General features: G+C 39.7%; 1 long non-coding RNA gene across 1 annotated transcript; it reads right to left on the bottom strand.

The window, feature by feature from the left end:
* Nucleotides 1–35,825: 35,825 nt before the first annotated feature.
* On the bottom strand, nt 35,826–68,561 carry LOC122464128. The gene is made up of 4 exons (XR_006288034.1): nt 68,227–68,561; nt 45,020–45,094; nt 44,143–44,268; nt 35,826–38,004 (listed from the first exon to the last, which is right to left on the bottom strand). It is a non-coding gene; the product is annotated as an uncharacterized LOC122464128 (long non-coding RNA).
* Nucleotides 68,562–72,089: the final 3,528 nt, after the last annotated feature.

Raw genomic sequence — 72,089 nt, 5'->3', positions numbered from 1 at the left:
GCTCCTGTCCCCTAAAACTAGCTCTGAGATAGAGAAATTTGCTCATATATTACAAGGAACCCACTCTCTGAAAGAGGGAAGGACAGGATATTTATTCCAGGTATTGCCCCAATTCTTAGATAAACCTGAGAAATGTTAAAACTCCTATTGACTTTAATGGGGCCAGGATGTCACCTAATGTCTTTGGGAAGAATCCTTCATTTTCCAGAAAAGCATTCTGGACCTCACAGGTAGATTATTTTTTTTCCCCTTGGAATGGATCTAGTGGGCATGAAGTACCTGACATTTCTGACAGGAGAAAAGCAGTACTACTCCAGAGCACTTTATTTTGACTCCCCATGTTTCCAAGCAGTCACGGCACTGTTTATATGCAGAATGGGAAAACTGGTTTGGTTTAACAGAGTGGGAGAACTGGTTTGGTTTAATAAGAATCACAGACTGGGAAGAACTTGTGGCACCTTAGAGACTAACAAATTTATTTGAGCCTAAGCTTTCGTGAGCTATATCTTATGCTCAAATAAATTTGTTAGTCTCTAAGTGCCACAAGTACTCCTGTTCTTTTTGTGGATACAGACTAATATGGCTGCTACTCTGAAAGACTGGGAAGTGTAAATGAAGGTGTTCTCTGGATGGCACTCATAGCGTGGGATGGCTCTGCAGGCTCCCTACCTCAGGTTCCTTTCAGGTTCTTTGCAATAATTGACTCAGAAAGCAGAATCCTTAGAATAAGATTTCCTTACATGAGATTTCATTTATTGAGTCTTTTTCCAACTGTAGACCCTGTAGTCCCACAACCCTCCTTCCTGGCTCTTTGTAATAATCCAAACAAGATTCTACTTCTTGACACAGCTCTCCTGATTTCAGCCCTTCTTGGGCTCTTTTCATTCTCATTCTCTCTGCCACCTCCTGGGCTCCTTTGGGGTATTCCCTGATCTCTACTAAACAGCAAATCTCCAGTAAGACTAGCTTCTCTGGAGTCTTTCCTTTTCCCTCTGCAGTCTCATGTATCCCCTTTCCAAACTGTTCTGAGCCCCTCTTTAAGAAGTCCCTATCCCCAACCCCAGCTGGGACTGATAGCTCCAACTAAGTTGGGCCCAGGTGGACTCAGCTGAGCTAAATGGTCCTTACTGATAGGCATCTAGTTAGTCACAAGAGGACTGGCCCTGTTCCCTCTTAAAGGGACCAGGCACCCTGTGACATGAAGCAACCATTTATTTATGCCACCACCAGGATGTTGGAGGGCTCATTAGAATTAATCTGTCCTGGAGTCTCACCATATTCATTAATGAAAAATAGAGTAAACAGCAGCCCTCGTAGACACGGGTCATTTGAAAGCCTCTCTTCACCAAGAAATAATCAGTAAGATGTCGGGTAGGCAAATAACATTTAGCAGAATAAGCAGATTTCAGCAAGGACCATCCTGAAGATTTCAGCCCAATGAGTGCAGCATATTATGACAACCAGGGCATATCTTTACATGCATGAGGATTATTCAATGGAGTATTCAGTGCAGGTGTCCATGTTCACATAGAGATTCTCTGCCTGCCTTTGGCAACTTCACCTTGCTTACGTTTAAAGGTTGTTTTTAAGAGAAAAGCATATTGAGTAACAAATTTGACTTTGACTATACTGTCAAGGTTTCAGGGCAGCTGCACCAGTATGCCCCCTCTTTGTTTCCTCAAGGGCACACTCTTAAAGTGTTTGGCTCCCAGCCATCACCTCTCTGGGTTGGAGACCCACATCTCATTCGCACCTCACTGGCAGTTTTAAGGCTGCACAGTTCCCTGATTTACAATGTGATATCCCCAGCAAGTCAGACTGCCTAAACAGGCCAGTGCCTGTGCTCTCCTTTCTCTCTGAAAGCTATGACTATTGTATGATAGTTCCTTCTAAGCAAGCAGGTTTATTCTTAAGATAAAAGCAATATAGAGAAAACATATTAAAAACAATAAGAGAACCTACAGACATGCTAGAAAGCTTACCAGAGACCACCCTCAAATCTAGTCTACGGCTCGGATACATTTTAGTGCTTCAAGTCCTTTAGTCCACAGCTGGTTTTCCTTGTGTTTACAAATTCATGCATCTTTGATCCAGAGTCAGCACCCCAGCTGAGCAGATCAGACATTTCTTTATACAGCTTGGGTCCTTGATCTTGGCCTTCTGTAACAGGTAATCACCAGACAATGACCCTTGCCCTAGGGCATGGCTTTAAAAGGCTGGGTGTTTGCATAACCAGACTTGGGTAAATTGCATTGCACTCTCCCTGGGGATTCCCCAGGAAATCCACTTACCACTTTTTATCCCCAAACTCCCACTTGTCTGGCAAATTGTATATGTATAAAACTCCTAGGATTTATATCACTCACATCTCCCCTCTAGAGAGGTTACATACAAGCCTGGCCCACAATAACGCATGCACTTAATATGATAAAGTCCTTCAAGGTTATGGCAATTTCCTGCAATGTCACACATACCTCCCCTTTGGGTTAATACAATCTCTTTTTCAACAATGTGGCTGTAAAGTAAGCAAGCCACATGTATCTACCTGCTCGCTTCCAAGGGATGTGAGAGGTAGCATCTTTTGTGATGTAACTTGCACTCTTCTTGAAACAAAGGGATATAAATTGTACTGTTTTTGCTAGCTGTGAGCCATGTATCAGAGAGGAGATTCTGATACAGAGAGCTGAATTCTCTCCCACATATATCCCATATCAAGTGATTAAGATTTCCATTAGCATCATTTCTAGCATCATTCTGGCCACAGGCAAGGTAAAAGAAAAGAGATGTGTAATGGAGCAAACATAATGAAAAATGACTGATATACCCTGATTCTTCACAGTGCACTGCCTTCCAATAAGAAGTATTTAAATGCTATTTTACTTGGGAAAAGCAATGAAATAAAGCAACATCCTCCCTTTCCCCTCCCTCCCCCCATATACATATCTTAATACATTGGATTGAGTAGGAGAACCAGCTGGATGCTGGGGGAAATAAATGGCAAGAGTATGACTAATGGATTTTATTCACTTCCATGTGCCTTTGGTGCCACATCTGATAAACCTTTAAAAGAACCTGATTTTCAGAGAGTGGGTGCTCAGCACTATCTGAAAAATCAGACCCTGTTAAGATGTGTCAAGTTGGGCAAGCAAGATCACTAGTCACTTTTGAAAATCTAGGCCTTGACTTCTTATGTAGAGTGATCGCTTCAGGATATCTTTGATCTAAATCACCAGTCCTAGACAAGTGTTGGGAGTAGCAGAACTTAACTGGTAAATATTTAGGTCCAAATCCTGAGGTGCTTACTCTGTCCTTATTCAGGACAATCTTTCATTGAGTTAAATTTAAATGTGCTTGAATGATGACTGTATAAGAACCAGGTTAGAGACCTCAGGATTTAGCTCTCCTTTGATTCAGCATGGTCGATAAAAAGGTGCTTAACTTTAAGCATGAGTAGTCCCATTTATAAGGGACTGGGACAAAGGCAGTCTGGACTAGCAGTCCCAGCTGCACTGGTGTCCACAAGTCAAGGACCGCCACAAGGCAGTAGTCAGCAAGCCAGGATCAATAGGCAGGAGTCAGGGCCAGAGTCAGGCTGGAATCAGAGATCAAAGATAGTTACCAGGTCAGAATCAGGAGGCAAGAGTCAGGGTTAGAAACAAGCTGATATCAGAGACTAGAGATCAGAAAGCAAGATGGGGGTCTTACACTGCAACAAGTCAGAAGCCTGCATGGCTCTCCAGACAACTTTCTGGAGCATCCTCCATGGTTAAATAGTGAGCATGGGCCAATCAGTAGGCCACAGGGTGTTGTCACTCTGGAACCCTTTGGGGGATACTTCCTGCAGTGCCCAATCTCCCCAGTGCTCCTTTGATTTAGTTCTGCATAACCACCAGCAGTGGTGTGGGCACATCAGCTGTCCCAGGCACCTTACATCCTTAATATCAATGGAACTATTCACGTGCTTAAAAGTTTCTTGCTTCTCCCTATGTTTGTTGAACTAAGATTTGGGTGGTGGGGTTTTTTTAATACATTTTAAAAGATTCAGGGGGGAGGGGGAGGCAGGCACAGCTCCGTTTTCTTCCAGAGGTCCCTAAGTTCAGCTTTTGAGTGGTACAAAAGAGAAAAATCCACTCTGTGCTAGGAGTCAGCCAAAAGGGAGGCTGGAATAAACTAGGATATGAAAGTTTGAAGGTTTTATAGATCATGTCAAAACGTTTTGGCCTTAGTGATAGGAAACTCCTCTGAGAACTTATGCTAATATCTTTGTTCAGTGGAGAAAAGAGGATAGAATCAAATCAACTGACAATACTGAACACAATAAGAATTGTGCCAAGTGCTAACAGTAATGTGCAAAAAAAAAAAATTTAAAAACTCAGTTAATTAAGCCATTGAATAATAGAACTTTGTGTTTCTGTAACTCAATAACATTTTCATTTAAAATATTTATTAAGCATCCTTTGTGTTCATTTGCAGTCAAGGATTTCAAAGAAAATGACAATGGTAATGTTCTTTCTAAATGATCTTTGCCTGTTATGACTTACTGTAGGCTCTCTTTTACTCATCTGCTTACAATACGGCCAGTTTCAATGAAGGTAATAAAAGAAATGATATGGGACCTATTCTCATCCTCCAGTGATATTTCTTTTCCCTAGACTATAATATCAAGACTTCAGAAAATGCAACTGTCTGCTCATTTTTATGTGGTGACTACTATCATAGTCATTTTAACACACTCACATTATTTACCATATGTTCTTTGTTTAGCCAAAATAGATTTTCTACATAGTTCATTTGGACACTTGAGACAAATAAGCTATTTATTCCCATCACTTTAATGTTTCAGCTACTAGAATATTAAAAAGAAAGTATTTTTCACAAGAAAATGTGTTCTCAGATATTCTCTAATGTAATATATTTTTGAATAATGGTACTTTGCTTTATTGCCCTCTCTAAAAAAAGGAATTACTTATGTTCCTTGCTCTTTTTCAAGGTCTTACATCATGATGTAAGAGCTTTAAAGACACTCAGTATTCTCTTTCAAAATTAACTCTGACAAACACCTTTTTCAGTTGACAGGTATCTTAGAAATGGTTACTTCAGAAGAGAAACTGTCTACAGCTAGCTATTAAAAGCATTAACAGGAAAAATCTGACTAACGCAACACTGCCTACAACATATTAAGGTGCAGCACTGTAAGATTTATGTCTTTAACTATAGGGCAAGCCTTTTATAAAGCCATATCCAAGATGTGAATAGTGGAATAAAAGGGGTATAAATAAAGATCTACTCTGACCATTTCATTTCTGGAAGATCCAGCTTGTTATTTTTTTCATTCAATAGCACATAGAGGTCCACGTAATGATCAGAGCAGCATCGTGCTAGATGCTGTACAAACATGTAATATAGGACAATTCCTTTCCTGAAGAATGGACAGTCTAAATAGAAAAGACAGGCAAAGGGTGGGAGAAAGCAGTTATCATCATCTCTGATTTAGAGAGTGGGAATTAAAGCACAAAGTAGTTCCATTAAAGTGACTTGCTCAAGGTCCCACAGGAAGTTTACAACACATCAAAGAACAGAATCCAGATACCCAGAATCCCAGTCCAGTGTCTGAACCCCAAGACTATCTTTCTTTATAGGTTAGGTATTCCTTTCCAGAAAAGTACAATTCTGGACAAATTAAGTTTGTTGCTGCTTTTAAATGTATTGTGAATTGATAAATTCGTATTCATTGAACCTACAGTCAGTTTTTTCTTGTTCATTATAAAATATGAGATCATCATGACAATAAATGACTATTCCTGAAAAAAATTGCATTATTTCCTTACTCCAGCACCTCTCCACTCAAACCTATTTGACGTTTTGTCATTTATTCTAAACAGATAACATTATTTTTCATCTGTGTTTTATTATTTAGCAGGGTGTCGTTTACACTCATCTGTATATTTCTGTGTCACATATTACAATGGATCATTTTGTGGTAATTGAACATACTGTTTAGCCATCATATATGGATTCCAGATCTTACACTGAAATGTACATACACTCAATGTATCCTGAAAGATCAGTATCCCACCCTGCAATATTAGTTACAATGCAAACACAAAATAGCAGGCAGAGGTCTAGTAGCTTTGTCATTTTTGAGGTGCAGATTGTCTTGATTTCCATCCAATATGATCTCTTGATAACTTTAGAGGTATGAGACACACATTATATAGGGAAAAGTGTCTCATGTTTACACACAGCAGCTTCTGCCTTGCACATGATTTCATCATAAGAATTAAATAAAACGTGTGCCGTCACTGAAAGTCACGTTTCCTAGGGATGAAATGTATCTTGCTATTTCCTTTCCTTTTTTATATAAAATAAATTGACAATAGTTGTATTATCGTTAAAATTACGCCTGGCTAATGGTGGGGTGCACAAGGTAGGGCGGGAGGTGCAGGGAAAGGTGCAAGAAGCTTTTCCTGTATACACCACCCATACAGAAACCCAGCACAGACATACAGACTGATCAATGGAAAGTCTCATTCTCATCCATGGGCTTTGGGTCAGGTCACACTCCTAGAGCTCACACAATCCTAGGGGATGTGCCCTGCTAACACTCCAGGGGAGTTCGAAAGCAGAGAAGGAAGAGGCAGGGCCATGCCCTATCCCTTGGCAGTTGCAGAAGGGAGGCAGCACCTGTCTTGGGGATGGTGCAGCAGACTCCTCCTCCTGTGCAATTCTTGTGGGAATTAAGGAAGGGGCTGTAGTTCTCTGAGACACAGTCCCTTCCAGAGCACCTCCTCCTGCTGGAGAGTACCTGCACACCACCCCTAATGCAAGCTGATAACTATCATGAGCAATTGATCCCTTTGTTAAACGAATGGATTCCTCTTACATTGACAACAATTAGTGATCACTTGGAATTAAGGAATGTTAACTGCTATTTGTCGATGACACTGTAGGTGTTTTGTTAGGGCCAAATTCAGACTTTCAGCAGAGTTGCACATTTTTATCCAAAGTCTAAATTTTGCCACTAATGTTTGGGGATTTGAGCCCTGGATATGAATTACTCACACACACACACACACACTTTCTTGAGATATTAATGCCTTGGGTCAATAATTATTTTAATTTTGTCAGGTACCCATACAAAATAACTTTATTGAAGGAGGGATTATTTTTATTAGAATCTACCCAGCGGAGTTTTCCAAAAATATTTTTGCTGGCCTTTATCATTATTTGTTTGTTTATAACAGTACCCACTCTATGTAGCAGTGTTCCTGACAAACAAGGACCCTGTCCAGTCCAGGAGATCACAGGTTTTTTGAGGCTATATAGAAAGCAATACTGGGGAAATGTGGTAGTTATTACTAGCTTTGTTCTTAGTAATTATTTGTAGTCAGCTTTGACTAATTAAGGACTTTGGGTCTCAGATTTTTACACCAACGTCACTCCTTTAACTTCCGTGGAGTAACTTCTGCTTTACACTGGTGCAAGCAAATTTCAGAATCAGGCTCTTCTTTTTTTAGAATGACTTGCATACCTTCTATTCTGTTGCCATCATCAGTTCTCCTGAAGAAAACCTTGAAGCTGAATTATGGTGAAAATAGGTAAAAACAAACATGCACAGATGGTTTTTTCATCATTCATAAGAGAAATACATACAGTACAGTGGCTTATTTATTTATAATTGAACCTGTATATCTCAAAAATAAAAGAATGATAAATTGTACCCTAATTGTACCAAAATGCTTACAGTTTTCACCATATTGTCATTGTCAAATAGTTTTAGAACATGAATTAAACTTCAGAGAACTTATGAATACTAACATGAAAAAAAAGGCTCAGGAATGGTATCCAAGCATTGTGTTGAGGCTCATTTGGAATCACTCACTGGGAAAATCTGCACAGAAATGTCACACATGGCTGAGCTCAAACAAGTGTTTCTAGTCCCTTGCCCCTTTATTATCACTAAATTCATTCTCAGATCCTGAAACACAGTAATTAAATGAATGAATTTGCTATCAACTGTAACTGGATTATCAACTGTAATATCACTCGTCCCATTTTTTTAGGCCTGCTCTCCAAACCCTTTTTGTATCAGTATTATTGGTAGAACCCTAATGTGGTCGCAGTTAGACTGGGTTAAAGATGCTTTATTCTGATGTATCTTATTTGCCTTCTTGTACAGGAATTAGCTACACCAGTATAAGCACATTTGCTCAAGTATAATTGTGTCTACACTAGGAGGAGGGCATTCTACTGTTTTAACTATACTGGTATACAACTTTTGAGAGTGAAAAAGACCATCCATTTATTTGCTCCTATCTCATGGCAGGAGTTAAGCACTTTTTTATCTTTAATTGGATACAGTGGATCCATCTCAGAATATTGAGGCCCAAATTCTCAAACATATGTTTACTGTTAGGTGGTGATGCTGCCGTGGGAGCCCCCCAAGTGGAGACCAGAGCCTGAACAGAGCACTGCAACTTCAGTAGGGCCCCTTACGGGCACAGATGTCTACTAATGTGAATCTGATTGCAGCGCTGGGACCTGTTTAAACAAGTTTAACATTTTGGGCCACACTGAAAGTTGTTCAACCATTTTCTGTTGCTATGACATAACACAGCAGGGCAATGAACGGGAAGGAAGATTACACTGATTGACTGCAAATAATAGGATACACATCCTCCATATACACTGTAACTGATGAACCTCTCTCAGAGAGTGATGGAGATTTTTGAACACAAATATATTATATGTGCTCATGTTTTATATTAGCTCAGTCCTTTTACACAAAGTTTGAGTCTTTCTGAGTCAGTAATATATTGCTGGAGGTGGATAGTATTCTTGTATTAAATCCTCCTCACTTTGATCTATCCTTGCAGATGGCGATATGCCTGAGATTTTCAGAGACAGCAAAATATTTTATTCATCAATGCTAGAGTTTTGTGTTTACAAAGCTACTTCAAAATATATGTTTTTAGGAAATTTGGGTTTTTAAACCACAGTTACGTATGGTCACAAGATGATTGGGAAAGCATTAGAGGTTGTGAATCATTCATATAATCAAAGGCCGTACCAGCTTGGTACATTGCAACTGAAAGGGTTTTAATTGGTTTTCATTATGCTTCTTAAGTTTGACATACAACGTTTGCTAATATATAGTTTTTATGAGGACAGAACCCAATCCTACTACATTTTCTAAATCTTTTTACACTACCATACAAGCTACCGATTTGGGAGAATAATTGCTTTATTACAATCTGCAAACCAGAAGCAGAGAATTATTGTGATTGCTGGTAGTGAACAGGTAGGCTGAGTTCCAACTTCCATTGTAACACTCTTGTTCAGTTTCTCAAGAAAATTCCATTGAATCTCAAATTTTCCATGTTTGGTCTTGGCCCAGACTTTTTTTTTTTATTTTAAATTCTGAGAATAATCAGTTCAGCTCTTTCTGACCTACATAACAACGGGGGCGGGGAACCCCTTCATGTGCTGTACCTATATGTATCATCTACCTATATAGGTTCTTAAACAGAGCCTACTGCTAGGATATGCCACACAATCCAAATGAAATACTTGTGCTTACATAACAAAAATAGACAAACGTTAAAAACTTCCAACTTAGGTTATTTGATAATCCACTTTCAGAGAGGAAAAAAAAAGAACACAGAAAACCGATTAAGGGATAAACTTTCAAAGGCACACATGGAACTAGAGCAGAGCAAACTGGGCCCTTTAAGAACAGGTGCTACTAGATTGAGTGATGCCGGGTGTTGGTCCTTTAAGGCAATGATGTTCTGGGTGGAGCACATGACCAAGTAACGTTCATGTGGTGAAGTTCAAGTGATAGTCATGTGACTTACAGAACTATAGGAGTCAGATATAAGACGAGCCTTGGCTCAAAGAGAAACCTGAAGGAGTAGAATTGTTGTGAGAATTGCTCCCTAGTAGTTGCCCAGAGATTAGTCAGATCTGGAGGATGACTAGTCCCCCAGGAGAGCTGGGGAGGACTGTGCTCCATGAGGGGATTCAAAGAAGAGGTTATGGTAAAAAACAGAAACAGGGTTTCTGTGAGAAAAGGGTGGTGGGGACCAGGAAATCCTATGGTAGAGGAGGGACTTAATCCCCCACATGTCACAAAGATCTTGTTTTCATTAGGGGATAAAAAGCATGTGGTTAATGTGTTAGCTAATGCAAGTTAACAAAGATGAGGTAAAACGCTTGTGCTGATGAGGCAGTTTGATAGTTTTCACACACAAATGCATATTAGTTACCATGCTATAAAAACACACCTTACTGTCCGTGAAGACTGTCAGTCTTTAACTCAACCTGCTAACCTTTGGAAAATGACAAACTGCCTTGTCTTCACTAGAATTATACCTTGAATTAGTTAATTTGGAGTTAACAACACACCTTCTTCCCCAGTGAGGACAGGGCTTGGTGAAGTGATATAGAAATACCCTGCAGCATTGAAGTAAATTAGACAAAGAAAAGAAACAGAGCTCAGGAGGACTGGATGGACATGTGGCCTGTGGACGGTTCACTGAGATGATCTGGAGAGCCTGGAAAGGCTGACAGTGGACTACTGAGTGCAGGGTGGGCCTGGAAAACGATTGCAGTCAGTTGGAATTTTGCTTCTAGTCTGGAAGAGTAGAATTATGGCTCTGGAATGAAAAGTCAAAGGCATTACAGTGGCCTATAAGCCTGTGCAAGACAGACCGGGGAGGTAAATGGAGACACTGCACCTGAGGCCATGGCACCAGAGAGATGTTATACAAAGTTAGGAACACTGGCTGTCATTGACTTCCAATGGTAGCTGAGCAGCTAACTACTATCTATGCCTTTGAAAATAATTAAAGTTACAAATGTTTAAACTCACCACTTTATTTGCATGAACTATTTCCTTTTTCATACATTTTAAGGATGATGCACAGTGAAGGATGTTTTCTTTTAAAAGTGCCTCAGTCAAGGACTCTCTCTGTTAAAGACATTTCTCGTTCACCTTTGGCTTTGGGGACATGAGTGGGTGCAAATTTTAAAAACTCCTCCTGGACAAAATAATGTAGCAAGGCAAAAAATTAAAACTACAATGTTAAAATAAAACATTCCAACATCTTAAATAGCTTTGGCTGTTCCTGGCCCAGCCCTGAGGCTTCAGACTTCCTCTAGTGCTGTAGCTATATCAAAGTGCAGTGGGAATTAATTTTTCCCTTTTGACCTCCTAAAAATATGTCAGTCTGTCTCAGTGTGAAATATTTGAGCTGCTTGTCCTTTTAAATGGGAGAAACAAATGTACTTTATTAATTTCATGCTTTCAGGAGTGGAAGAATAGGTAAGCGCCACAAGTGCTGGCTTTTTCCTTTCCCCGGGGGTACTCAACCCCCGCTTAGCCCCAGGCTCTGCCCCCACTCCACCCCTTTCCCCAAAATTCCACCCCCACCCCACCCCTTCCCACTCCTGCTCCTTCCAAGGCCCCACCCCAACCCCATTACCTCCCTGTAGCCAGACTCACTCAGGCTTACTCCCAGATGCAGTGTAGATGTACTCATAGAAGATCACAGCTTATTAACGATACTGGTTATTCCTAGATGCTGGGGTAGCCTCTGAGACCTTATCCACTCAGTAGCCTCCAGGACCTTATCCACTTGATTTCCAAGAACTCATGAACAACTTACTCTTTGCCTCATCTTACATTCCAGGACTATCTTATCCTAGCTCTGATAAGGGGCCATGCTCCCAGGGCTACTTCCCTGGAGATTCTTTGCCTACCCTGGTCTGTTCTGGCCTCAGCTCTCCAGCTGGTCATCTTAACAGTTCAGATCCCCTTTTGGGGGTTTATCATTGTCCATTTGTAGGCTACTCCCCCAGTGGCTACGGGAAGTGGAGGATGCCCTTTCCCCAGCCCAGGGACCCTAACGGTAGCCATATCCCTTTAATGAAACTGCCCTCAATTCCCCAGCCCTCAACAATGCTTCACCCTTACCTCAGGGCTTTCTATGTTCAGGCCCATCAGCTAGCCATGAGCTCTTCATTGCTCCCTCAGTCCCTGCCAGCACTGAACTGTCCATGGTACCTTCAGCCCTCTAGGAAGACAACTTCACTCCTCAGGCTCCAAGCAGCAACTGACTGACTATCTCTAGCTCCAGTAGCTCACTTTGTACTAGCCTGCAACCCTCTGATTGGTTAGCCCTTTGCAGCCTCTCCTTCTGATTGGCAATTTCCTGTGCATTCTCTCTATGCCTCTTGGAGGACTTTGTTCCACTGCTCCTTTCCTGGGATGGGTGTGGCAGGACACTGGCCTAGTCCACCCCATCAGACCTTCACAACAGAGGAAGGTGAAGTAAGGCCTGCAAGCCACAACAGAGAGAAGAGGAATATGTCTGAACAGTAGGAGGCAAACTGGCTTGAAAATGGCTTTGTGATTGTGTCCAAAAGGAGACTCTCTTACCTCAAGCACATATACCCTAAGAACCCCACAACATCCTAAGGAATTACCCTAAGAAACTAGTCCTGAGGGTGCCTGACATTTTGGGATTTGACAGTGTTCTAAAGCATCCACTATTAAATTGTTGTTTCTCCCAGCACTGGAAACCATAAATGATGTTACTATCTTTCTGAAGAAACAGATCCTCAGGACCCATGTGGATGAAGATCTATTTGGGATTGGGAGTACACCTCTTATCTATAGATTTTGCACCAAAATATCTCGTAAAATTTCAGAAACATGAGTCTTAAACAATCAGATTTGCATGACAAGGACAAGAGTCATTTAACAGCCTGAAAGAACATAGTACAAAAAAAGAACATGGTACTAATACTAACTTGCAAATTTTCCTGGGATGTCTTATGGAAAGTGACTAGCAAGTTCTCCTACTGAAGCCTGCACTTCAGGATGAGGAATTGGAGGTTTCCCTCTTGTACCCTGAAAAACTCAGTGAAAAAGAGTCAGGCATGTCTTTTGGCAGTGGGTCCACAGAGCATCTACAGGACTGAATCAAAAAGATACCAAGACAGTCAGACATTCATTTGAATAGTAACTGATGAGATTCTCCTATGCTTAGGCTTGGCAGAATGTTATTTGTTTTTATATAATGTCAGTGGAGAATATAAATATTGATTTCTAAGCATTTATTTTTAGAGATTTAAATTTTGACAGCTGCAGGAAATTATGAGCAAGTCAGTCAATTATTTTAGGACAGTAGACACAGATTCAAAAAGTTAAAGTTAACTTTATTGTTAAATCACAAATTGTTAACATCATTTGTCAAAATATACAAAGTCAATAGCTAAGTCAAGCTCTAATATGTTCTCAAACAGCATTTTTCTTACTTTGCCTAGCTATACATTTTGATTATTATGGATGAAAATGTTTTATCATCAGTTTGTGTGTACAATGAAATTGACATTTACGGATAAAAATCTACTTCTGTGTTAAAATTCTGTTCTCAAAGCCTCTAACTTAGGAGTCAATGATTAAAATTAGTCATTGTGCCTAACTACCTTGCTGAATTTGACATTGAGGGGTGGGGGGGGGAAGAGAGGTGCAGTGGGGTGAGTGAAATGTTGATTTCCACTGTTATTCTGTTTTTCTTGGATGAATAGCTAACTAATAGGTCAATGAATATTTTTATCTTCAGCTTTTGCCACCAATTAATTCTGATATCCTATGACCTTGGAATGGCTCTGTATTCATTTCAAGCATTTAACTATTTTGACTGATAGATGTACTGCAGGAGTGGGGGACTGTCTGGAGTAGCACTAATCCTTTCTGCACTGAGCCCAACCATTGCATCATCTCCTGACTAACTTCAGGTAATGTGATTTTATCCCAGAGGACACAAGGTAAGAATACCGTAAACATGAATCAGTTACTGAATATTGAATACATGTGTGCTTTATTCTTATAGACAACCTCCCTGCTCTAGAAGTGATGAGAGGCTGACAGGGCATATGAGCAGAGGGAGGGCATAGCAAAAAAGTGTCTTTTTACTTGATTGGGTTAGGAATAACCTAAAACTTTAGAGACTTTCAGTAATCCTATAAATTTGATTCTCATGCTTTGCACTTCTATAACGCTTTTAATCTGAGGATCTCAGGCATTTATGATGTATTTTAATGTACTTTACGCCTTCCTATACCTAAGTAAAGCAGGTATTATTTTTCAAGAACAGAAGCCAGAACTACTTACTCCCACCTTAGTCATTAGATGTGCTGTGATAGGTTTTGTTTGATAATTTGCTGAGGGAAGCCATGCCCTAGGTTTGCCATGAGCAGGTGCAGTGATTTCAAATTTCCCCATACCGTGCTTCACAGGTCAGGGCAACTGCACCTCCATTCCCCTTCCATGTCGCACCAATGGCACCCTCTCTAGGCTCCTGAATCCTCAGCCATTACCTCTCCTGTGCAGGAAAGAGACCCATGTCTCTTTCTCCCTCCTGACTGGGGTTTTTCCAAGCTGTACAATTACCTGACTGCACTGTGTTATTCCCAGCAAGCAAGACTGCCTAAACAGACCAGCATCTATGCTTTGATTTCTCTTCTAAGGCACAATGTCCCGCAGCTCCTTCAAAGCAAGCACATTTTTTCTTAAGGTGAAACCTTTACAGAGAACACATTAAAAACAATAAAAACCAACATGCATGCTAAAAACCTTAACAGATCACCCCAATGCCAACCTGGGGCTCTGGTAGGTGCCAGTCCTTTGAAACCCACAACTGAGTTTTCCCCTTGGTTACAAGTTAATAATGGTCTCAGACTCAGAACCATAACAACCATGAATAGTTCAGTTTTCCCTTTATACAGCTTAGGCCTTTGACCTTGGCCTCAAACTTCCCCATACCATAATTTTTCAATCAAGCTGGGAATGCTCTCCCCATATAACAATATGAGAAGGGCAGAATGGTTGTTGATACCTGTTTGCAAACCCCAGGTTGAGAACTCTTGAGCTAGTGTGTTGTGGTACTTGGATTTCCAGTTCCAGCAAATATTTAGGGATGCTGAAAACAAATGCCTCTAAATATTTATGAAAGACAGTAGACAAGGGTTAATATTGATGGATGAATTTCAAAACATTCCATCCCAGTACTTGGAGAAGTAAGCCTTAACTAATTTTACCAGAGGGTTAGCTGTTTCAACACTCAGCATCCCAGGAATAAGTAGTAAGAAATGTCTGGACTAATGCATGTCTGGAACTAAATGTTAAGTGTTTTCAATTCAGTGTTGCCAACTCTTGCAAATTTTATTTCAAATCTCACTATTTTTTCCAAAAGGCTCAGCTCCTAGATTAATATCATTGCATGAGAAACCCAGCCCTCATTTAAAATTTAAAAAAAAAAAGTTTTTAAATGCGACTCAGGTGTTCTATGGAAGCTCAAACCAGGAAACAGAAAACTGATCCAAATTCTTAAAATATCATTATTATTTTTAAGCCAGTTTTTTTCTTTAAGCTTGTTAATAGTTAATCTTTGTGTGTAAGGAATATGTGTTGTACTATATTCTGAGAAGCTATTGCTTAAATTTTCCCTTTTTTAAAAAAATTGTCTTCATATAATAAAAATACGTCAGTAATATAAAGCATCTCTTAAAATGAGTAGCTGTTAGTACTAAACAGCATTAACACAGAAACTCTGGCATACAGATGAGAGCACATTTTATTCAACCATTTCAGGGCAAGTCTGATACTAACAGGATTCATTATATATCACTTTTCTGTCATCTTGTAGCATAACATCCATTAAGTTATTTCATAATTGAATTTATTCAAGTCATAATGTTAATTCCATCATCCACAGACTTAAAACACTTTCATGACTCTGAGCTGGCCCTATCAATATTTAGCTCATGTTCCCAAGTTAAACTGTAGCAATTGACAGCAGAAGTTTTAAGTAGACACCAGAGTTAACAGCATAAATAAAAGCTTGATTGATGCAAGCTTTAGAAGCAATGCAATTATTTCTCTGACTACACCAACTATTCAAGTAATTCATATTAGCCAAAATAAATACCATCGGACCTAGTCTTTTTTTTTTTCTTTACAATCACACCTTTAAACTTGGGGAGGGTCTGAATTGCTTTGTCTAAGGGCATGATTTTTTCCTGGTATGTAAGAAAGAGGCTACACTGTAGGCGTCTGATTTTCAGTTTCTTTACAGCAAATATTAGCATCTAATCAACTGCCTCAATTTATTTTTTCTTATTTTAATCAGTTTTGTTGGGAAACACTAACACACACATACAAATGTGAGCAGGGTCTTCATCTGTGAGCACAGAACTTTGCATACACAAAAATTTTTTTTTGTTGGCATTATCACTGGAACCCATAAGTAATATAAAACTTACATTATGCAAAACCATTTGAGTGAGCATACAATTGCTTGTGTGTAGGGTGACCAGACAGCAAGGGTGAAAAAATGGGACAGGGGGTGGGAGGGTAATAGGAGCCTATATAAGAAAAAGACCCAAAAATCGGGTCCCTATAAAATCTGGACCTCTGGTCACCCTACTTGTGTGTGGAAAAAAACACAAAGCCATGTTTTGACAATTTAGCTCAAATGTAAGGATGTGGGGTACACTGCCCTCTAATGAAAAGAAGCAGTGGAATAAAGTGGCTGGCTGACCAGAAGCCTCTAGGAGATAATATTACCATTATTAGAAGTAGGACTAAGGATTTTACCAAACAACATGCATTTCAACTACCAATGCAGATAGCATTTTATAGATATGCATTGTAAAACTGGAGATGATAGAACCATTGAAAATATGCATAAAATGTGAGACTGCATATTAGAAAAGTTACAGTGCTCAACCATAGTACATTATGCAGGAGAACAGGCCAAAGAGACTTATTATACATTCACACTGGAAACTAGGGAAGTATATTGTGGGTGGGGGGGGAATCAATGGCTTTCTCAAGCTATTTGAGGATTATTATCCTCCAAACAAGGGAATCACACTTGAACAGCAACATTCACATACAAAGATCAAATATTGTATTTGGTTATATTCTAAGAGACGTGTATATGTTGCAAACAACTGAGCACAAGAATTCTGTAGAGTAGGTAACATAAGCTAGGATGAAACTTTACTGGTAGCCATGTGATAAGACATTGTTATGAGCAAAACTCAAATAAGCCAAAAATTGGCAAACACTGCAGAGATACAAATGTTCGCATTGATTACACAATAAAACTGTCTTAGAAGGTACTCCAATCAAAACACTTTAAACGTCCAAACCTTAAGATATTTTTCTCCACTGGCCCTCAAAGCCTTTTCAGATTGCTCCAGAATTAATTGTATCATGCTGTATCAATGTAATTGACAAAGTATACTTCGTGGTATCAATATTATGCTACAAGTAAAATATTTATTAACACAGGAAAAGGACAAAATCATTCTAATTAGAATATGACACCATAAGGACCTAATCCTGATTGTGGCTTCAGGATGCTACTGTAATATAAATATTTAATAATACATGTGTTGGAGTCTGTCACTTAGTGGTGAATCAGATTAAAGAGGCCGTTGAATAAAGCTGATATAATGTATAAGTCAGCTGGTATCTGTTATAAGAAAATTAAGGGCCAGTTCTTAAACTAGTGTAGATCAGCATGCATCCAGTGAAGTCAATGGAGACATGCTAACGTATGTTAGCTGAGAAACTATTCCTAAATACTAAAATGTGCATGTTCCACTTTATAACATAGTTCATCACCTGGAACTAATTTTTGAGTGAGTCTGCAGTGATCCAATAAAATGGCAACCTTTTCTTAACAGGAAACTAACACAAATGTGTTTGTGTTTGTTAAAGTTTGATAAAGTAGTTGTGCTTTTATTATCTTTACACTTTCATGTGACTGAAGGTTTAACATTTGCCTAAATACAGTAAGTAGCTATTCCAGTGGGGCCAAATTATGATCCCAGTCACCGTTGGTCACTTGAAAAGGGACCTAAACACCATGGAGGAATATTTCCAGAAATGGAAACTCAAGCCAAATCCTCACAAAAAACAATAGTCACTGCATTCCATCTTGGTAACAGGAATGCTAAGTGCACTCTGAAAGTAACCTTCTGTGGCAACACTGTGTGACATGACCCCATTCTGACCTATCTCAGAGTGAAGCTGGATTGCACGCTAATCTTCCATGACCATCTGAAGATGGTAGCTGCCAAGACAAAGATAAGGGTCATCCTGGTCCAGAAACTGGCAAGCACAAGCTGGGGAGCATCAGCATTAGGGACATCAGCTACGACCTTTGAGTACTCCACAGTCGAGTACTGTGCACCAGTATGGACCAGAAGTAGACATACTCAACTTGTTGATGTCCAACTGAGCACTCCTATGTGGTGCATCATTGGAATCCGCAAGTCGACCCCAACACCTTGTCTGCCAATGCTGTCACACGTTGCTGCCCCATCCATTCGCCGCCATGCTGCAACCCTTTCAGAATTCCAGAGGATCATGGAAAATGAATGTCTTCCCATCCACCAAGACCTTAACAACATCCCTCACCACGGCTTGAAGTTGCATAAGCCCTTTTGGACCCACATATTTAACCTTCAACAATGCAACTTCAATCCCGATGAAGTTTGGAAAGACGAATGGAGTTCACAAGAAGTCACAACAAACATCTCATAATCCAAAACGCAGAAGATCCCTGGCTTCAATCTCCCACAAAGCTCATGGGCAACCTTAAATCATCCACGCAAACCATGGCAGATGTGGATTCTTGCTGCACAAATGGAAAACTAAAGACTCTTCAGTGGCTGTGGTCACCTAGAACAGACCATGGAACATATCACAACTCCATGTCCAATTCACAAATACGAAAGAGGCATAATAGCAATACACTCTGCTACTCCAGATGCAATTATCTGATTTAATCATCTAAATCTAAAATTATAGTTGTTGCTCTGCATTTACATCAGCCATATGAAGAAGAAGATTTGGAGTAACCATGACGTTCTTCCAAATTTACAGCAGTATAATTGAGAGATGAATCTGGTCAATGATATGTTCTTCACAGTTGATCTGTTGAAGGAGCTTGTTCTTTTAAATAGCATACCCTAAAGAGGCTAAAAATCACTGGAAATAAGCAATTGAATCATTGAGTGCTTACCCAAATTTGAATGGCAGAACCTTTTGAGATCTGTCTAACTATTACCCAGTGTGATATGGCTAAGTCATTATGCAAGGTAGCCTATTTCCCCTTGTTCTTTCCTACGCCCCCCGCCCCCCCCGACGTTCTGGTTAAACTTGGATTTATGCTGGAAATGGCCCACCTTGATTATCATACACATTGTAAGGAGAGTGGTCAGTTTGGATGAGCTATTACCAGCAGGAGAGTGAGTTTGTGTGTGTATGTGGGTGGGGGGGTGAGAAAACCTGGATTTGTGCTGGAAATGGCCCACCTTGATTATCATGCACATTGTAGGGAGAGTGGTCACTTTGGCTAAGCTATTACCAGCAGGAGAGTGAGTTTGTGTGAGTGGTTTTTGAAAAAAAGGGGGGCGAGGTGAGAAAACCTGGCTTTGTGCTGGAAATGGCCCAACTTGATTATCATACACATTGTAAGGAGAGTGATCACTTTAGATAAGCTATTACCAGCAGGAGAGTGGGGTGGGAGGAGGTATTGTTTCATGGTCTCTGGGTATATAATGTCTTCTGCAGTTTCCACAGTATGCATCCGATGAAGTGAGCTGTAGCTCACGAAAGCTTATGCTCAAATAAATTGGTTAGTCTCTAAGGTGCCACAAGTACTCCTTTTCTTTTTGCGAATACAGACTAACACGGCTGTTACTCTGAAACCAGTGTGATGGGGTAACTAACTAGATAAGATTTATGACTTCTGTTTGATATTATACACTCTGTGTGTTTATGCCTGAGGTCTGTCTTCCGTTTTCTTGCATTATATTGGTGGGGTTAAAGAGAGGGGGATAGTGCCTGTGTGTCTGCCTTTGAATAGCACAGTCTTTAAGGGCAGTCAACAACTGATTTGCCTTGTCCTAAGAATGCAATCACTGCAGCCTAAATGAAACCACTTCTCTCCAACTTGTCTGCAGGTTGATGGAGAATGGAAACAAAACAAAACAGGATAATGAACAAAAGGACCAAGGTGTTAGTGCTAACTTTTAAAACATTACACTGAGGGATTTAGGAAACACATAAAGGAGCACATTTTCTGAGTTAGAGGGAGCCCTTTGACTGCTGGACTAGCTGAAGCAGAAGGAATCTGGTTACAGGGGTCAGAGTGGATTCCATGGTCCAGAAGAGACACCGAAGCTGGAAGAGTCTAGGCCAGAAGAAGGGACCTGGAACCCTGAAAGGACACTGACTACATCCCAATGAACAATCAAGAGTGGTGAGGAAAGTGAGGCACCAAATTGGGTACAGGCATTTCTTATTTTCCATGAATTTGCATATTTCTTATGCTGTATAAAAAGAGTGATTGGAGGGCACCATAGGGACCCCATTCTGAGAAGGGGTGCCAGACAGACAGTCTATGCCCAAGGAGTGAGTCGAGAGTTATGTTTAGCTGACATTTTCTCAGACTCTGCAAACCTTCCTGGCGATACAGTACAAGATTCATGAATGTAATAGAACGAGATAGCTGTTGCCATTTAGACTTATAAATGAACATCAACTGTTACGATAAAAGAGCATGTGCTTGAACTAGAGACCTTCTGAGCCTCCAGAAAGAAAAGGACAAAAAGCATTGCTATTCAGAGGAATTCTAGTTTTCAACCCTGTTTGTCACACTTTTACTTCAAACACACAATGCAGCGTTAAATCATGGCAGGAAAATAGCATCTACTCCTGTATGTCTTTGTATAGCTTACTCAGAAATGTGAAGAGCCTTAACAGGAATTTTTAGGAAAGCCAGAGAAGATGTGATTAAAATGTATTTATTAGTTCATGAACTTCACGGATCAGAAAAGCACATTTAAGATTCAAAAAGCCAAATAGCTTTGAAGTGATAATATTGCATTTTTTTACTTTAAAGTTATTTTTCATGAAAGGTTTTGCATCACAACTGGTCTCCAACAGGGTCTTGGAAACAGTATATAGTGCAATGTTGCATGCCACACATTTATATTCCTATTCATTATTATTAATTAAGCACACACCACTGTGTCTTTGGGTACGTCTGTATGTCAGAACAAACCCAAGGCAGCAAGTCTCAGAGCCCTGATATACAGTGCGCTACGGTGCTAGAAATAGCTGTGCAGATGTTCGTGCTTGAGCTGGGGCTTGGGCTCTGAAACTCACTCCCCTTCCTGAGTTTCAGAGCCCAGGCTCCAGCCCAAGCCCGGATGTCCACATGACTGTTTTTCGCACCTTAGTGCAAGCCCCACAACACTGAATCTGTAGACCCAGGCTCTAAGACTTGCTGCCACTGAGGTTTGTTTGCTGTGTTGACATACCATTAGAGGCCCCATCATGCTAGTCACTGTCCATGCATATGGTGAGAGACTGTCCTTGGACTAAAGAGGTTACAATTTGAATACACAAGACTGACAACATTGCAAAAAGTGGTAGTATCCCAATTTAAAGGTGGAGAACCATGGCTCAGCGATCAAGTGACTTGCCCAAGGTGTCACAGAAAGACCATTGAATTCAACTAAGATCTCCTGCTTCCCAGTCCAGTGCCTTCAAGACAAAAATTACCCTCTAGGAGATATTGCAAAACTACGACTACTACTACTACTACTGAATGTTTCACCAACTTGCAAATGCATTTGAATTTTGTGAATAATTTTTAATCCATAAATGAAAAAACACATGGTTTTCGAGAGAGAAGCTGTTAACAAACAAAGTCTGTACTCTAAACAATGAAAATATCTTAGGTTATTAATATCCTGCTATCCAGGAAAAGTCAGACAATGTGGATTTTTTTGTTGCTAGTGTCAATCATGGCCTTGCTAACATGTGATATGATCCGAAATTAATGCCTTTTTCTGACCCTGAGTTCTTTATAGTAGTGTATAGAAAAGGTAAATATGTGTTGGAGAGTTCTAATGTAGTGATCTTCATTTAATCTGTCCTGAGACAGGTAGTATCAGTGAACCAGCCATGGTTTATAACACAAGTGTTTGGTTCAACAGTGAGAGATCAGAGAACCATATCACCAGATTTTCATGGCAGAGTTCAAAGTGAAGCTGGGCAGCAAACAGAGCAAAGATGAAAGCAAGGGCAAAAAGAAGTTAACCCTGACATATAGCATAATAGAAATCTGAGTCACTAAGGCAGTGGCTCCAGTATGAATGGACTTGTTTGTGTAATTAAATGTTAGCAGATTAATTTGTGAATAGCCATATATTTTGCGTTTCATGGTAGCAATGTGCATCTCTGATGTGTTTTTAATACTTCCTATTGTACTAAACATCTCTTTACATTATTCAACTTTTTTCTCCTAAAGTACTTTTTTTTTTTTTGGTATGCAAAAGCTATTTCTCTTGTTTAGACTGTTATGTTTAGATTCTGATCTAAGTTACACTGTTGTAAATTTCGAGTAGCCACACTGGAGAAAGTGAGATAAAAATCTGGCCCCACAAACTGCTGTAAAAGTTGTAGAACATTTTTCATTCTAACTGTAAAATTTCTGGCCCTTTTTGTTCATTTGCACCTCAGTTCCCTTCTTCCTCCTTCCCAGAATGAAGGGCAGCTACACAGCTGTGTAGTTTATTTAGGCTGGAAGTGTCCTACAAGGTATTCTCCTCACCCAATGGATCATTTGGAAAGGGAATGGGTTTTGAGCCCAGAAATAAAACGTGCATTAAGTTTCCTAGCAGGAAGCAGCAACAATTCCTCCAGAACTCAGCAGAACATGTGTCATAACACAAACATGGTAAACTAGAAAATGCTGCCTATTTTTGAGCATGCAAAGTTTGAGTATGACAGAAATCAGGCCAAAATAGCTGTGGAAAGAAAGACATGGAATAGAAGAATTAAGAGAATAAAATATTCAACAAGGTATATAAAGGAGAAGAGAGTTGGCATTAATAGCTTCTTTGTTACTGATAGTATATATATCTTGCATTAAAAAATCACTACGTTTAAAGAAGGTTACATTTGCAAAAAGCACTCAGAAGTTAGGCAATACCAAAATTAAGGTTGCTCCTGCTACTGTACTTCAGGCCCACATTTAGGCGTTTGGAAGCTAAAGTGTCTACTGAGTATGTGCAATCTGAGGATCTGTATAGACAACAGTTAATGTTCAGCAAGCTGGGGTGTGATTCTATCCTGCATTAGCCTGCAGCACACTATCTGCCCGTGAGTACCCTGTTACTGCGCACTAAAGTTCTCTAGTGCACACTGATCTATCCTCGTTAGGGGTAACCCAGTACACAACCTTAATGTCTATGAATCTAAGAGAAATTTGACTAGACTATGCCCTGTCATAGTTTAGCTACACAGCTTGAGAAATCAAGTTTTGATTATTATTGATACAGCCAGGAAGTTGAAATAAATAAGAGTGGAGGATACCTGAGTCTCCTTCTATCATGACTCTTCTATAGAAATAGAGAGGAAAAGGCTGAATTTAGAGAAGTCCACAAACAGATCCATAGGAAAAAGCTTTGATTTGCATTGATATTCCTAGCAATCCTGGAAAAATGCCAGGTGGGTCAAACTTACAGCTTTTATACACCTGGAGAAGCACAAATGTTTCTGAAATCGGCCCCAGAACCAAACACAGGAGACCAAGAAGAAATGGGGACTAATTAGAATGAAGTTAAATACAATTTAATCAAGTGTTCCATAGGCATTATGGAACGGGAATTAGGATGACTTTTGAGTGAAAAATCTTAAGAATGATTTGTATGTTAAGTTTATTAGAAAAAAAATCAGTAATAATTTAAAAAAAAAAAATGGCATAGGAGTTGTTAGGTAAGTTTATAAATGAGTATATGGAAAAATGAAAAATAGAATGTTTGAACTATATGGTCTAAGGTATGTTATAATTGGTAATGATATTGAATGTGAATGCAGGGAAGCTTTTACATAAATATGATATAGATACAACTATTTGGGGGGTTATGGACTGAAGGGGGGGAAGGTACCACATGGTATTGACAATACTGAATATTTTGAACAAAAAAAATGGGTAAAAAAAAAAAATCAGGAAAAATTGGGTGCTCCTAGAATTCTAGGGCACTAAACCACCCAATAAAACAAAAACAAACAAACAAAAAACAAAACAAAAACAAACAGAAGATACTTTCTGCTTTGAAAAAGGAGCTGGTAGTAGTGGTAATCCTTTGAGAAACTTATCTCAAAACAAAAGAAGTCAAACTTAAAAAGGAACTGGTATCACGTGTACAGAATTTTTCAGTTCCCATAAGAGAGGAGTGTGTATACTAATAAGTAGCATGGGAATGTAAACATTAAAACAGACCCAATGCACAGGGGGTAAACCTGTTACAGTATGTAACACTTATGTCCTAAATGACCAGGGTATCTCATTTTTAATATTTTTTGGAATGACTTCAGCAGTCCAAAATTCATGGGAAATAGTGGCAGATGACTAACTGTTGTCTTAACTCAATATGGAATAGACTATCACCATTAGGCAATGTAAGCCCATTAAAAAAAGCTCAGATACTGGAATCAGCATATAAAGAACAGGACAGGATAGATTTCTGGTGGTTTCTACATCAGAATGTGAGGGACTTCAGTTTTTTCTCCAAAATTGTAAAAATATATACGAGGATAGATCTAATTTTGAGATCAAAAGTTCTTTTACATAACATTTTTGACGTTAGAATAGGAGTAATATGCATCTTGGACCTGGTGGCTGTCTTCATTAAAATAAAGTCTAATTCAGGAATAAGAGAAAGAAGTTGGAGATTTTACAATCCATTGTTAAAAGACAGACATTGTGAATAAAATGGAAACCATATTGATAATTACTTTAAGGATAATCTCCTACAGGATGTATCCCCAGGAACTAGGTGGGAGGCCTTTAATGCTCTAATAAGGGGACAGGTATCATAGTTATAGGAAAAAGTCGTAGGCAAAAACAGAGGAACAAATTTACTCCTTGCAGAAGCAATATTATTTAATTAATAACGTGAATTTGTTCCAAGAGATTAAGAACACAAAAAGAGCATTAGAAGCATTGATACCAGAAAGAACCCAGACTGTTAGCTTATTTGCCAGATAAGGTTTTTGTGAATGGGAGAACAGGTCTGGCAGACTACTAGCCAGACTGATTGCTAACAGAAGATGCAGAACAGCCTTATCATATTTTAAAGACAAAAATGGAGTATGCAAAAAAAGGGATTATCAAAATACTAGAGGAATATTTCTGAGAGATATATACAGGCAAAATGTAAAAATGGAAGAATTTGGAGCTAGTATATTGCCCAGACTGAGGTATAATGAAAAAGTATTATTAGGTGGCCCATTAACACAGGAAGCAATAGAGATGCTTATCTCATCACTAAAATCAGATAGAAGTCCTGGAGCAGTTCAACGAAGCTCTGAATTCTATAAGATGTTTAAAAATACAGGTAATTCCCTAGTTAGCAAATGAATTTAAGTTTTCTTGGGCAATAGAGTGTTTACCAAATACCTTCTATCAAGCAGATGTAGTTTTGATACCTAAACCAAATAAAGACTTACCAGATCCGGCTTCCTATATAGCCAGCTCATTAATACATATAGATAGTAAGATTTTAACTAAAATATTTAACTAGTTAACTAGTTAGTTTAACTATTTAACTAAAATATTAGCATCCAGATTAGAGAAAATAATGCCTAAATCAGTGCACCAAACCCACAATAGCTTTTAATGAGGATGAAGCCACTTAAATAATATAAGCAAAGAAAACTACTACATGTGATATGGCATTCCACAAGCTCTAATAAAGAGGCCTGCATTCTAACTATGGAGGCAGACAAGGTTTCTGACTTGGTAGAATGCCCACTTTTATTTAGAACATTGGAGAACATGGTTCTGAGGAACACGTTCACAAGTGGATTTAAATAGTCTACAAACATCCTGTGGCATGTATTTGGGGAAATGTCACAACGACTGAGCAGATACCGTAATGAATGGGAACAAGACATGGGTGTCCCTTATCATCCTTATTTGATTTAAATATTGAACCATTCTGGCACCAGTGAAATATCACCCACTCCTTAAAAATGCACTTACTAATTGCACATATGTGAGGCACTTGACCAAACAAAAAGCTCAGATCTCAGTATTATCAAAAATAAAAAAAAATGCCTTCAAACCTGTGCTGAATAAAGAAGATTTTAGATGATGGGCCACATATCACTATGATAAGTGGAAGGACTTACGTAGAGATGGACACCCTCAAAACAAACAGAAATAGCTGATACATTTTTAAAAAGGACAATAATGTGCAATATGAGTTTATTTAAAAGAACACACAGTCTGTATAAAGCAAGCAAAGACAATAAAGGAACCAAAGATATCTGCATTAGAAAATTGTATACACGTTTGTAGTGTCAGCAATCAAGATTATATCTAGAATGTATAATCTTATGAGAATGTTTTAAAAGTACAAACCACATAAAGCTATTAAGGTATGAAGTACATGCTGTAAATATGAAATAACAGCAAAAGAATGGATGATAAATACTGGCTGTAATAGTAACCAACAGTGCAAGTTCAGTACTATTTAGTTTACAAAATATATGTTTCTCCATCTCTCTATAATAAAATAGATCATATTGCTCCAGATAATTGTGTGAAATGCAAAACAGACAGGCCCTCTTTCATACACATGATATGGGACTGCTGGAGAATATAGAAAAAATGGAAAACCATTCTGAAAGAAATAAAAACAAATTAAAGATAGAACTTGAACGGAACTCAAAGTCATGTATTGGGAGTTAGCCTGGTAGTTAAACCAGGAATAAGGAAGCTACTTCCATTCTTGCTCTTTTTAGCCAAAAAAGGAATGTTAAATTTGTGGATCCAGACAAGAAATCCTTCTGTAGACCACTGGAAAAAATAGTAATAGAATATCTTACAACAGAAGACTTAAATTTTGGGAGAACAGTCCCAGACAAATTCACACACACAAAAGTTAATAGTAAACCTGGCACAGGAAAACAATACAACAGAAATACTGAAATCATTGATATGCCCTGATATAAGATTACCATGTCTATACTTACAGGATAGTCAAAAAGAATATACAGAGAGGATAATCACTGAATTATACCCCCCTTCCCTTTACTTTCCCTTTCCTTCTATTCTCCTGAAACGCTTTCCGTTCTCCCCAAATAAAACATTCAGCTTCCTGAAAAACAAAAAAGTAAAAGAATATTTTTATATGTATACACACAACCCCCCAACCACGTTAAGGTGGTGTTTAAGTAATTTTGAAAAAAAGAGAAATAATGATATAACAATATACAGTCAAGATACAATATATTACTTAATATTAATTCTGTATTAAGCTAGTCCCTATACATGTCAAGGCAATATAATTGTAATGTCTTAATGTAAATTACCCAAAATAGCAATAAACATCTCCCCCCCCCCCCCCCCCCCCAAAAAAAAGTTTTGATTACTCTATAACATTTTATCCCAAATCAGTGTTCAAACTAAAACTCATGAGCAATGAGCCAAATCCTGTTTCCACTGAAGCCAATAGGAGCTTTCTCACTGTTCCTCATTAGAACCAGGACACAGCCCCAAAATGAATATAGAGGGGCAGATTCCCCACTATGGCTGCATCACAAATGTAAACTGGCCCTTAAACCAACTCAACTAGCCCAGAAAGGAAAACTTTAATATAAGAAGAATTTCACTGATGATAAGAGCCCCTTTGCTGGCTCTCTTAACTCACTCCAACTCCCTGAAGCCATTATAGCAGGACAAGGGTGATGAGTCAGTGAAAGTTCACTGTATATGGGCTTCCACAGATCGAGTGGAAGTGTCTGTATGAGATAGGGAAGGGCTGAGCCTGCTGTTCCAATCTAGAGGCTTTACAGAGCACCCAAGAAGACAATGTGCTTCAGCACTATGCTTGGTCTGAGGGCTGAGAGGGTAAAATCCATCCTCAAGGGTCCCCATTTAGTACTACACATGGCCCATTTGCTTGTGCTCTGTGACGGTAAATGTGAATTTCACACTTTATTAGGGAAATAAAAAAAATTATCTCACACTGTAGCTCTTAACGTGTGAATAGGCACGTACATGAGTTCTTGTCCACATTAAAGTTTATCTGGTTATTTGTTCCAGCCAGTTGATTCTTTTCAGTCAAAGAAGAAGTTGTCACAGGAATTGAATAAATCCAGCAGATTTCTTCTTTTGTTTTTACTCCTCATCATAAACTGTCAAGAAATGTGCCAGTCATCTCTGTCACAGTCAGATATGACATTTGAATCTGCTGCAGCAGCTCTTAGTGGAGAGCACAAAATCTAGATGAAATGTCTCAATGTTCACTTTTGGAAATGTCAGTTGTTCTACATGCTCAGTATTTAGACTTGCTTATCAGTCAGTGAGCATTGTCAGCACCTGTGATGATGTGTGCTGAATACATACTAAAACGATGGCAGCTAACATACCCGACTGCAGTTACAGTCAAGCTAGGCTAAAGGCTGTGTTTTTGATATTCACTAAAGAGAAGGATATTCCCATGCTGACAAAATCTCTTCTGGCCTTGTAAATTGCCCTCCATAAAAACAGGGGCTGGCAAGCATGTAATAGTATATATTTTCTCTATTGGAGAAAGAGCCAGTTTTACTCCTTTTCAGGTGCAAAAGACAATTGACCAGGTAGAGGGGTGGTGACGGTGGTGAAACATGAGCAATTTCAGGACCTGATTCAGAGCCTATGAGAGTTGTACATGAGATTTGGGTCAGGAGCCTATTTCTGTAGTAAGTGTTCTATGAGGCATCAGTAACTCTTGCAAACCCATTCATTTAAAAGATTAGTCTAATGCTTGGAAGTCCTGTCTCCCAATACGTCTACTAAAGGGTGTTCTCTCTTTTTGCTTCCAGTGAGCAGTTTGTCTGATTACAGTTAATACAAAAGACAAACATACAGGAACACAGGAGAGAACCAAAATATTGAGTGAGTGTTTTATCACTCCCGCTGTTCAAAATATGGTTGCCAATAATAATGTGGAGAAGTAGTTGGTTGATATTATCTCTGGCTCTCTTGCTCTGTGAAAGATATACAACGCATGCATTTGAATGTACTTTATACCACAAAAGTTAGAGAGTTCCAAAACTTTGTTCTAATGTATGTCTACCAAATGTGATCACCAGGTTTTCAGAAACTGGCTGTTCCATGTAGTTTTTTCAATACCTATAATAGTAGTGGTGATAGTAAAGTTTAATATTCAATCAATCAGCCTACTACATATTCAGATTCTTAAACTACAATATACAGTGCTCATCTGCTCATGTGGCATTAAACTCAGTTTTTTTGCACTTCAGGAAAAGAAAAAGTGTAAAATATAAATAGTAATACATACTAAATCTCTTGTTCTTTGAGTGGCATTTGTTAACAGTGAAAAGAGAAATGCAGAAGCTGAAATATGAAGCATGTTCTTATGTGTAAGAACACATGGAGTTGGGAAATATTTGTGCATGTCTTAGGAGACAGACTTTTTTAAATGTTTGATTATACAGCAGCTTTATACATGAAGGGCCAAATTCTGAGGGTTTTAGTCAGGTTCCCATCTCCTAATATGGGGAAATAGCTCACACTGGGGAAATTCAGAAAGTTTCCTTCTCATTCCTCCAGAAGGGGCATGGATATCTTCTTTTCAGCCATGAATTCCACTACCAGAACCATGGAACCCCAAACATCTACAAAAAAGCAGTACTTATATGTCATTTGCCACTTTTCTGGCTCTCAGCCCTGCTTGCTTCTTCTGATATGAGGACAGCATGGAGCCACCAGAAGTTGTACTTGCAGGAGTTCCCCCTACCATGGCTGCATCTGGAACCCTCCCCTAAAGGCTGGTCCACAGCACTGAGGAGAAAGCAACACAAGTTAATATGGTCTCAGTCAGACTGTACTAACTTACACTGTTTTCCTCTATGGATACGAGAAGCAGAATCCAGAGAAACCCAGACATCCTCCTTGTCCCCCCACAGCTCTTTTAAAGTTATAGAGAAACAGAAGCAATACTTAGACAAGTTTGAGCTAGTGCTTCCATTATAAACTCATTTTGAGTAATATCATTTTTCAGGGGGAAATCATTTCAGATTGAAATTAGTATACATACTTGCCTGAGTACTCTTCCTAATATTAGAAACAGTTAGATTTGGCTGTTGATTTTTTGTTGAGACATTGTCTCAAGTGTCACTCTTTCTAACCTCTAACCAACCAATTATCCCCACACAAGTACATTGCACTTTTCTCATTCTCAGTGTTCCAGAGCAAAAGTTAGGCAGCAAAAAGTGTAAAAGACACAGATAATAGAATACATGGCAATACTATCAGAAAACAGAGACTATAAGCCTTATGGTATAATGTTATTTACCTATGTAGTAGGGACATATAGAATAGTATTTTCCTTACATTCTTGACATTTATAAGATTTTCATTGACTAAGGAAATGGGTTTTAGTCAGTGAAATGAGAAAAAAATGGGCATTTATGCAGTGTGTATGGAAATAAGATGTACTTACGGTAGAAGACAATGGCAACTGTACGATCAAGATCCTGCACATATATTTTCATGAAGTAATGAGATGTAAACACATTGCAGTTAGTTGGTATTTCAATAAAGCTCTTGGAACGGATACTGGATTACATCAAAAGGATAACAACATTTATTTTGTATTGGTTAAATTCTGCCAAATAACTTCTCTTCATCTACTTCAAATTTAAGAGTTTCAGATAATTCATCCACTGGATATCTGTGACATTATTCAGGGCACAATTTGGACTGATGGATATCTGGGTCCCCTCAATTCCCCAATCTGTGGTGCCTTTTACACTGCTTCACCATGACAGCAATCACTCCTGGTCTGCTCACTCACAGCCTCCAGCATGTAAATTATTCCCAATTATACTGTATGAGTGCTATAGCCAGCCACTCATGAATTACACTGCAGGGTAACACCAGCAAACTCTCGGTCCCAGACTTCCCTCCCCCCTGAAATGTGTGGTTTGGACTGCCCAACACCCTCCGGGACAATACAACCTCACATAAAATTTGTCATTTAATTAATAGAGAATGATATGCACAAATCCTGTTATCTCAAATGAAGTTTACCAGACAAACACACTGGTTTAGATTTTAAAAATTATTAACTACAAAAGATAGATTTTAAGTGATGTGACAAAGTTCCTCCTCTACCTTGGTGGGTCTTGCATTTATTGGTGGATTTGCTCACCTTGGAGCTTCACAGCAGCCCTCAGTTTGGCCATTTTCATGAACCCACAGTCCAGGTCGACTCCTCCTGTGTCTGACCAGGAGTTGGGAGGTTTGGGGGGAACCTGGGCCGGCCCTCTACACCGGGTTCCAGCCAAGGGCCCTGTAGAATGCAGCTGTCTAGAGTGCCTCCTGGAACAGCTGTGCGACAGCTACAACTCCCTGGCTACTTCCCCATGGCCTCCTCCCAATACCTTCTTTATCCTCACCATAGGACCTTCCTCCTGGTGCCTGATAATGCTTGTACTCCTCAGTCCTCCAACAGTATACGTTCTCACTCTCAGCTCCTAGCGCCTCTTGCTCCCAGCTCCTTACACACACCACAAACTGAAGTGAGCTCCTTTGTAAACCCAGGTGCCTTGATTAGCCTGCCTTAATTGATTCTAGCAGCTTCTTGATTGGCTGCAGGTGTTCTAAACAGCCTGTCTGTCTTAATTGTCTTCAGAAGGTTCCTGATTGTTCTGGAACCTTCCCTGTTACCTTAGCCAGGGAAAAGGGACCTACTTAGCTTGGGGCTAATATATCTGCCTTCTATTACTCTCCTGTACCCATCCGGCCCAACCCTGTCACAGTGATTACAAGTAATGAAGCATAAAAAAAGAAGTCAGAATTGGTTGCAAAGAAATAAAAGGTAAAACAGAACTTAGGCCATGTCTACAGTAGTGAACTTACAGCAGCACAGCTATACCAATGCAGCTGCACCGCTATAAGATTGCTCATGCAGCCACTCTGTTCCGATAGGAGAGAGGTCTCTCGTCGACATAATAAAACCACCTCCATGTGCAGCAGCAGCTAAATTGGTGGGAGAAGCTCTCCCTCCAACATAGTTCTGCCCACAGCAGCGCTTCTTTCGGTGTAACTTATGCTGCTCAGGGGATGTGTGTTTTTTCACCCCACTCAGCAACATAAACTATATCGAAAAAAGTGTTGGTGTAGACAAGCACTAAAACCTAACTTAACAAGCTAAATGAATTCATAGCAAAGGTCTCTCACACCACAGGTTCCAACAGTCTTTCTGGCTGAATCTTTCAGTCAAGAGCTCTCCCCCATCCAATGCTGCTCCTTTGTTCTTGGGGTGTTGTTGATGCCATTGGTAGAGATTATTTGGGGTGCCTGCTCTCTTCTCTATAGCCCTTTCTCTTGTGCAAGAATTATTTCCAACTGGGGGCTTGTCTTCACTACCAGCTAAATTGGTATTGCTGCAATCGATGCAATGGAGTTGATTTAGTGGGTTTGGTGAAGACATGATAAGTCGATGGCAGAGTGCTCTCCCGTCAACTTCAATACTCCTCCTCCCCAAGAGGTGGAAGCTATGTTGATGGGAGAGCGTCTCCCATTGATATAGTGTGATTTAGACCCTCTGTAAATCAATCTAAGCTACATTGACTTAAGTTACATAATTTAACTAGTGTAAATTGGATAGACTTACCTCATTATTGTAGACCAAGCCTGAGGTTCAGGAGACAGAAAGACTGGGTGGACAGGAACCTCAAGCTGTTGCTTTGTCAAAATGTAGATTTTTGCCCACACCTTCTCTCCTGCCAAAGGGTGGCCACTTAATCACAAGACAGTCCAATTGCTCTTGATGACTCCTAACTGATGTGTTGGCTACACTTTTGTCTCTGGGGAACTAGCTTGTGTCTGTCCTCCAGAGCAATATCATATAGTGGAATTTTATAAATGTACATACAATATTGCCATACATGTTTTACCAGGACAATCATGAGCAAATCATGAGTTTTCAAATGATACCTCAAAACATACTTTGTGTAAGATTTACCGTAATTCTATAAAAGGGGTGAATGTAGAGGACCGACTGTTACAATATCAATGTTGCATTTGAATTTCTATGGTCCCAATTCTTCAAACCCTTATGAATAGAATATTTCTTGCTTGTGCAAGTAGTCCCATTTAATTTGGTGAGGGAAGAACCTGAATGAAAAAGAACTAATTAATGTGATTAAGGGGCTAGTTACAAGATTGGGCCCCAAGATTTTTTAAAATAAGCAATGTGATTTGAATTGCTAAATTCAGAAGAAAAAAGTGTTACTTAAAATTCTACACAAAAAAAGTGTATATTTAAGCCTTTTCACAAACTAAGGCTTCAGAGTGCAAACTCATAGTCACAGCCTAAACTGGCTTAACTGGAGCTATGTTGGTTACACCCGCTAAGGAACTGGTTCATGTAATATTTAAACAGAGATGGCTGAAACAGTAGTCACATTTCCAAAATAAAAGGAAGTGGGAAACACACTTAATAATACCATTATCTCCTTGAGGATGAGCGGGTTGTGTTCTTCACCAACCCCCAAGTTGTGCAAAATCCTGAGAAAATATAAGTGTCTTACGTCATACCCCAAGATCAAAAGACTTGGACTAGGATGGGATAAAGTTCCATCTAAAACAGATTGTCCTCCACTGAGGAGGTCTTTGCCCCCAGTCCCCACAGTTTCAAATCTAGGGAATACAAACAAATGCAGCCATTTTATCTTGATTGTGACAACAGAGCACAGGGAAAGTAGGGATCTTCCAAGGCAGAGTGGAATATGAAAGCTGTTCTGGACTTCTGGTAGAGAGAGTACAGTTACTGTGTACAGGATGCAAATCTAGTGAAATTTTTCTTCTTGCCAATTTCAAAAAAACATTTTTCCCCACAAATTCCTGTTTATTTGTTGAGGTAAAAAAAAAAAAATCTCAATTTTCTCATACATCCCTTTTCCTATGGTGTCCTATCCACAAAGGACAGCTACATTTGCATTCTGCATGTTCATGGGGCTACAGATGGGAACAAATGCACTTAAGGGGTTGCATGGTGGGTGCATTCCTATCTGATGTGGAATAGGCCTTTAATGGGAAAATCTGGTTCACAGACATAAGATGGAAGAATCTTAGTTACTCTTCCTCCAGGGCCCAGATCACAGAAGTAAGATAGAAGCTTGCTGAAAAATGGAGGATACATTTGCAATCCAGGACAGGAGGTGGGTTGGACGACGGGGAAGGGAGATCCTTCAGATTGCCAACAGCAGTTTCCCAAGTTTCATAAGTGCTTGTACCACAAATGAGAGATTCCATCTCCAGCATTTCAGCTGGTTCAACTGCTAAAAACCACTCCACAGGAATAGAAATTGCAATGCTCTTTTGGATGTACCTGATCTGCTCAGACAGTGCCGCAGGTTGTGCTACGTTTGATGTTCCTGCAGTGAAACCAAGTGATTAACATAGTTTATTCGCAGAAAATAAATTTGCAGTATTCCTAGGAAGGGGTTTCGTCTCTTTCAGACAGTGAAAGCTGTATGCTGAGGTAACTACAGCAGCTTGACAGTATATCCCACGCTCTACTGCATATTTTTTTCCTGGCTGAGCAATGTGCAGCTCTAGCATATATGTAAGTCATCTGCAAGAACGGGAAAGAAAGAAAATAACTAATGAACAAGTAGCACTGCCAAGCAGAAATTATGGTACTGGAACTACAAAAATGTAAGGAGATCATTTTATTTAATCACGAGCAACTCTTTGATGTGACAGAGGATAGGGAGTCCTTGTTCCCTGACAGTAATTGTTTTTCCTCCTTTAATGCAAAAATGAAGAATTTGAAGCCAAGAAAGGTCCAGTAGCAGATAAGGTAACTTATATACTTGATAAGGGTATTGGCAGCTCTAAGGCATTTTATATTTCATAATGTCCTTGCTGTTACACTTGTATAAACTGGCCCGGGGCGGCAGAACCCATGACGAGAGGGGGCAGGGAAGCTAGCACCTCTCCAGTGGAAATATTGTGTGGATAACCTGTTTCCACCAGCACATTCCCTGTAAAGTGAGCACATACATGGAGGGAAAAGTGACCCTCACAGCACCTGGGATAGGGCCATGGAGCGGGTAGGAACCTCTCCCCCCTTGCAGAAGCTCAGTATCTCCACTTGCTCCCCATGCAGAGCATCCACCCTGCTCCCCCTCCTACCCCTGACACCACAATTTCCGCCTCTTCCCCTGCAGCCCCAGACTTCCCCCACTCCCCATGCAGAGCTCCTCCAGCCCATTAACACCCCAATTTACCGAGACCTTCCACCAACATAATGCATAGCATAAACATGGCAATATTATGTTCATACAAGGGCAAAAGCAACAAGTTGGTTAAGTGATTATTTCCTCAATTGTGCCAAAAATGTTGTTGACTAAGATGTTAGAAAGGGTAGCTGTTTGTAAAAAAGGGGAGTCAAAACCTACAGAACAGGACAAGAACGGAAATGATCTTTCATGATTTTTTTTTACATCAGACAGCAAGTAAGATTAATAGGCTATTAACCCTCACATGTCTTACAATAAACAGACATTTAGTGCCCAACATTGCAAGGTCTTATAGGAGGTACTGAGAACAGTCAACTCTGTTTGAAGGCAATGGCAATTGAGGTCTCTGAACAGAATTGGACCATTATTCGATCATGTTTGAGCTCCACTGGGAAAATGAAAGCAGCCTCTCTCTTTCAATCAATTTGTCTAGTGATGTTCTTCAAAAGAGCAAGTTAGTTTACTTACTTAGTTGTGTAATTGCTAAAATGTTTGTAAACAGGAACAGTAATTGAGGTGTCCGTTTCAATTAAAATGTGTAGCTCTGAATGGTTAATGCACACCAAGTGATAGCTTCCACACTCCTTAGCCACCTTTAAAGCACAGCAGAATTTACCACTCATTGAGGTACGTCACCACACAATGGGGTAGAGTCATACATGCTGTAACTCAACTGACTTCACTAAGACCAACAGATAGCCACAAGCCGTAGCACCCAATATTGTATGTGTGTGTGTCTGTGTGTGTGGGCAAGCAAAATATACAATTTTAACCCCATTGCAGGCAAATACTAGTGGGGCCCTAAAATAACTATCAAATAATCATAGCTTAGTAAGCTAGAATCATAAGCTACTTTCAGTAGGTGTTAGGAAACTGAATCTCTGTAGATCTTTTGGACTCTCCCTTGACCTGCACTCCATACTCGTCAGGCGAACATGTCATGCAGTTGCTTGCAGAGCATTCCCCCTCATATGCAAGCACATACACTGTGCAACTCTGCTTCAGACGTTCCATTCACCTTGCGAATTATTGTTCCACTTGTGGACTGAGTAGTATAGAGGACCTCACATTGATTGTCTGCACCAGGATGAATTTCCGGCAACAGGATAAGAAGAGCACACAACATTACGTTTGAGGGTTACCAAATTATAAAAGCTTTAAATATAGAGGAGAGAGAATTTTCTGCCTTTTTGCAGAGGAAACAAACTCAGTCCAAGACCAGAAGTTAGTCATTAGAATGTGCCATTGATATATTTTTAACCTTGACACTTTCATTACTCCATGACATAAATTAACTAGCAGTAGGATATAATGAACAGCAGAACATGACATGATTAAATACCAGCATTACGGGATTAAACTCATTAGGTTATATAGTTAATATCATCCTCTAAGAAAAAATTTAGCTGCGATTTACATTTTTGTTATGCACCTGCGAATTCTTTGGGCCAGTTGGTGTCTGAAGTTAATGGAGCAGTGTCAATTTACATCAGCTGAGGATCTGATTCTAAGATGATGATATAGTCACTTGGTCCAGATTCTGATCTCAATTACAGCAACATAAGTAACTCCAGAACTCAGTGGACTTACTCTGGATTTACAACTGAAAACAGGCTCAGATATCTTTCATACCCCCAACACTTACTAAAAATTAATAGATCCACTTGAAAATAAAGTTCTTTTAATCCTAGATTAAGGACTCCTTTTTAATTATACTAAAAACATTTTAGGACTTATTACCAAGGATGGTTGCAAAATACATTTTAATACATTTGTTCTGTATCAAGATATTAGTGTTTTTTCCCTGTACGTTTACCATAATGCCACATAGAGATGATGGGTTGTAAGCTCTCTAGGTCAAGGATTGTGCCTTCCTAGACATTTTTACATGACCTAGCAGTAATGTTAATAGGCAAGTAAGGGGTAGTGAGTACATTCACATCCCCAAGACAGCACCAGGAGACGTTATTTCCAATACCTGGGTCAGGCATGATTCTTCCTGTGTTTTTCTGTTGCACTATTTAGGTGTAAGTTGCTACAGACCTTAAAAGGATGCAGCATACTCCCCTGTACTCCTGTACATGCTTATCCACCTCCTCTTTCTAGCATGTAGGTGTAGCCAGACACACCCTCCTCCCCCCCTCCCCTGCACCCCATTTGCTCTTTCAAGTGGAGCCTGCACAGTTTCCTGTTATGCTGTTACAAAGCCAGAAGCAGTGGAAGATCCCCAATGATGTTAGGTGCTTGCTTAAAGCTGAATTGCTCTATATTACCAATTGTATTCATACAACTGATGTAAGGAATGAGTGAGACAGTGTGAGCGACAGCCAATGGCAAAACAAAGAAACAAATATCGCCTTTTATGGAACCATGGTATTACCCTGGTGAAGATATAAATCTCAAGATGGGCAGCCAGGACAGGGGTACCAATGAGGAAATGTAACAGCACACTAAACTCGGGACTGGATCGGAAGCAGTAGAGCCCTCACGTAGATCCGAAGGGACGTCGGGGACTCTCGTCACCCCATGGCCGATCTCTGGGCAGCTGTCGCCTGGCCAGCCTCAGCCACCTGCAAAATCGAAACCAACATCCATGCCTGCAGCCCGCTAGCATGAATGTGGTGGGTGGGTGTGTTTGTGTGTGTGTGTGTAATTGTGCAAATAAGGGAAGCAATAAATCAACCCTCAGTACTGCTCTAGTTCACCCTTTGTTTGTGGTTATTTCTTGGCTGGTTCCAAGAACAGGTAACAGTAGGAAGAGGAGTCATGACGCTGCCCCTCACCACTTACTTATGTGCATCATGGGTGCAGCCCTCTAGTCTCCCCCACACAGGGTTGAGATATAACAATTCTGCTGCATGTGAGTTGATGGGCCATTACTCCCCCTACTTTCCCATGTTAACAGGGGTCACAATCTAGTCCAATATAATGTATTTCTCATGACACCTGTGTTGATTTTCAGGAAAAGACTTACCTTCAGAAAAGTTTAAAGAAAAATTTACCAGAAGATCTTTTTATTTCACCATTTCAAAATGTGTCTTTGCTGTAATTCCCCAGAGAGATCACACATCCCCATTATTCTTTAAACTCTACATCTGCAGGTTCCTAGTGTAGATTGACACTTAATGTCAATAAACTCATGTTAACTTGGGATGTTAGTTCTACCAGTAAAAAGCATATTTTATTTCCTTTGGGGGAGGGGGGAATGTGAGGGGGATGGAGGTATATACCAGTATGCCATTTAAAATAGTTTTCAAAAATCTGTCATCAAGTATTAACTTCAGAAATTCAGCAGTGGAAGAGAGAACAGCTTTAGAATAACTTTGCCTCAACTGAGTTTTAATTATTTTTTTCCAACCTGCAGGCAAACTGATTCCTTCTAATAAAATATAAGTTAAAAAATCATTCTTTACCATTATGTGTTTACTTTATGTACACCAGGTTCCTAATGTAATCAAGGTAATAACCTAATTCTGGTTTACAATATTATCAAGATGTTTTACAAATTGGTTCAGTATTTTACAATTCAACATACATCTATAAAGCATCTTTCATGATGATTGTCTCAAGGTATTGTCCAAAGACACTTCAGAGTTCACTTAAGCTGCCTGAAAGGCTGGAGGTATCAGATTTGTACTTGGCTAAACTTTTAAACAACCACTTCTGTGACTATGATCTAATATCATCGGACAGAGAATTCCACGCCTTAGGGCACAATAGACAAAGGCTCCAGAACCTGACATCTCCAATTTACATTTGGAAATTATTAATAAATCAAAACCAATTAAACACAATGAAATGTGGAGCAGCTGAAAGCTCAAATAAGCAGGGCTGAGGCCATGTAAAATCTTGAAGATTAAAAGTAAAATTCTAAAATCAATTTGAAACTTCAGGGGAAGCCAATGTATTTACTGAGGGAAAAGGTACACAATTCTGACTTTTGTACTGTTAATTAACCTTTCTGTGGCATTCTTGACATGTTGAAGTGATTTAAAACCTGTAGCACTAAATGGATAAGGAGTTCACATTTAGTACTGCACTTTAAGACTTTAACGACAGAGTAAGGACTTGCAGCAGAAATCATTTATCATTGTGCATAGCTGAATTTTCATGCATCAAGTTTTGACTCCATGTCTGAGAAACAAGCATACAAAGCTGTGCATGTAAATTGCTGGTATTTTGTTCCATTGCTTGCATTAAATTATTATTAAATTATCTGGAGCGTCCAAATATTACAAACATAGTTTTTTCATAAATATAGTAACACTTCTGTTTACAAAACACTAAATGTGCAAAATTGCCTAAAATAATAGATTATTTAATAATAATAATAACAGCACAGAGAATGTGACAGTTAATTTCTCATAAAAGTTTTAATTATTACCTTGTAACTACATGAAAACTTCTTGCTGGTTGTTTAGTGGTGACAAGACAATTTTGTTAGGTTTATCTTCATCTCGTTCAAAAGCACGTTGCAGAAAGGACAGAGACAGATCAGGGAGGCTGGTAATGGGATTTGGAGCATCTTGACTATAGGTCATTAGTCCACAAGCAGATGTGGCTGGTACTGTCTGAAACCCTTTACCCATTAACCAAATGTAGGTGATAAATTTGTGAGGCTAAACTGGACATCTTACTGTATTTAGGATAGCTATGTTAACATGAATATTAATCACCAGGTATTAGTTGGATCAAGCCCAAAGTACAGTTTACAATGTTGAAAATTCCTAGGCTAGCTAAGAGAGTTATAATACTGCTCACACCGTGTATTCAATATTAATATGGCCTCGGGGGTGGGGGGGAACCCTATTCTCGGAATGGTCTTCCTTTTTATGAAACACTGAAATTTCAAGAAAAATGATATTATAACAAAATAATTAGAAGCAAAGATAAGATGCAAAGTACTGGAAAAATAGGGGATTGAAAGTAAATGTAGTTAAAAGAACAAACTGCCAAGTTAAAATTAAAGTTAAGTTGAACACAACTTAATGTCATGAGTATCCTTATTAATTGGACTGAGGGAGTGACCATAGTTGAAAACTCCTGAATTATAATTTCCTATGCCTTTTACTGGCTTCTATTAGTCAATTGAAGGACCAGTAGCTAATAGTCCAATAGGCCTATTAGACTGTTTCCAAAATTAGTTGAAGGTGACCCAGTTGAAAATGTTCAACTAGCATTTCCACAGAGGGGAGGAGGTGGAGTATTCAACATAGAATTACATTTAAACTGACCTTCTTAAAAATATTTTCCTTCCTCTGTGGAATTCATGGGCACCTTCTAGTTTGAGGAAATATGTGACTACAGAAAAGTCACCTATGAGATATTTAATATCTATCCTGTCACAGCATGCTACATTTTGGGATATAGTAAGTGAACCAGGAAGTGCCAGTGAATTTCTCAGAACAGAAAACAAATCACTTTTATAAAGGTCATTTAAAAAAAAAAAAAGATGCGTGCACCAAATTCTTTTCATCTTATACTATAAACCTGGTTAGTGGGGTCATCCAGCATATCAGTCCAAGCTTCCCTGAATTTTCCTCTTAGCTTTTCAGTTCACCGTAAAGTTAATAACTTAACGGAGGTTGGCTTCACATGGTAACACAAGGCTAAAGACTCTTGACGACAAAGACAGGAAGTAGCCCGGGGCCTGTTTACTTTGTAGACATGTTTATTGAACTGCTTGCCTCTCCCTGAATTTATTTTTCCATAAAAACCTTGGCAAAAAGGAAAATTCCTGCCCAAGAGTATTTTTCTGGAGTCTCAGAAGAAAGTCAAAAGGATTCTTAAACTGTTTCTTGACAGAATAAAGACATACATATGGAGATGATCTCTTCTAATTATTCAGGACTTGCCTTCTGATAGAAAACCTCACTGAAAATAAGGCGTCTTCTGTAAAACAGGCTGCAATGAAAGCTGAAGATGCTCAGCACCTCACAAAAGATGTTCAGCACTTGACAGGATTGCGTGCAATATCGACTACCCTGGCATAGTAACTTGGCAAATTCTGGATTTTCAGATGACAATTGTATATATTTACTGTACTGTCTTTTGCCATTGTAATTTTCATTGTTGTAGACAACATTTAGAACAATTTTCTTGTACATCTCTCAACTACCTTGTGTCTTTCTTGTATTTGTAGCTGTTGGTATAAATGTAAAAGTTTTACATTATTTTAGTCAAGAGTTTTGACATGATTTACCAAATTAAAAAAAGATACACAATTTGTCTTTGCTTCTAGATTTTTTTTCCCTATATCTAAACTGGCAGTATTCATGTTCTTCTCAATTTGTATGCAATTTGGAAAGAAGTGGAAGATCCAGTCTCATAATATTAAGCAATATGAGCTCCTTTTTATACTAATGTGAACTGTGAATGCATCAGGAAATAAGCCCCTTGTTCTACAGTTTCATTAGCAGAACAATAACAGAGTTGTGTTTTGGGGACACAATAGTTGAGCAACTTGGATTTTGTAGACATCTAAGTACCTGAATTCTGCTGCAAATCACAGAAATCTAAATTAGCTAAATTGTGCCTGCAAGTAAGTGTGAGAGCAAAGTGATTTATTAAATAATTTGACAAACAATTTCTAGGCATAAAATGGGAGAACATTGTGCATAGTATTTAAAAATAGTGAAGAATCTTTAAGGTTCCAGTCCTGCTAAGTTTTAAACATGTGCTTAACTTCACATACTGCGAGTAGGAGTCCCATTAAAGTAATTTGTTCTACTTGCACTATGTAAAATTTAACTTCTGGGTAAATATTTGCAGGATTAGGGACTAATGTCCAGATCTCCCAAGATATTTAGACACCTAATTTTCACTGCAATAAATGTGAGTTAGGTGCCTAAATACCTCTGAGGATCTGGGCCTATAATTTTTTTTGAAATCTTTCCTGATGGAAAAGACACTGCACAAGAGATGTTCAAATTGCCAAATTTATTTTCAATAAATCAAAACTTCATATTGAAACTTTTCAGAAAGAGCTGAGGGTTCATGCAAGGCCATAGAAATATATTGGATAAAAATTAGAATCATTACCAGCTATGGTTGGATATTTATCCAACAAAGACAAAAAATGAAAATTTAATTAAATCTAACAAACTGATAATCTTCCAGTTGCCTAAATACATTAATGAACCTCAGATGATCATTTACTACCTTTGAGAAGTTTATTTCACAAAGAAAATTGTTCTCCTTTAGGCCCTGATTCAGCAAAACATTTCAGCATATGCTTAAGTCCCACTGAAGACAATGCCTATATACTGCTTAAGTCCCACGAAATACAGCTTAGTGGTACACAGAACTTGTGCTGACCCTTTGCACGGGGTAAATTTCAATCATAACAAACACATGTTGATTTAACAATTCAGCTGCAATAGTCCAGCTGACTATGTCTGTAAAAAATAATAATTGTATGTGCACAGGGATCAAGTTGCCTGTGAGATATGAACTACTCTGTAAAACAACGTGTTTATATATGTTTAGTCACTTGCCAAGAGGATTAGCAGTATCTGACGCTTCCATTTGGGCAAAAAAATTGGTTCAGTTTTTATGTCTCATAATCATATCACAGACATAGCTAAAGATATTACAAATGTCATGCAATGTGACAGTTGCTACGTACAGAGTAAAACCCTTATTATGTAAATAACAGTACTAACTACATAGTGTGACAAAGTTCCTGCTCTACCTTGGTGGGTCTTGTGCTTATTGGCGGATTTGCTCGCCTTGGAGCTTCACGGCAGCTCTCAGCTTGGCCATTTTTTTAAACCTACAGTCCAGGTCGACTCCTCCTGTGTCTGACCAGGAGTTGGGAGGCTTGGGGGGGAACCTCTACTCTGGGTTCCAGCCCAGGGCCATGTGGAATGCAGCTGTCTAGAGTGCCTCCTGGAACAGCTGTGCGACAGCTACAACTCCCTGGGCTACTTCCCCATGGCCTCCTCCCAACACCTTCTTTATCCTCACCATTGGACCTTCCTCCTGGTGTCTGATAATGCTTGTACACCTCAGTCCTCCAACAGTCTGTGTTCTCACTCTCAGCTCCTAGCACCTCCTGCTCCCAGCTCCTCACACGCAAACCACAACCTGAAGTGAGCACCTTTTTAAAACCCAGGTGCCCTGATTAGCCTGCCTTAATTGATTCTAACAGCTTCTTGATTGGCTGCAGGGGTTCTAATCAGCCTGTCTTAATTGTCTCCAGAAGGTTCCTGATTGTTCTGGAACCTTCCCTGTTACCTTACCCAGGGAAAAGGGACCTACTTAGCCTGGGGCTAATATATCTGTCTTCTATTACTCTCCTATAGCCATCTGGCCCAACCCTGTCACAATAGTAAATAACTGCATAAAACTGATATAAATTGTCAGCTTGCAAGTTGCTGCTGTTCTCGTTGCAGTTAATCATACATGTTCCTTTTTCAAACCTTTTCCTTGTATGAATAATGCACAACTCCAACACATAAATCCATGTGACTGCCTCTTTGTCATTCCTGCATCCACTCCTTTTTGGAGCTAGTCATCCAGTAATGTGTAAATCAGAAGTCGCCATTTACACATATAGAAAATAGAGCTTCATGCTCAGAAGAAAAGTGCCACATTGTTTTTCACAAGGGGGTGTTCACCTAGCTCATAAAATAATATTAGGTAAAGGTTCTAGGGTATTCACATCTAAGTGTTTGCAGACAGCTACCATTACAAATCAGACTCACCTTAGTGATTTTTTTTCACTTCCCAGTAATGCCGGTGACACAAAGGAGGTACTTCTTTTAGATGTGCCCTCCTACCTCTTGTTAGCAGTTGTGCTGCTCCACCAGCTATGCCTGCCCCTTGACTTCCTAAAGGCAATGGAGCAGGAAACTGCCATTACCAAATTTTTGTTTTGATTCTGATTAGCTCTTCTGCTGCTGGCTCATCAATAGCTAAAAGGAGACTGCCTCCACTGGCTGCCTACCTGCCTGCCTGCCTCCCTCCATAGCCCTGATTCCTCACTATAGAAAATGACAAGACACTAATACCAGAAAGGAAGAGAGTCACATTCATGGGCTGTCATGCCTGGCTTTCCCATCAAGGGAAGATATTTTTCTGTGATACAAGGAACTGCAATTCACAGGAACCTGATGGGATGCACATGGATGAGTCTGTATTCCACTTCTACCCTCCTGAGCTGTTTCATCCATTGAATGGATCATGCCAGCAGACCAACCTGTGGCATCTCAGTGCCCCACTGAGGAGTAACTGCCTCAGCTATGTCCAGAAACCACCCAGTACTTTCTTTGCATTCTCTATAACTCAATAATCAGAGGGCTAAATTACAGTATCTGCTGAATGTCTTGAATGGGTCAGATTTCCCTCTCTATGACCCCCCCCACACACACACACACACACACATGGATGGACAGCTAACAAGGTCTGCTTTCAAGTTCCAGCAACCAAATGATGGACTTGGAGATTGTGTTTGGGGCAATTTTTAAAATGTTTAAGATATTTAATTGCTGAAGCTTTTATGGTATTTCCTTATCTCAGGCTCAATCATGGCCTGAGTGAGTCATAATCTCTCCACATAAAATAAAACCAAAGTTTTCAAACCTGGGTGACTTGAGTTCAACTCATAAATCCATATTTAGGCTTCTAACTCTTTTCCAAGTTGCTCTTCATCTGTAACTGCAGCATTGAAAAACAACATTTCACACACTTGTGTAGTTCAACTTCCAAATCAATACTGATACAACATCCAAATTATCATTAATTTCAAGAGTAACTACATTATATTATCATCTCATCTTTTCACACAAAGAAGTACACCCAGACTGCTTTATAAACACTCAGCAGATTCTGCATATGAATTCATTGCTAAGGCCGAATTTGTTTGCTCTTTCTCCTACAAAAATACAAGGATCAGAACTGGCTGCCAGCCATTGCAAGTCATATTATCTTAGAAAACATTTGTTCAAAAAAATCTTTGCTGGTATAACAAAACAAACTTTGGGGTTTATAGCAAAGGCCTTTATTGATTCCTTTTTGTATTAGCATTGGTAGATTAAAAATTCAACATTAGAGACTAAACCTCTGTCAGATCCTTTTGAGTTCAGAGGATTTTTTTTTATATTAATTGGTTTTGGCAAATTTCATCAAAAAGAGCTAGAAAATATGTAGCTATTTGATAATGTACGGAATATTCAAGGAATGGGGGGAGTGTACTAAAACTATACTTTTTGCTTACACGATCTTTTTGGCTCTAATTCATAATACATATGTAAAGCCCATAGGTTTTACCATTTGTTTGAGACTCTTACTAGTTTTTCCACCAGAGGGGGAGAGAGAGAGGTAGGGGAACAAAAGCAGCCCCCAAAGTCTCCTGACTGGAGTATTGGTTTTAATTGCCGCAAGAGCCCACCTCTTCAGAAAGTAGCCAGTGGAAGCTGGGAGAGATCACCAGCTTTTTGTAACCACTGGAGCTAGAGACTTGTCTCCAAAGAGATGGTGTGTAAGAGGCTTAGAAAAAGCTACACTGAATTTTTTGAGAGACAGAGGGGAGCGCCAAAAGCTCAGCCAGAACACGAAGCTAATCTTCCACGAGTTCCAATCTCTTCTGCTAACAAAGGGAACCCTGTGCAGTGTCTTTCAGATCTTTGGGGAAAGCTCCAGGCCAAAAGCCAAAGGAGGAGAAACTGCCCATGTATTTTAATTTAGTCAATTGCTTAACTATCTTGTTGAATATAGGCCTTTATGACTGATAGTTTAAGGGGCTTATGTGACTAGAAACATGCTTTGTAGGCAAGTTGACATTCCAGGCTTTCCTGTGAAGCAAGCAGCATTCATCTCTATCAGCTGGTCATGAGATTCTAAACCTTAACATTTTGATAACCTGATATAAAGAAAAATATATTTTGGATGAGAATTCAGAAAATCCAAAAATGATTAGCACCATTTTTTCTGCTGCTGCAGACATGCCAACACTAGGTTGTAAGCTTCTTGGAGTAAGGACCATCTTTTAGTTCAGGCACTCAGCACAGTGGTGTCCTGGTCCATGAAAGGGCTCCTAGTTGCAGGGCTCCTACAGACAACAACTAGGGAATTGAACAGAAAAAAATAAAATGCAAAAATCCTGCTAGTACAGCCATGGGACTACATAAATCAGGGTGGACACCAGTGTGAGCCTTAAGACAAGACTTAATTGGCTTCCAGCATTCTTACCTCCATAATAGTTCAACCTGCTGAAAAAACCTCTAGCTTCGGTAACACAGTATGTGTCAATACACATTTATCCCTGCAACTTCCCCTACATCTTAGTGAGAACAAGCAAGCTGCTGGGTTGCTGATGACTCAGCCGGCACCATTACTTAAAAGAGCACTCAGCCTTTAACTTCCAAAATGAGAATTTCATTGGGAGTCTGATGCTACTCTTATTGACAATAGAGTAACACACCTTTGACTTCAGTGGAGTTATTCCTGATTTACTCTGGTGTACATGAGAAGAGAATCAGAGCAAATTCTTTTCTATCATATACATTGTCTGCAGGGTGGTTGTAGCTGTGTGGAAGAAGAACTCTGTGTAAGCTCGAAAACTTGTCTCTCTCACAAGAAGTTGGTATAACAAAAAGATATTACTTCACTCACCTTCTCTTCACATTTGTGACTAACAAATTTTCCTGCTGCTCCCACACCCTCAAATATGCTTAGCAACTCACATGAAAAATTCACATTAGCTTTGAATAATAAAAAAGTTATTTACGTTTGACTGGGCTCTATCAGGCAACGACTAACTATACTAGCGAAGAAAATAATAAAGCCAGCATATGAGAAATAACTTCAGGCTCCTTCTTAAATTATCTTTCTCTCTGGTTGACAGCTCTGTTCTGGAGGTCAGTCAACCAGGGAGAAGAAGAAAGAAACCATTTCTTTACACCTGTTCTTCACAAAAAGAGTGAATAGAGATTCAAGCTAGCTTCTTTCCTTTCCCCAACATTTGATGATAGAGGCTGCAGAATTGATAGAGTCACCAAGGATAGGGTGAGGGAGGATACCTGTAGCCCCCTCTGGTGACTGAGGGTAGAGAATTTCTGCCCTACTCTTAGGGAACTTGTTAAAGTTTCCTTGTCTGTAAACTGAGCCTGGAGCTGCCACTGTCACCACCTAAAAAGTCATACAGGTATAGATTCAGATAATTAGGGGACTACTCCAGCCCTACTGCTGCATAAGTATTTATCATTACTAGTAAAAGTAATTTTGGGGGACTGCATGAGAACCCACAGCAGGAAGTAGGGAATGGAAGGATTGTAGATACAGAGAACAAGAGCAATGGGTGTAGGACAGGGAGACAATTTGCATGAACTATTCTCTAGCTAAACTCTCTACAATAAATACATTCCTGTAAGTAAGTTGGTGGGTAAGGCTCACACAGTCTGCTGGCATTTTGCACCTGGAGAATTGGTCAACAGCAGAGCAAGCATCAATAGCCTACAGAGCTTGCACATCTCAAATCTGTGGCTTTTTTTGCTGGAACCACTTCTCAGACCATAGCAGGGAGCTACACAGTGACTAGACACCTCAGATTACTAATATGTTGAGAGCACCTAGCAAGTAGCAGCCCATTAGGATTGCATCCTATTTATTCAATATTAGCAATGGAAACGGATTTCCAGCCTGCTAGCTTTATAGAATAAAGACTCTAAGGACTTTATATAATAAGTACTCTAAAAATCAGGGTTTCACTTTGGGGAAAAAGAGACCTGAACAAGTGTACTAGTCTAAATGTTGTCACTCTAATTAACCCAATACATTAAAAATAACCTCAGTGTCTAAATTAGTTACCCCACTCCAGGGATGTCCCTTACTCCAGCACCTAGTTCCTCTCCAACTTCTGTTGCTGAGTGCAGTTCCGCAGGAGAATTATCTAAGGTCCTGCCTCATGATTAAACTTACCTAGCCACATGCAATAAGTGAGTAGGAAAAATTAAGCACCTGCTGTGTCTACTTTAGGTCTTTTAGAACCTATACTATACCAGTGAGTGAAGTTCCATCAGTGGTAACACCAGGAAAGCTCAAGTGAAAACAAGGCTCAGATGTTTTTAGGATTCTGCCATTTAAGCTGGCTCAGAGCAGAGTTAGCCAACATGGTGGCAGAACCTGCCCCAGCTCAACCAAGCCTTATCTACATTACAACTTCCATTGGTGCTTTCATCCTCCGGTGGAGTTGCACCTGTTGGGAATTATGGGTTTACAAAAAAATGAGTATAGACAAGAGTGAAGGGGATGCACGGGGTAGAGGATACACTGTTTCTCCATCCTACTTTGATATCTTATTCAGAATTTTCCAGGTTCCTGGCTTCCATTGTTCTCTCTTACTGATACTGTCAGGGTTCTACTTCAGAAGTCACAGCCTCTTTTTCATATAATTATTTAAAACAACAAAATAACGAAAGTCCTCCTTGTGGGCACTTTCCCCTACCCCAAGGAGGATTTTGCACGTCAACTTTCTGATTAATAACCTGTTCTTCTCATTTATAACCCCTCATCCTTAATAACTATTTTCCTTTGGAGTTCTCATTACAATTGCAGCTTCCCCAAATGTCACAATCAGCTACCCCATCCATCTGCTTCACAACCTTCCAGCAATAATATTCTGTCCATTCAATGGGGCAGTAATCATGCATCACAAACAAGCAGCATGATGTATAAAATACTTCACCAGGACACCAATAATTTCAATAAATAATAAAATAAAATCCATTTGTGTTAAAATTTAATTTTCAAGTTGCAAAATTTAGATCAAATGACTATATCTGTCTCATCCAAAATAAGTTAGATCCACTTCAATGCATAGGTATTTTTTAAAAAAAATCTTGCTACATCCTTCTTGAGAGTAGAAAGGAATCAAGTGCACTAACTGATATCATGCTTATCATTTGACTTTTTATGGTGTTTAAGAGGCTTGATTATTTCTCCCTCACACTACTGCCTATGGCTCAACTCTCAAGTCAGAAACAATATGGCAAACTACTTCCTACCAAAGTTTACACTAGCTACCATAAGGCTTTGGATAGCTCTTGTCACCATAGTATCTGCTGTGGTATTCAGAGATGAATTCCGTCCCTCTCTTCTCCTATATCCTTAAGAAAACCTGAAAACAAAATTCAAAATAGGGCTTAAGTGGCACAGAAACCTCATGCTGGCTCTCTGCACAGGAGTGATTTCTGTGCTATAGAGTACGTTGAGATGCCACACTTCCTGTAGACTCTTTATGCATCCATTAGTTTCCTGTGACACACTGCCTGCTGGGGGCAGAAGCAAAGAAGCCCAGGACAGATCATGGAACATGGTCACACAGAGCAATAGGAAGTTTTGTTATCTCATTGCTATACATAGTTCCTGTTCATAGTAAAGGGTTTATCTTGACACTGGTCTGCTTGTCAGTAAGACACTACATGGTACCAGGACTGGAAGACGCAGTGTGCTAGAAGACCCAATGAAGTGTGATATTCCAATGGCTGCTACAGAGCCTGTGCAAGTAATTCCCCCACGAGCCTTGAGAGTCAGGGGAAATGCTGACCATGCCTGGAAAAGGCTCAAACAGCAATTTGAGCTGCATATAAAAGCCACAGGAGCAAATAAACTAGTGGATGTGCAAAAAAGTGCTCTGCTTTTGCTTGGTCACAGAGCTCCAAGATCTGCACTTTCAACACACCATAGTCAGATACTGCTTCCTAAGACTACCTTTCAACGTCTTCAAGTCCAGAAGTATTTCACTGTGCAAGAAGCCAGACATCAGAGGGCCTAGCATATATGAAAGTGTGCATTGATGAAATAATAATTTGGGGCAGCATTGCTGATGAACATCAGGAATGACCGAAGAGAGTCCAGCAAAATTGCAAGGGCTAATAACCTTAAACTGAATAAGATTGAATGTCAGGTTCAAATAATGGAGATAACATATGTGGGAGAGAGATTGTTCTCAAAGGGCATCTTGCCTGAAGAATCAAAGGTTCAGACAAAACAGAACATGCTAAAACCCAAAAATAAAAGTGGAATTCAAAAGTAGCCAGGCTGAATTATATCAGCAAGTCCACACATAACTATACAGTTTGCACAACTCAACAAAGACATCTCTTCCACAAGGTCACAGAATGGGCAGGGATCTGAGATCATGAAAGAATTCAATGATTTAAACAACATTCTGACATTAGCTCTACATTTTTGGACCCCTTGAAAGACATCAGGCTCTGCACAGATGCCTCAAAAGGAGAGCTGGGAGCAGTACTATTCCAGTACTGGATTGGTTGCCAGTTTCATATATCACAGCTACCAAGAAGATGTACACACAAATCGAAAGAGAGAAATTAGATCTGGCATAGGACAGTACAAGATTTCACAACTTTCTCTCTGGTTTTAGCTTCAAAGCAGAAACTGATCACAAACCACTGATTGCAACACACAAACAGGGACATGGAGAAGCACCAGACAGGATACAGTGACTATGTTTGAAAATACAAAAATAAGATGTGACCTTGAGTTCCAACCTGGATACCACTTAGTAATAGCAGACATAGTTTCAAGAACACATGCTCCAGTTGTCAATACACAGCCTGATGATCAGTGATACAAGTGATAGCAAAGAAGGAGGGGTGGGGGGGGTGAGGAACTCAAAAGTTCCCATCTACCTATTCCTGATATAAAAAGGAGCTCTTAGTGATCTCAGGTGTGCTCTTAGAGGGGGGACAGATCATTGTTCCCACAGTGATAAGAAGGACAATATTGGAACAAGCACACAAAGGGCACCCGGGAATAATCAAATCAAAGATGAGAGCTAAAGAAGTTGTATTCTGGCCACAGGTGAATAGAATTTACATGTTCAGCATGGGCAGACATGATCACCGGATTATTTTGGACTATTTTACTAGATTCCTTGAAGTAGTCACACTTGAAGATGGGTGAAATGCCCTAATAGGCCAATTAAGATATGTTAAGGTTGTTTAAAAACAACCTGAATAGTTGTTAAATCAGGTATTGTATTTGCTATAGTTTGTTAGATTAATTTAATAGTGTTTTAGTCTAGTCAGAAACTTTAGAAAGAGATCTAAAAAGATGTGCTATAGAGTAAGTCTTCCAGGAAGTGTAGAGATACCACACTTCCTGCAGACAATGGTTTCCTGGACCACTTCCTGATGGGGTAGAAACAAAGCAGCCCAGTGCAGGGCAATTGTAGGCTGCAGCTACACAGAATAGTAGAAAGTTTTGTTACCTCATGGTGGTACATAACGAACAGAAACTATCTTGATACCAGTCTGTTTGTCAGTAAGATACTTCAAATTCCATCCATTATTTCCTGTACTAAATATACCTTTTCATACTGCATTTGTGTGAAAAAGCCAAGATACATAGAGTACTACAGATAAATAGAGAAGTTAATTCTTGGGCTTTTTTGATAGAATATATTTCCTGCATATAGAACTCAGCAAAGAGTTGGAAAAATGTTGACCTTACATCTTTTATGTACATTTCCTGTCAAAATTCAAACATATGAGCCTTGCTAATATGAATGCCACCCATTATTCTATGTACTAAATATGCCTTTTCATCTAGATTTGTGTTCAATAGCTAATATGAATGCTCAAATAAAGAGAATTTCAAACTCAGTCAGAGAAAAGAAACAATATCATGGGATTTGTGCTCTTGGCCAGAGTGAATTTCAAATTGTGAACCACAGATATTCAGAATTTGGAAACAAACTGCAGAACAAGTGTTATTTGCTGGGGGGAAGATGACAAATCATTTCAAATGAATAAATTCAAGAATTTTGCATTAGTTCGGGAACTATTTCTACACAGAGTAAAAGGCCACATTTAATATAAATTATTTCTTGTGAATTATGCCTTCGGCTTTACCCATACACTAGCTGTTTTATACCTACCTGAGAATGGAAGCTTGTATTAATTTGCATATAAACTACATTAGAAAATCCTATTATTTACAACTGAATAATTTTCTCATTCACTTCACTAAAAGATATCAATCCATCCTTAGAGTTTACTATATTTCAGGAATTAAATCATTGTATTGACATGTTTATTTTAAAATAAGAAAAATCATCATTTGCCAATGTATATTACCATATCCATATTTTAATGGTGTTGAACACAATGATCATTCAGGGAGGCAAATGGAATTACAAACCTCAAGCTGCTGCTTGTCTCTCAAGTAAACATGTAGAGTGGTATATTTCAAGCTCAGCTGCATTTTGAACTGTAAAGCCTGTTACTAATGGCACTAATGTAAATGCAGGAAAAAAATACAATGCACAGAATAAGTCAAATAGTAGCAGAAAATAAATGTTTTCCCTTTGTGTCAACATATGGCCCACTCTTTGCAGTCTTAAAGCACAATGCACCAACGGATTACAGTGTATTTCCCCTTCCGTGTTTTCAAAGAACATTTCATTCTGGCTGGCATCTGAAGTTCTGAGAACCAAGCATCAAATTGATGTTTGCCTGCCAGGACCTTTCAGAAGAACAAACAGAATCTTTCACCAGGAACTGTACAAACTCTGAATTCCGCCCAGGTCATTAGTGGCCAATAGTTATTACTGTGTGACAGCTGTTTTGTAGCCTGCATGAACTGAGTTGGTGGTGTCAGTCCAAGTCCCCTTCGACCATGTGCTATGTAATAAAAGGCATAATCACAATTGACACACATTGGCACCTTTGCTGGCAGTTTCAAAGAAGCCAAGGTTTGAATGGGATTAGAGACCGAACAACTGTCTCACCTCTAGAGGTAGTCCCATCAGAAAGAGAGTTGAGGCATACTGCCAGAGCAGCGTGAGAAAGCTTTGACTGCCTATGTTATACCTGTTCTCTCTATAACAGAGTTCAGTGCACAGAACTGCTCTTTTACCATCTTTCATCAGAGCAAAATTAAGGGAAAAGAAAGTATTTCATTTTATTTTAGGGCTTTTTTTCCAGTTCTACAAGGCAGAACCAATGGGGAACAATAAGGGCCATATTTTCAGAAAACTACAGTTCTGCTTCCGAACTTACCTCAATTCACAAATACAATCTCTGTTTAATGTTAGTTACGGTTGCTGTCAGCAATAAACTAAACCATAAAACATTTGGAAATGTGTGACCCTATTCCGCCCCCCCCCCCCCCCACACACAGAACCCTGGCTTCATTCAGTACACAGAATATATCTAGTCTGGGGATAAAGAAGAGTCGTATAGTAAAGGAGTCTGTTGTTTGCAGGACCCCTGCCTCATTTCTTGCAGAAGTTGGAAGGTTTGTAGTCAATAAGGCAGGGAATTGCAGGAAGAGAAAGGATAGTCTCATGGTTAAGGCAGTTTAATGCCCCCCAGAGACTTAGATTTTAACCCTTCCTCTGCCACCAAGTTCCTGAAGAAGAGTTCTGTGTGGCTTGAAAGCTTGTCTCTCTCACCAACAGATGGTGGTCCGAAAAAGATAGTACCTCACCCACCTGGCCTCTCTGATATCCTGGGATCAACAAGGCTACAACTACACTGCGTACACCAAGTTCCTGTGCAGTGCTGGGTATGTCGCTTACAGCACATTTTTCATAGGTAGTCTCTTCCACATGTAGCCACGAATTGTATCATAATGCACATGCACAAAGGGGGTGAATTAAGGTGTCATGGGCAACATTCATTCTGGCATTTCCTATCTTGAGAGTGCTCAGCTATTATTAATCCTTAATGTTGTATTTCCTGTTTTTTTTTTATAGTTTAGTTTCTCAATGAAAGCCACCTTAACTAACATTAAACAAAATTTTTGTTTCTGAATTTCATTAGGTTTTTTTCATAGAAATAAAGGACATTATATATATGTGTATTTAAATAATGAAGCACTTATATATTTCTTGTCTTCGATATATATTTTATTGCCATTGTTGTCATCTTTGTGGTACGTCCATAGTTCACTGCTTGATACCATGCCGATCAATATATTGAAAGTAATTAAACTAAACTGTATTTAAACAAATCATATTTTTAATTAAACTTCAGTTTTACTGCAACTTCTAAATGACTAACTGTGTAACAGAAAACTGGGTAGGGACTCAAAAGAAATATTCAGAAAGTCATAACCCCCAATTTTTAAGAAGCATATAGAAAAAGGAAAATGTAACCTTACCTGGAAAAACAACAGACAATAACCCTTTGAAAAACAACAGTATAACTTACCACAGTACAAACCCAAAGAAGCACTATGGTCCCTCCTGGGACCCTTCTCTGTAATAATGTGAAGGTGGTCTGACATAAGTCAATTATCAAAGGCAGTGTTGCCATGACAACCAGGATCCTAGTGACTCTCCCCAGCTATGTAAATGATATGGCACACACTGGAAGTCAGCTAGACATTCTGGCCACTTATAAGTGCCACTTATTTAGCTGCCTAAGTCTAGACAGAGCCCTAACTTTAAACAACCACGAAAAAAATATATATTTTATCCTGTGTACAAATAACTTGTTTAAGTCAGAGTGGCAGCTTCACCTGGAAGCACATGTGTAAAAGACAGCCAAAAGAGACAAGAATGTTTCTCTGGCTAAGTCTACAATGCAGCTGGGAGGTGCAATTTCCAGCTCATGTAGACATACATGTGCTGGCTCAGCTCAAACTAGTGTGCTAAAAATAGCACTGTGGCCGTGGTGGTGTCGGCAGCATCTTGAGCTAGTCACCCAAGTACAATTCCCCACTGAGATTCTAGGTATGTGTTCAGTCAGCTAGCCCAAGCCACTGTTAATGCAATTGTGGCCATGATGCTATTTTTAGTGTGCTAGATAGGGCAGAGCTAGCCTGTGTATGTCAACCCACACTTGGAGAAAACATCTCCTTGCTGTAATGTAGACATACCCTAAGTGTCTCCTCCTTGTCAGATGTGCCAACTCTATTACTTTAACTCAGAAGGCGGGTTCCCAGACCATGTTGTGTGAAAAACCGTTCTGCATGGCTGCTCTACCCAAATCCCCCACCTCCTGTGGCAATGCAGCCAGTCAGAGCTGCTACACAAGCAAATGGGCAGTCTGGTACGTTAGTCCATGTAGGAGGAAGACCCTCCGACCACCACCCAGCCAGCTAAACGCAAGGTAAAGGCCTCGTGAAGCTCTTTGAGCTCCTAGCTACTTGGGAAACAGCTGCTCCTTGCTGCCTCTGCACCTCTCCCTCTCACTAGGATCAGATTGAAGGGAGGCCCCCTGGAATTACCAACTGCCCCGGAGGTGTTTACTGCCCCCCTCTACCTTACCTCCCCATGTTGTTCTACTGCTGTTTGCACCCCTATGCCTTCCTTCCCCAATTACCCCTTCCCCATGTACTACTGTTATCCTCTGCCCTCCAGGCCTCCTCCACCACATTCTGCTACTATGTGACACACTTCTCCTCGCTTCTGTTATTTGCCGTCTGACTCCTTACCCTCCAAGAAGCAGTTCCCCCTCCATGCATAAGCACTGGCAAACTCAGGGCCCCTACTCTCCCCTATCTCCCCAGACTTCTCTTAGAGTCCTCCCCTACCAGGGCTGGACTCCCATTACCTTGGCTTTCTAATGTGAGGCACGATGGCCTCTCTCACACCAGCTCCCATATCTGGATGCCATTGACCCCCAGAAAAGCAGGGATCTCCTGGGAGAGGGCCCAGCCCCACAGGCAGAGCGAGGTCTTCTGACTCCTGCCCTGCTGGCCTGAGAAAGGTGCCTTGCAGGCCTTTAAAATAGGAAATTTTATGTAGGTTTATTTGAATAAGAATCGATGTTTTTTTGGCAGGTATGTCTCTTGTATCAGAGGATTATATAGTTACTGATTACAGGCTTCTGTATCATGTCCATCCAAGTGCTCTGCACATGATTTTGAAGTTCATCTGCCAGTTTACTGGCAGCAATGGTATAGTTAAGAACATATGTCACCTGTGCTTTAAATAGCCTGTCCTCTCAGGAGGCAGACAGTCACATTTTGCAGCAGCTCAGCTTTCCTGGTGCCTTTTGGTTTTAGTTATAGTTAGAGTATATTTTAGTGTCTTAGCCTGGAAGTAATGAAGTCTGGATGATTGAGGTGAAGATGTAATCAGAGAGAAAAATACAGAATCTTCTACTTATCAAGGTATTTTACACACCTGTCATGATATCTGAGTGCTATACAAAGATGAGGAAAAGCTTTTATGTCTGCTATTACCAACTCAGAGTCTAGGAGTAGGTATGCACCTTGCAGAACCCCTGAGATTGAAAACTATTTTGACAATGGACAAATGGTGTGACAAGGAGCAGCTGTCCATCACTACCCTATGGGGTCTCTGACAGAAAGGTTTGGCATGCCTCTAAGGTGGGAGTGAAAGTAATATTAATCTCTTACCAGTACGGGGGCCAGCTCTGGGCCCCCGGAAGGGGTTGGACCTCTGGCAGAAGGGGCGGGGCTGGGGGTCAGCCTCCCCCAGCCAGCCCATCCGCACTGCCTGACCCACTCCACCTGGGGCTTCTGCGGCGATTTAAAAGGACCCGAGGCACTGCAGCGGCAGCCGGGAGCCCTGGGCCCTTTTAAATCGGCGGCCCCAGGGCAGCACCCACCGTCGGCGGCCCTGCCAATAGAGTCCGCTGCATATGGGCCGGTACTGGCTTCTTACTGGTACGCTGTACCGACCAACTTTCACCCCTACACTAAGGCAAATGCATCCACCACCTCCTCACTATGTCCCTCAGATACATCAACGGTGCCCCATGAACAACTGTGCTGAAAGCTACTGAAAGATTTAGCAGAGTTAACAAGGATGCCTGATCTCGGCCTCTATTACTGTGAGACGACTGTTGACCACCAAGATCAAATGATATTTCTGTATCAAGTCTTTGTTTGAAACTTGGTTCATTTGTATGTAAATAATTGGAGGACACAACTTGTTCCTGGTATTTGGCTAATCATCACCTTCTCATTGATTGTTCCCGGAGGAAAGTGTTGACAATAATTAGCAAGGACACTAGCATCAAGACAAGGTTTCTTAAGCAAAGGATGAACTACCATGTTTGGGCAATAATAGCAGCTTGTCCTGCCTTTAGGAAACAAATTATTTCCACCAATGATTGGTCTAGGCATTCCTTCCTGGCCTTTGCCAATCTTGAAGGGCAAAGCCCTGGGGCAGATTTTCAAAGGAATAAAGGGGAAGTTAGGTGCCCAGCTTCCCACTAAATACACAAATGGTTCAAGCAGATATGCCCAGTGAACCTATCTGTAATGGATATCCTACATAGAGAGACTAATTTGTCCATTTGCATCCAGTAATATCTGTATACTAATAACCATATTTTATGTCCAGCAAAAACAGGAGAAATCTGCTTACATTCTACGGTTCTGAAACAGCAGTCCAGGATACTTTATTAAGATTTTGGCTGAATCTTTTTTTATATACCAGTAAAAAGGTGATTTAAAATATTTTAAATGTAAACATTTTTATAAACTGAGAATCATAATTTAAACACATGTCTAACTGTGTCAATTCACAGGGATTTGATTTTTTATTTTTTATTTTTTTTTTTTGAAAGAGGATGCACCAGAATTTAAATTTTTGTTTTAAAAAAATAAGTTTGTAACTCTTATGGTTTTAAAGAAAACCCTCAGTATATAAACAAAGGGTAAACCCAGTGATAGCTGCCTGAGTCTGGAGACAGCCTGAAATAGTAACTCAAGGAGGTCTGTCCACAGGTTTTAATTCTGAAGCTTAATGGAAATGATGTGTGAAATTCATTAATTATGTCACTGCTGATCCAAGTACACAAGAAAGAAGACTCATTAATTGATATGAAAATTTGCACAACTGACTTTGAGCGCCATCCTTTTTTGAGTTCTCGTTTTGGGAATTTAAGTGAGCAGAGCTCGTTTTTGTGGATTACATTTAGGAGAGTACCACTACTATTTCCCCCTCCCAATTTGACACCTCATTCTAAAAGCTATTGAAAATTGGTGGAGAGAGAGATTTTTAAAATATTGCTTGGAGAGTATTTAGCATGCTGATTCAGTAACTCACAATCAAGCCAGATGTGAAGCCCAAATCAAATCTGAAATGCTAAAAAAATTTTTAAATAATTTAGCACTTTCTGATCTGTTAGGAAGGTAATTCTGGAAAGCAAGCTAAGTACTTCCTTCTGATCTTCTGGTTCATGTACTGCATATGTCTCATTCTTCCCCCCGCCCTGTCACCTTATTCACTCACTAATCAAATGCAGCTTTTTCATCTCAAACTTGGGAAACTCAATTTAGTAACTTTTTAAATAACAGCATTCAGGTTCCTAAGTCATCAGTCTATAATTTATAATTATCTGCCTATTCAGACAGCATTAACATCAGATTCAAAGTCAGATGCATCATACCCGACTGTCAATCTATCAGACTAGTCCTTTGTATATATAAGCTTAAGTTTTGTTGACAGGGTTAAATTGGGATTTAACTTCTAGCAGGAGTACATTTAAATGTGAATTTACTTTTTCAACAATAGATTTTCAGAACTTCGCATGAGAAATGTGAATTTAATCAAGGTATTTGCACACACAATTTCCTGTGCAAAACAATCATGCAAGTAACTTAGCAAGCAAGTAATTTTCATTGGGTTGCAAGTGTCTAAGTGTATACAATCTGCATAGGGAAAACTTTGTATGCAGAAAACTCTGAGCCAAAAGGAGGATTTTAAAAGCAAAAAATGTTCGAGTTCCAGGACAATTAGTAATGGTGCACCCTCATTTACTCCCTAATCACTCATTTAAAATAGTGAATAATTTAAAAGCTGAAGGCAATTCAGGGTTGCGTTTTGTTCTGTTAGATATTCCTCTAATAATGACATGTTTATTAAATGCTCTTAATTTAGTTGCTCTGAAGATTAGTTCCTTCCCCTCACTCTCATACCAAATATATTATATTAGCCACTATATACTTTTTTAATTTTACTGAAGAGGAACAAATGTTATAATTACTATGCATTAGATACTTAGGAACATCAATCAAGATTTAGACATTGCTAGGCAAAAACAATTCCTTTAATTTAAAAAAAATATTTTTAGTAGATGTGGTGAATTTTAGTGCTTATTGTGATGGGTTGGCCTCCCTCCACTCTCCAGTGCCACCTGATGTACTAGGGTGCCCCTAAGCCCGCCGGTTCCACCAGCCTGGGCTCCCTTACACTGCCCTGCTGAGCCAGGCCCTCAAGCCTTCTCCAGCACACACACAGGTAGGGCCACACCCATCTGCAGAAAGACAGAGACACTGAGATCAGCTCTGCATGGGAAGACTCTGCTCAGGAATTGCCCAGCACTCAAATGCACACCTCCCTATCCCACACCCCAGAGTGTAAACCCAAAATTGTATTGTCTTGTGCTGCACAGAAAACTGTACAGCATCAGCTCATGAAATTCACTCTCTCCCTCAATGTGGAGGAAGATATGCACAGCTTTTTGCCCCCTCCCCCTCATTGTTTATTCTAAAATCCAGTTTGTGGAATCCATACGTTTATTAACTACAAAAGGTAGATTTTAAGTGATTCTAAGTGATAGCAAACAGATCAAAGCAGATGACTGAGCAAATAAAGCAAACACGTAAACTAAGCTTAATACACCAAAGAAACTGGCTACAAGTATTAATTTCTCACCCTAAATTTGTTGTTTTAAGCAGGTTGCAGAATTTCTTGAAGACAAATTGCTCTTGCTTGCAGCTTAGAATCCCAGGTATTCCTTTCACAAGCCAGACACCTTCTAGCCTGTGTCCAGTTCTTTCTTCTCCAGATCAGTCTTAGGTGTTTTCAGCAGTAATCTTGTGCGGGGATTCAGTAAAGAACCAACCCTAATTAACTCACATCCCAGCCTTAAATAGGCTTTGCAAATGATGGGAATCCTTTGTTTCCCAGTTTGATCCCCACCCCCTACTAGTGGAAAAATATTAACAGTCCAAGATGGAGTCCAGTACCAGGTGACATGATCACATGACTCTGCAGTGTCAAAGCAGCCATAAGTCCTCAGGAAGACTTCCCAGGAAGGTGGGAGATTAGCATCTTCAAAGTCCTATTGTTCTCCCTAATGGCCCAACAGGACTGATTGCATTCTGTCTGGTGGGCTTTCCCCAGATGTAAACCCACTTATAATTGTTATATAGTCAATATTCCTAACTTTAGATACACAAATGATACATGCATACAAATAAGATAATCATATCATAACCTTTCCAATGATACCCCACAAGACCTATCTTGTATAAAACACCTTAGTTATACCATATTCATAACATAACAGTATCTCTATGAAGAAGCATAGTGTCACACTTATGTAACTCTGAAATTAACTGTCTCACCTATTTCTAAGGATACACTAGAGTAGGTGGGGAATGTGCTAAGCTCTGTGAACAGGTCTTCTAATAAACTTTCTTCTTATTGACTTATGTTCCTAAATTCTTATAATCTTGGGCCTCTTTTCAGCAGGAGCTAACATATTGACTATTCTGATAAAAGACCAGTTGGTCATTTACATGGGGGGGCGGGTTTTCTCATTCTAGGAGCACAGGCTAAACAGCTAAGGATGATTCTAACCAGTTCTCTTCATTCGGGTGTATGGTTAAGCCTAAAGAAAGATGGGGAAGGGATGTGCCTATGCTATTTGCAGCTGACCTTGAGTGGAGCAGGTGCCTAATGCAAAATTTAAATTGTCTGCATGTGTCCAAGACAGTATGCAAGACACTCAACCCAACATCTATTTTCAGTTAGCCTGGATGATGCCGTTTCTCTGCGTTCTCAGTGCCTGATTGAGATTGGAACTTGGGTAAGGCTGAGTTGCTGAACTTCAATCCAGACAAAATTGAGGAAATGCTAGTAGGGGGAGGAGAAATCATCTAGGTGCTAAAGCAGGGATGATGGCTATTCACCCTACAGAGGGGAATTCATCTACCCTTGAGTCAAGATGTTCAACATTTATTTATTTACCCATCCACCCACCCTGATTGCTCCTACATTCTTGTGTGACATCATTGCTAACATCCTTTTCTCAGCAATTCTTACTAATGAATTATGCATTTGTGTAGTCATTCACCAATTAGGTTTCCAGAGACTATATGATTTTTAAAAATGTATTTACATGCCTGAGGACATTGTTTCGTTGTTTTGTGATATTATTGTGCTAAAGACTGAGAAATCTGAACTCATTTAACTTCTCATTCAGATGTGAATTTAAATCTGCAGAAGTGAACTGTTCATTAATACACTGTGCCAGTTAGTCAACAAAATGCAGCTATTTGTAGTCAAAACACAGTGACATGTATTGCCTATATATTTACCTTTAATATTCTCCACTAAAAATGAGTTTCTGGGTGTGATTCCCAAGAAAACTATGTTTCTTGGAGCAAAAGTTTTCTTGTTTTTGTACCATGAAGTGCATATTGGAAGAATCTACAATAGATTTTAATGTAGTTGGGAGCCTCAGTGCCATTACTTTCTGACTGGAGATGTACTAGCAAGAGAGCACTGTGTTTTATTTTCACAGCATGAGCAGCAAACACCGTGGTAGCCTTTACATTTGTGTCTGAGCCTGCAGCTCAGAATAAACACATGAATATTATCTCATCATTTAAATGAGTTGCAAGCAACAACCACACCATGCTTTCAAATGTAATACAAGGCGATGAACTCCTGATGTGCTGAACTGCATTATATTTCAGTTGAATTTGGTACTATAACTTAAATTTGTGCACACCACTCCTAGTCCACCAAAATAACTGTAGTAGTGACCAATTAATCTTTTCCTATACTTTTTCTATGTGATACCTCTCTGCAATACCTCTTCTTAAAGCAATATATTATGATGATTTCTTTGAAGTTGCCCATCAAATGATGAAAAGATACTTGGTTTATATTATGCCTTATTATCAACTCTTGTTAGTTGCTTTTCCTCAGTACCCAACCCTTATACTCCCGTGGTTTATAAATTACACCAAATTATACTGATTTAATGACACTGCTTACACCACTGTTTACCTTTCCTCTGAATTTGGCCTGTAATGACCAAATCACATCTTCAGTTTTATTTTAAAGCAGCACTAATACCACATGGGAGGATTTATTACGTGACTGAGATTTTTCTAATTACATTCTCAACATACCAATAATAGTATTGGTCCTACTTCCGTAAAAAAGTTTAGAATAATCCACTGACATGTTTGCTTTGTTTTTCTTCCTTCTAAAAGTGATTTTTTACAACTAGAGTTTTTTCCTCTTTGGATTATGAAAGGACCAGGTGTCTCCCCACAAATAAGTCTTGCTCCTCAGTACTTCTCCGTGTTTTCAGTCATCAGGTGAACAAACATTGTATACTATACTACTTTTGGGAGTATACTATTTATTTCGCTCCAGTATTTAAGTAAACAAAGCATCCACTGCAACCAATACAGGGTTAATAAGTTCGTTTTATTAGAGTTTATACTGGGCTCTGTGCTTGTTTAACTACAAATTCAGATACTAGCCAAGATTCCATAGTAAGGAGTACAAGATAGAAATATTTCAGTCATCCATAGTTTGCTGATGTAATCCATATGCTTTATACTGCAGTATTTCATTGTGTTTCTTCTCTAGGAAGGGAGGGAAATGTAGGGAGGAGAAGACTTGGATTTTAGTTGCATACTCAGTCTCTACACTTGTGCAGAGAATAGGGTAGGGCAACTTAGCTGGAAGGATCTGGAAACATCCAGAAGAGGCTCTAACCATTACTAGAAATGGTCATTAGCTGTTTGAGGCTGTGTAGAAAGTTTTCATTGTTATCAACCCATCTGGTAGGTCATACCCTAAGATCCTCTGAGAGCTGAGCCAATCAGAGAGCAAGGGGGGGGGAAGATTATAAATACAGGATTAAAGACATCCCTGTGGACTCAGCAGCTGATCGACACAGGAACAAGAGATGGGTCTGCTGTGAGGTCAGAGTCCCACTCGCTGTACTACTTTGAATATGGGTCAGTGCAATTCTAACTTTATTTACTAGGGAACCCCTCCATTAGAATAATGTTTGGTCCACTGTGGTGCGTTTTATGGACGTAGAGGGAGAGCATTTGTTACTCCCCAGAGACTACATAGATTGTGGAACTCACATTTAGCGCTCAGCTAAATGCTTTAAACTGGGATTCTTTCTCAGTGAGAAAAGGCAAATGGGGCAGCACTTAGTGAAGTGAGAGTTTGTGAATTCTTGCCTGACTTAGCTGGGCTTAGGAGGAGAAGATGATGCCCTGTAGAGTGAGAACCTTACAGAGATCCAGGAAAGTGATATTTTATATGCTGATCCCAATACCTGTACAACTTTGGATACAGGCTACAGACTTTTGTTTCACCACCAACTGAGAGGAGCAGTTAGCTATTAACCCAAGGGCCGGAATGCTGCTGGCTGTGGAGAACCCTCAGTCTGTTTGTTTGCAGATAGGGTTCTCAAGAGTTTGAGCAGACTGAGACACTGCCATTTCTAGAACTCTGAAGAGTCCAGCAACACACACTACATGCTACAGTCACACTATAAAGACTGAAAAATCAGCGCTGAGAAGAGATCAGAGGAGATTGTTTTGATGTATGTGCTAAAGTATGGAAAATGTTATGCTGAAATCTTATATTTGAATGTTTATAACAGACACAAAAGAGAAGGCATCTACATAAGGGACACTAAGAATCTCTCTTTCTCTCTCAATTACCACGAGCATTTACCAGGATTTTATATACAATAGCCCTGAGGTTTAACTGTGTGTAATGCATTTTGAGAAGTCCTGAAAAGACAGAAGTCTGACCTGTACTTCAGCAAAGAGTTAAGCTGAGGTGCAAGAAAAAGGAGAATGTATAGTTATAGAAAATATTGCCTGACCATCCCCTGCTCCCGTTACACTGACACAAACCTGAAAACACAGTATAATCATGAAATATCTTAAAGGTTGGAAGGCTTTAGGAAAAACAGGAGTATTTGGAAAAGACTTGCATTTAAGGAAATGGTAAAGTGTTTTAATCAGTGGTAGGCAACCTGCAGCCAGCAGGCCGCACGCAGCCCACCAGGGTAATCCACTGGCAGGCCGCAAGACAGTTTGTTTACATGTGTACGGCTGCCCACAGCTCCTAGTGGCTGTGGTTCGCCATTCCCACCCAATGGGAGCTGCGGGAAGTGGCGCAGGCTGCAGGGACGTGCTGGCCACCACTTCCCACAGCTCCTATTGGCCGGAAACGGTGAACCGCGGCCACTGAGAGCTACAGGTGGCCATGCACATGTAAACAAACTATCTTGCGGCCTGCCAGTGGATTACCCTGATGGGCCGCTGGCCCCAGGTTGCCAACCACCGGTTTTAATTCTTTAAAATGTATCTGGTTGCACCATATACACTGTTTCATTACAATATTTTTAAAAAGTAAAAGGAATAAAATTATATAGCACTACAACTTTAATCCTTCTATATCCGTGGTCAGTCAGCAAAATATGTATGTACCTTATATGTAGCTACTGTAGCATTACTTAGTAGAGTACTAAAAAATGTGATTATTAAAATAATTAAGGAGGATCCAGTATGTCTCAAATATATCAAAGAATAACCCACACAATAGGAACAACTACAATACAAACTAATTAAATCTGCAGATGAGACTGATGAAAATCATTTATTCCTTTGATGTGTGTGTAGCTAATAGGGGAAATGCATACATATTAAGGGAAAATAGGTACCAAAGGTTACTGCACCCCCATCTTGAAGTGGTTTCCATCATATACAAGGTTTACAGTTTGGTTCAATGGCTCTCAGCACCCACTATACAAATTGTCCCAGCACCTATGGACACATTGCTCCTTTTGCCTAATGTTGAACTCATCAATTACTAGAAAACTAAGTTGTGTTGAAAGTTAGGAAAAGAACGCAAAACATTTGGAGGTTCAAGTTTCATTTAAAGCTGGCAAAATACCAGTTATGGGCTGGGCAACATTTAATCAGAGCAGCATCCCTGAATAGGACAGCATGGTCTTTTAATTCCTTTTTTCAATGAAGCCAACGCCAAAGTTTTCTGTGAAGCACTTAAAACATTTAAGAAAATTCAAAAGCCTATGAACGTCTAATTCCACAGTGTTTACCCATCCTTAATTTAGAGGATTAGGATTGCTTGGGACTAGACCCTTTAGATGATAACTAATGAGTACATGTTATGCAACCCCACATTGGTTTCTAAAATATCATCATAAACAAAACACAGAGATTTGAATCCCAGAAAGAGGTCTGGGAGTAGCACCTTAGAGTAATATTGTACTTCTCAAAAATACTTAGACAATAGCAATAGAGGGAGTTGAAAGGTAATATATCCAACCAAAGAACAGGACAGTCATTGGGTAGCGATCACTAATTGAGTCTCTAAGAACCTAAACATACCTTAGGTCTCTCTCCAGTTAATCCATGATAGTCAAGCACTCCTTTTAAAGCAAAAGAGAATGGAGGGGAGGGAGTAAGAGTCTTTAAATTCTCATTTTAAATTCAATTTTAACAGCAATATTAGAAATTACATCATGGTAAGCAATGAGAATTGCCTTTGAAATTATTTTTTTTATACACACACACACACACTTTTTCCCTGGCCATTCACCTCTACTTGCAGCTTGATTTGGCACACCTTGGCACCAGTGCGGTTCCTTTACTAGAAATATGAGCCTTGCTCTTATCTATTAGAAAAACCTCATCTAAATATTAATGGTCTGTTGTATACTTTTCTATCCAAATTTCACATTTCTTGTGCATGCAATGTGTTTCAAAAGCCTTCTTTAAAAAAAAAACAAAACAAAAAAAACCAAATTATTGAACATAATAATGCTCACAACTATGCTACCTTTCATCAAAAGACCTCAAACAGCTTCAAAAACCTACAGACCCTATTCACATCCTAGTTTCACAATATCTTCAGCAGGCACAACACAGACTGTGTGTCCCAGGTCACCAAAAGCAATAAGTTGGTGAAGAGGAGGTGCAAAACAATGCAAACTACTTTCAATCCTCTACTCCAATACAGGCTATAATGTGTTCCAGCCTAACCAGGAGATGCTCAGATTCAGTGCAGTCCCTAGGCAGCCTTGACTAGATGCCTCCTATTAAGAGCTGGACGGAATTTAAACCACACAATCGATAGCAGAAACCCTGGAAGACAATGACACCACTAATGAGAAATGCTCCCCCAGTGTAACTGCCTTCAAGGGTGCACAATGATGCATTTTCCATTAAAAAAAAAGTAACTAAATCTGCCAGTATCACCTGTGCAACCACTAAAAGGACACTACTTCTGGGGTGAAAGGCAGGAACTGTTTGGCAGACTACAGCAATACTATGGAACAGATTAAAGCAGGGAAAGAGCAAAAATTATGTATTCACTGTGTAGGAAAATAGCATACACACTTAATGTCAATTTCACACATGAAACTATGATAAAGGACTGTTAAGCTTGCAAAGCCAAATGCTCAAAAGTTAGGAAAGGCCAGAATTGAAAGTTGCATGTCATTACTAGACTTGAAATCTTTAGATTCAGAGCACAGCTGTTTTACAGTTGAGTGACCAGAGCAACTGATAGCAGTAGTAGGTAGTCAACCTCTCTGTGGACCAGCACTAGTGGGGGCTGAGACTCACTCTGTCCAGTGGGTTTCACAGATATTTACTGGCAGCGGAAGAGTGATGATATCTGAGAAATATAGATTTCATTTCTGATTCCCTAGAGGAATATCCTGACTCTTCTGTCACTAGCACTTCTAGCATGTCCCAGTCCTTTTTCTCATCACCTGGCTGTTCATCCCAGTTTCACACCACACCCTGGTCTCTTCATCCCACTCCCATTCTCTTTGTTCAGTCAGTCATAGCCTCCCACACTGGGCTCCTTGTTTCTTGTTGTTTTAAGTGTGTGTTTTCACCTTCCAGCTCCTTGACCTGCCAGTTCCAGTTTCCCTTCCCTTCAGCACCTCATCCAATCTGGATTCCTCTCCCCAATTGACTCCCAGCCCTAGTTTCCAGAATCCCTCTTCCACTCCCTCTCCCCCTTGGCTCCCAGTCCCATTCATCCCCCTCCACTGCCACCATAATCCAGGTCTCGCCCACTCTGCATTCACATCAGGTTCCTTCCTCCACCACGCTACCTGGGTTCCCACAGAGTGAACACTGAGAGCAGAGTCTTCCTGGTTTTCAGTTCCAGTGCCTAGTGCCACAGTGCACAGCCCCTGCAGCCAAACATCCTCACTGCAGATGGAATCTTCAGAGAATTTATCTGGTAAACGCTAACAAATCTGTACTAAGCACATGCAAACAGCTTTTCATAGGCTTATAACTGGGGAAAATTTGGGTGTTTTTTCTCACAGTAACAATAAAAGGCATAATCCTAACACCAGAGCAACCACTCAGCCAAATTTCAAGTACCTGCTCCAAACTGTGGAGGCATTAAAATATTCCCAACAAAATTAGGGCTTTATGTAATACAACAGCCAAACAATCAGGCAGCTTCTGAATATAGACAAGGCTGTGTACTATATTTCATCAATGTATTAATGTTCCAAAACAATCTGTTTTTGCTAAGTCATTCTCTACATTTTTCCTCATCCGGGCTGAACAATGAGAACAAACAGAATTCCATTGTCTGTATCCTTATACTTCATTTCAGCACAGGATTCCTTTTTTCTTATTTCACCAGAGGTACTTTTCTTCTACGTGTCAAGACAGAGGCATTTGTTCCTCAGGTCTATCATTTATTGTAAGTGTGTGAGAGAGAGAGAGAGAAGGTGCATCATAAAAAGACATAGTTATACCTTGAGTTACACACTTACCTCCAAAAAAGTTGCGACAATACTTTCATCCCACTCTATAGGGCAATCTGAGTTGTGTAGAGTAGGTCAGACTCTTATTGCTATGTGTGTACAAAAAGGTGACATACAGTTTCCTAGCCAGTTATTAATGAAAATTAAAAAGGAGAGCCTGTATTGATTCTTAGAGTATTATACTTAACAATTTCAGCTTAGCTGTAATGAACAAGCATTAAATAGACTGCCTGCCTAGTCAGAGAAGCATGCTATTTCAATTATACTCAAGTTGATTGAGGGCAATTTAGCAATAATTAGTAATTTACCAGGTCAAGAATCTCTCTCAAATAGCTTCATGGCTGTAAAATGGTCATTGGTTATCTGTGGAAGAGGACCTAATGTAAAATAAACAAAGAAAAAGCAATGTCAAAATAGGGTGAAAAGTTACATTATTTATGTGCAAAGTAGGACATCTGAAAAAGTAGGATTAACTCTAAGCATTAAGCTTTAGTCATAAGCATTGTATTTAATCAAGTCTGTGTTATTTAGGAGGCAGACGCCTCCCCCAGCTAAAGGGTTAACATAATATTTAGGGAAGAGGGTTCCCCAGTATTTGTGTGGGGAGGAAGAATAGCATTAGCTTTTTATTGAATGAATTACTGTGACTGACATATCTGCAACATTTCTATGCACTCTGTTGAGTGTTGCACTAATCACATTTTATTAAAAAGTACAAACAGAAAAGGTATTGATTTCTGCACAAAGAAAAGAAAGCAAATTATATATGCACCTGATATTCAGACAAAAAAAACAATAACTCTGGTCTGTTTTTTCCTCACTAAGATAGTTTCACCAAGCAAACACAAAATCCCACAGTATATCATGATATCTTCAGAGCTAGGCCTTAGTGTATTATGCAGAGCAGTAGAGAGTTCACATAACAGATTGTATTATAACAAAGAAATATTTAGAGCCCAATTGTGAACTGTTTTCCTCACACTGGTTAGCACTTACTCATGTAAGTAGTCCCATTGACTTTAATATGTCTACTTGTCTGACTAACCATTTCAGAAAGGGAGTACGTTCCTTAGTCTGGTGCTTAGATAATATTTGCTGTTAAGTAGAATATATAGATCTTCTCTGGTCAGTAATTACAACTCCTCTGAAAGTCTTTCCACTCATTAGGAGAGCCAATTAGTCATCAGGAAAGTCATCTGAGTTCTAAACTGACAAATAGTGAGTTTTTCTAATAATTAAAAATATGTTTTAATTGTAGATAATGGATTTTAAAAAAAACTTTTTGTTAAGGTAAATTTATAATAAAACAATAGCATACTACATTGTAAATTACTTATTCAGGATCAGGTTAATATTCAAAGAACCTGTCTAAATAAAGGAATTTTAATGTCAAAGATTTAGGTCTAATCCTTCACCCTTTAAAGTCAATAGCAAAACTCACATTGGCTTTAAGGGAGGCAGAATTAGGCCCCTAATAAAAGTTTTAAATATTGTTTTCACCACCTACCAGCCACCCCAGGGAGCTACATCTTTTAAAGTTTGTACATTAAAAGCTAGAGCTAAGATTGATAATTTTTTTCAGTGCCTTCATTTTGTTTCATTTTGTTTGCTTAATGTGACACCAAAGGGACCTATTTTTTTTTAAAGTGGAGGGGATGTTCGTAATTTTCTGAAAATTTGGTCCCTTCAGGGTATCTCAAGTTTGGCACACAGTCAATGAAGCATCCAAAAATCACCAGTTCTTTTTAAAAATCTTGCCCTGCATTTCTTGATATTATATGTATCCAGTGATAAACCAGTAAGAAAACTTTAATACATAGATGGCTCAAAAGATTGGGCTGGGAATAGATCATCTCACTCTTATTTTGGAATGTTTTTGCCAAAAACTTCACTTTGGCAAAAAATGCTGCTTGAAACCAGAAATACTTAACGGAGATGTATCTGTCTACCCCAGAAACTGGGGATTTTTTTTTTTGAGGGAAGTTTCAAAATTGTTGTGGTTCACTAGTGGAGTCATGTGGCTGTGTTCGCCTGTACACTGGTAGTAAGAGCACTAGCCTGAGGAATAGGAGACCTAGGTTCAAGTCTCTACTCTGCCTGATTTGGAGTAGTTTGAGATGGAAAGCTCTACGCTCAATCAGACAGAACCCACCTTTCAAGCCAGTGCTCCAACCATTACACTATAGCCTGGTACAAACACACAGTTCTACCAGTAAACCACAACAAATTTGGAAACCTCCAAAGATGCTGTAAAACAAAGCTATCTTCCTCCAGTCAGCTCTACTCTTGGGTCATTAATCTGATCCTTTTACCAGAAATGTAGGAGAGACTAGAGCTAGCTGAGGAAATATCGCAGAAAAAAGGAGGACGTTTGCTTGAATAAAAAACAAATGCACTTCAGTAGTATTCTTGACCTTCTTTATTTGTTGTCACCAACCAGTCATAATACAAGTAATATTTTTTTGTTTGCAAGAATGCTCAGAGGATTGATAAGACTCAGGGATACCCATGGAAATGTACGTTCACACCAGAAGCAGTTAGGCAGCCATCTTGGAAGCTCATTGATTTCCTCCCTCCTGTTTGCACTATGAAAGTTTCAGTACTGCAACCAGGGAGCAGAAACAATACTGTCTGACCTAGGTGACCAATCCCAACTGTTCCCAGTAGTCCACCTTCCTGGAAGAGTGCCCTGGGTCAAGGAAGCAAAAGCCCTCCTGTCAACACCATCTATGCATCCATCTCCATGATGCTTGTGTCCCTGCTTGGCCCCTTACTCTCAACTAGAAGGATGGACAAGATCACTCCCTGTGCTTCTCACTTCTTCACACTCACTATCAGAGCCTGGTAATCATTGCTGATCTGCTCAGACAGTATCATTAGTGTCCACATGGATGAGCAGAATGGGGTAGCATTCAGAGGGATGGATGAACCTTGGCAACCTTTCTGTGACATCTCAGATGTGGGCTCCAGGCAGGAAGCACATCTCTTGGGACATCAGGTCAGGGCAGCGGATGGATGCCACTACCCCTTCAGAAGGGAGTCCCCAACCACCACCACCCTACATCAGCTGCTCTTGGGTGTGGTAGTCATGACCCTCCAAGACTTGAGGGAAGGTGGCTCCTCTTCCTCAGCCATTGGGGTCTCCTCCTATTCTCTGATTGGTAATACATCAATGCTTTTTCTTGTCTTCAGTGGACAGCGGGACCTAAGTGGGTAGTGAAGCACTGTCTACTGCCCAAAGTGTCCGGTATCCAATCTCCTATTGGCAAAACAGCTGTTTCTCTTTCCTCCTCTGGTGCCTTTTCTAGTCAGCCAGTATCCTCCAGCTTGGATGTCTCGATGTGCATCCTGTAAATGAAGTCTTCGTGCTCCAAGCTGTTATGCAGATGAGCCACCATCTCCTGCAGCTTTCTTAACTGAGGGATTCCTGAGGGATTCCACCAACAGACACCTCTCACACTGGATGGTTCCACATGCCTGGTTTTCTTGGGTAGAGACATGTACAAAGAGTAGCAGACCCAAGACTCTGCTCCACTCTTACCGCTCTCCATTAGCAGCAGGGCCTTAACCACACAGTTGTCCTGTGGAGAGACCTCCTCAAGCTCTGAAAATATGTGGAGAGCACCCTACATCCACTGCTCTGCCCATTCCACAACACCCACTCAACTTCTGTCATTTCTGGTATCTTCAATGAGTATCTGGAGACAGGCACGACACGAATGGGCTTGGAAAATGAGTTACCCTCTCCCCACTCAAGAAGTCCCTCCAGCAGAGGATAGAAGCATGTTGACAAGGGGTAGCATGGTTAAGCTTGTACTGCCACTGTCCTGGTTTGTTAATACATTCAATGTGGTCAATCTATGATCTCTCAA

This window comes from Chelonia mydas, chromosome 1, assembly GCF_015237465.2.
Source record: "Chelonia mydas isolate rCheMyd1 chromosome 1, rCheMyd1.pri.v2, whole genome shotgun sequence".
NCBI classification, from domain to species: domain Eukaryota; kingdom Metazoa; phylum Chordata; order Testudines; family Cheloniidae; genus Chelonia; species Chelonia mydas.
Note: the sequence above shows the minus strand (reverse complement) of the source record. Positions and strands in the feature narration are given on the sequence as shown.